We start from the raw sequence: 56,859 nt of genomic DNA on the forward strand, positions 1-56,859 counted from the left end.
GTGAGTATTTCGAATGGTATCTAAAAATTCATGTTTCATTATGCTGTTATGGCGTTTTTTTTTTTAATTTCCTGTAGGTTTTGCATAAGGAAAAGCAACAAGGAAACAATTATTTTTAGTTACTTTTCCAATCTAGGATGACAATATTTGTGAGGATATATCATCATTTCAGATAAAGTTACTAACTTCCTATTTACCTGTTAATGAACCCAGGAGGCAAACCTCCTCTCCTCCAAATAAACATTTAAATGACATTTTTACTGACAGTAATACTGTCCAATCACTGGGGTGTCTAGTAATACGTCATTCCGTGTGGCTACGTCATTTTGGTTGACCAATCAGCAAGTGATTTTGTTGCTAGAGAGGCAGCCAGGAAGGTTACACTTCCCCCTTCAGTTGCTTTGGTCGGTCTTTTCGTTACGTGTATAAACGAGGAGTTCCACAAATTGAACAGGTTGCTAATATGAACTTAGTTCCTTTCATTGCCGATGATATCAAGTGAGTCGTGGGAGTTCAATTAACGACGAGACTTACCCCGAGGTAGTTGCTTTTGGAAGCAATAATGCCTACCACGGCGGTCGGAGGCGATGGACGGGCTGACAGAAATACGATGAGGCTTCTCTTCGCCCTCACCGCCGTGTCGTTGTTGTCCGTCGGAGTTGCGGGTATTCAAGAGGACCAGAATCCCGTTAAAGAGCAGCCGCCAAAAGAGGTACGCGCTGAAACCTCGACAAGGTCCTTTTTTCTTCCTCTTTAACGACGGTTGAGTCGCTTCATCCGCGCCTTGCAACGTTAGCCGCTACAAGCTAACAGTTCGAATGAGTGGTGTCGGGTGTCCACCCGGATTAAGTTTGGGTTCTAACCTGATAACGCTCGCATACGTATTTTTTAATATTGCAGGGGTATGCTTGCCAGTGTTTGGTCCTTTTGCCCAGTCAGCATCTGCTGTCACATCATATATATTCACTTAAGTATAACTACGCGGGAGGTTAGACTCAGCCAGACAGGTCTGAATTCACAGGTCAAATATCGTGCCTTACATTTTTGTGTATCTTACCCTACTGACACTGCGGTGTTGTTAATCGCAGAAACCCCCCAGCCCCCACCCAGTGGGACCAGTAGTGTCTGAAGATGGCTCAAACAAGGCAAACCTGGGTTTTATTCACGCCTTTCTGGCCTCTATTTCTGTCATCATCGTGTCCGAGTTGGGAGACAAGACCTTTTTCATTGCAGCCATCATGGCCATGCGATACAACCGTCTCACCGTGTTGGCAGGCGCCATGCTGGCCCTGGGACTCATGACCTGCCTCTCTGGTAAGTAGATTTGTCTCCATCAGAATGGGATGTTTCTTGAAAGGACGCACCGGTACTCTTCTACACCCATCTTGTAAATAGCTGTCTAATGTTTGTTTGTTTTTTCTGTACTGCACAGTGCTGTTTGGCTATGCCACAACCATCATCCCCAGGATCTACACATACTATGTCTCCACTGCTCTCTTTGCCATCTTTGGTGTACGCATGCTACGAGAGGGGCTTAAAATGAGTCCAGATGAGGGCCAGGAGGAGCTGGAGGAGGTGCAGGCAGAGATCAAGAAGAAGGATGAAGAGGTACAGTCACATGACAGACAGACATTATTGCTCAACACTTATGAAGACCTTTATCTTTGTAAGGCAACTTAGGTTGTATTTCATTAAACAAGGTTAGTTGAAGCAATTTACAGAGTAATAAAAATCCAATAAAGATTAAAATGTACTGTAGTTCAGTAAAGAATACACAGTAAAAAAGAGTGCTTATTGAATAACCATACATTCATGTTCTTAGTAAAAAACATTTTTCTTGAAAATGTTTTAACCCACCCTTCACCCATTCTGGATTTTGGTGCCAGTGCAAAGATATCTGAATTCTGTCCACTTAGGTGCTTTGTTTAGGGAGACAAGTGGCAGATTATCTTGTGTGTTTGCATGTGCATCTACATGCATATATGTGTGTGAGATAAATGAGTTTTACTGTTGTGAAGAAAGAGGAAGGACTGCACGAGTAACAGCCCACCAAATAGTTTCCTCTTGCTTGGGGACTGTACATTCTTCAAAGGGATGTCTACTTTAGTGAATGCGAAACCCATCAATCCCCTGCATGGCTGAAGAAAACTAATGATTAACCAGAAGTAATTTCAGTAATCACACTTAAAATTCCTGTTCTTCAATATACAAAACAGAATTGTTGGATTATCAGGCCAAAATTGATCCCTAGCCTGACTCCCGGGACCCAGCTGGACACTATTTTTTAGATACTTTAAAATGTTAAATCAACAAGCTACACCCATAAGTGGAGGAGCTTCACAGATGACATTAAACTGAGCTGCTAGATTTTACGCACAGTCAGCAGACAAGTTTTTTTTGTCATGTTAGCTTCAGGATCTCAAACAGCATTGAGTCAATCAATCCTTAAGGAACAAAGATCATTGTATTCCTGCCTCACATTCACTCTGAGCCAATTAAACACAAATTTCTACTCAGCACATTCATATTCCTCCTTAACTGCCCTGACGTGGGAAGAACTCATTTGATTCCAAAGAGAACATTTTAATGATACAAATAAAACCTCTTGACAACTGTCATGCACTTTAACTGCAAAATGTGTGGAAGCCTACAAATCAGTTTTAAGGCCAAATCTGTACAGATTTCTTTGGATTGGTTGAGCATTTGGAACTATAGGAGCTGTACAATTGTCTGTCCTTGTTAAAAAATGAAAGCAAGTCAGTATAGTTTTATTTCATTGGGGGCGTATGAGTAGAAATGATCACTTTTTGAAGATTCTGGCAGTATCTGTCACTTTTTTCGTTGTGTGGTTTAAGTTTAATGTTTTTGTATTCCTTTTTTGCATATCTGTCTAATTCTGGGCTTATAAATGGTCATTGAAGAGACCACAGAATAGAAGGGCTTTGGAATTAGAGTGTATAAATCAGGTGCGAATTGTAACCAATTTTTGACTGCGAACTACAACATAAAAAAAAACGAATCACATCTACACTGCCCTTTTCAAAATAATCATAGCAGTTCGCATCTTTTTCATCATCTTAAGTTGGACGATGTGCTTCGTGAGTGGGTGATGATTGGTGGCATTGCTGCTCCACCACTTTCTTTTCCTGTCAGAAGGAACTGCACTCCGTTGGGCTCCTGGTTGACAGCCTCCAATCTTACATGTTTTGATTGAGGCATTTCAGAGTCTGGTTGCATAATCTGTTTGGATCACTTGCACAAATGGAAACCACAAAGTTCAGGTTTCCACATGTTTTAATCACCTAAGGATTCCGGTTTGCCACTGAAGCCATATCTAATCTTACACATTCAATAAAAAAAGAAAATCATGTTATTCCAATACCATTGTAAATCCCATTAAATGTGTTCGTTTGTGTCCAGCTTCAGCGCTCCAAACTGGTTAACGGGTCTCCAGATGTGGAGGCTGGATCAGGGACCGCTTTGCCTCAGAGGAAGTGGCACAGCTTCATCTCACCCATCTTCATCCAGGCCCTCACACTCACCTTCCTTGCAGAGTGGGGGGACCGCTCCCAGCTCACCACTATTATTCTGGCAGCCAGGGAGGTTCGTTGATCCACTTGCACTGCAGGGCGTATGATTGAGTTTAGGCGTTCAGCTGCTTTTTCTCTTTGAGACACCCAACAAAATGCATATCTGCTACTGCTCCGTTAATACCACTAATAATACAAGATAAAATGTTTAATTTTCGGAAAATATACCTCCACAGGCTTAGAAAGCCCCTTTTTTTTCAATGCCCAGGATCCATTTGGAGTTGCGGTAGGAGGTACACTAGGACACTGCCTGTGCACAGGACTGGCTGTGATAGGAGGAAGAATGATTGCTCAGAAAATATCTGTCAGAACAGGTGAGATGTTTTCTTTCTCCATTATATCTGATATCTCTAAATGCCTTTGGCCCCTTTGCTGACCGGTATCTGATGATTCCGACTCAATGTCTGTGAGATTTGACTCTGTCTCACTAAGTGTGAATTATTACTCGAGATTCAGGTTTTGTTCTTCTGATTCTTCTCCATTAGGAATTTCTATAACAATGGGAAATTCGGTGTAATTGTGAGCCGGCCTGAAAACTGTTGAAAAACATCAGCTCGTAGTGTTTATTTGACACACGAGGAGCTCTGGATTATGGAGAAAGCCCAAAGGGGGGAAAAAGAAAAGCCTTGTCCTTTGTCAGGCGGATGTATCCATCTGCTTCTCAGTATGTGAATGACAGCATTCAATTCAAAACGGTCACATTAATAAAATGACTAAGGATGAAGGCGATCTGCCTTTCACCTTTGTGTTACTTATGACCTGTTGTTACGCAACATGTTCTGGTCAAACATGCATTTAAGAATTATACTACAGTCATCACCAAAGAGCAGAACTGTAATGGCAACCTCACAGTCATTGGTTATTTTAGTATTTAAAAGAACATCTCATAACTTCTGTCTCTCCGCTTCCACAGTTACAATCATCGGAGGGATTGTTTTTCTGGCGTTTGCACTCTCTGCCCTCTTCATCAGGCCAGAAGCTGGATTTTAACTTCGATAAAAGACTTTCACTCTGTACATAAAATGTAAGATGCGGCTTAGATGCTGTAGAGAATAGACTGTAGTTTTTTGACCCCTTATGTTTGATATTTGATACTTTAAACCGAAAACAAAATCCCGTCCTCCTTTCCAACAAAAGCCTCTGTTCCCCTGCAGCTGACAAAGTCGTCTTTTAGAAGATGAACTTACCTAAAACAAGACGTTCGAGTCATTGGCATTCATCAGCGTTTTCCAAGTGTCTCTTGGACTAACTCCAGGTCAGAGCCTCATAGGAGAGGAGGCTATCGAAATGGTTTTAAGTCCGTCTATTAAAAGCTGTTCCAGCACTTGCACAACCAAGTGTGATGGGTAGAAGTGCATTAAGCTCATTGAGGAAAAAAAATTCCAGACAACTGTTTGAACTTCTTGAAGAGGGTGGAAGAAATCCTCTGAGAGAAATGCAGTGGGACAGAAGCTTGGGCGCGATGGACAGGAGCAAAAGAGGACTGGATTGTTCCTGATATCTGCCCTCCAACTCACCTCTAAGAGGCAGGGTCCTTTTCACAGTCAGTAAAACCCACAGTCAGTGTTGTTGAATAATGGACCCCTGTCTGGACTTGACAAACCCAGGGGTTATCAGTTGACAGGTCGTGGAGCTTAGCGTGATTTGCCACCTGCCATTCAGTCGTCCCTCTATCGGTTTCAGATCAGCACTGTTTTCTCCCACCAAGCAAAAATTGAAGATGAGACTTTGCCTCCGGGAGGAGCGACAAGTGTAATAACAACACAGCAGCACATGATTACACTCAGTTGATCAGTTGACTTTTTTTTTATTTTGGTCCAAGACCTAGATCAAAACATTTTTCTTGAATTTTTATGTTTCAAAAGCAAGAAACCCCAGCCTCCCATGATCCCTCTGCGACCAGGCATCATTGGTCACAGTGTAGATCCAGCATGACTGCTGCACAATCAGCTTTTGGCAGTGTTTTATATTTGTTTCGAAAATAACTAATTTGACATGCTTCTAGTCAAAGTAAATAAAAGAAAAAGTGAAATCCCCTAGAAAATCAATTTGTTTGAGGAAAGTTTAACCTATTTTTTGAATACCAATCAAAACCAGAGTTGCAATAAGTCATAATGACCATACTGTATAATTTGTACACTTGTGCTCAATGTGTAATAAAGTCAGTTGAATTGAGTTCAGTGGCAGGCTGAGATGAGGGACAAATAGTTTATCCAATTGAACAAAAACATGTGATCAAAAATTGCATGAAATGTTAGAATTTAGAAAAAAAAGTAACCCAAAATTAGCAAGAAGTCAGTTAAAAAGGCAAAACATTTCTTGGAGAAATCATAAAAGGCCCCACAGACCTACTGTCACTCATTTTGCCTGCAGTCTTATCCATCATCTCCCCTTCTTATTTAAACTTGTAAAAGGTCTATTTATTTAGCTTCATTTTCCTGTTTGTTTTACTGTGGACAAAACTTGGTAGAGGGCTCTCTGGGTAAGGAATGGAAATATTTTTTTATAAACGTACAAGTTAAATCTGCATTGTCAATATTTGACAGGCTGTAAAATATCTTACTTTGTATCTTTTATTGAAATGTCTATAAATCCAAAATGCTACAAAAAGGCTTCATATGCTGTCTGATTTCAAACCAGATCATGTCATTAACTGAATTTTGACAAATTTAATGTTCACAGATGGGGACAGTATTCAATGAAACACCAAAGACAATATTTGTAGTTTTATTTTCAAATTCATGGGCAACAATGTCTTATTTGAAGATGTTATATTGTCATTAATCAATAATTTGGCTCAAGAAATTCCAAGCAGAGACTGTCAGTGGCATTTTCATTATGGTAATAAATTACTTTCAGCGCAACTTGTGTTGTACAACTGCACCATTTCAATAATTTCTTTAATAAAGTATATTTCAAAAAGTCTTGGTGAAAGAGCGTCCCAACATTTGAACAGCAGATGGCAGTAGTGTATTTGTTGTAAAATGAGGTGTCACAGAGCAGAAGATGTGTAAGTGGACGTCTTCACAAGCCAGATGTTTTCTTTTTTATTTAAACCAACATGAATCAAACTTTATACCACTTTTCTAAAATACCACTCTGTCTTGTTGATTGTAATAAACAAAAGACTCATGTTTGGTGCTTATATTTTTGTCTTAACAATTTTGCGAGTGTTGATTTGTAAACCAATTTTACACAGTGTATTAATTGTCAAGGAAGTTATCAATACCACTTTTTTTTCTAAATTTGAATAAACTGGTGCCTGGACATTGAATGTTCATAAATGCTTTACATATAAGATTTCCTGTTCAAATAATGTCTAATATGTGCCTTTTTGTGGTCGACAAAAGTCAAAAATACATAATTAGCAAATAGTTTTTCAAATTTCCTTGTAATTAGTAGTATAAAAACAGACTGACCGAAGAATGCCTTTACCATTCATTAAGGATGATTATCAGTTTGAATCTAATTGATGACTCACATTTTCCAAATCATAGCAACTGAGTTGATAAAGGCATTTATTTAGAAAAAAAAAGTTCAAACTGAAACATCTGCTCTCAAATATGAGTGGCTTTTCCGCTTGTCTCGTGGTCGTAACCGAATATATTAGAGATTGTTGTAAAAAATAAAACAATAGGAAGTACTTAGGGGACAAAATGAGCACCAGTAATGTAGAAAAAAATACAGACAAGCCTCTAAGAACACTTTGGAACAACTCAAGTGTGAAAGCATTTGAAAATTAGTTTTTAACACAAAGTTCATTAGAAACATTTCATCAAAAGCTTAAAAATGATTGCATTAAGGATTTCTTTATTGACTTAAGCAATGAGAAGAAATACCAAACATTTGTAAAATTATTCAGAAATACTATCTCGGCTCCAACAGCCTTTTCCAGGCACATCTGCAGTCGGGATGTGTGACACAAAATGACGGGTAAAGCCTCACTGACAAGGTGCCTCATCAATTTCTTGTCACTTTGACTGATGACCCGCAGTGTAACACTTCTTGAGCCAAACAAAAACACCACAGAATTATAATCTTAAAGCCAGAGAGAACACAGATAAACATTTAGAACTACACTAAACATTTCACATAATGTCTTTTTCCCTTGTGTTTCTTCTTTATTGGGATTTTATAAATGAATGAATAAAACAACGTAAATGCTGCCATTTGACATTGTGGGCTTCCTGAACAACACTGTCGCTTCTCACACTCTCAGTTTGAACCATTTAATGACATGGAGCTTTAGTGACTCAAAGCTCATGAAAAGAGAAAATAACCCTTGGATTTAATGGGAAGTGCATAAAAATGAAGTCATGTGAGCCACTTTTTCTTGGGGGGCAAAAAGGTCAACAATTTTCACATGTATGTCACAGTTAGTTTAGATCCCATGTTATTAAAGCGTTGACTTAAAACTCAGTGTAATTCAATTTGTTTTGAACCATTTAAATCAGTGTGGCACAATGTTTTCTGTTTTCTGTTTTTTCTGGATGTGGAAAAATACTTCTTTATGCTACGTCCTATCATATCTCCCAGTGACATCATGCAATGCTTTTAAATAATCAGTTATATTCCACCGCTTACATCACGCTTCAGGACATTTGCATGCACAGGTTCATGCTACATGTTAGTGAGCAATAGTGTGTGAGAGCTGTAGCGGGTCATGTCTAAATAATGATATGCATTTCAGCCCAGTTTAAATAATAGGAGAAACAGGAGGGCAGTGTCAAGGGTCTGAACTTAATCTGCCTCTAAGAATGTAGAAGGCAACCTATGGTAAACAAGACTGCTGAAAAAGGTCCACAATATGAAGAATTGAATAAGAGAATGAATGAATAAATGCGGTTTGATGTAACAAGGGCACTGATTATACAGCTACTCAGATATGAAAAGGCAACAAAAAAGGCAGAACTGACGAATAGCGAAACCATTTACTTAATCATAAACAAATAATAGTGCTGTGTGAAAAGAAAATCCTCTTTTCAGCTTTTTAACACTTCAGAATTATGTCAATGGATTTTTCTTTCAATAGGCATTCATTTGTAATCTGAAAGTTAGCAAATAATAAAATCTGAGATCATCATTGCAAGAAAACTGCCTAAAATTTAACAATAATTACAATGAGAGTGAAACACTTGGTAGATTAGAAGAGAAAGATATACCAAAAAGAATTTCTTTAAGTATCAGACATGCATCCAAATGAAACTGCTAGAAATTTATCATTCTGCCTGAGAAAAGTTTTAAATTGTAATACAATAACTCTATTTCAAGCTGGATGTACTGTTGTGTGCCCCAGTATTCGAGGTTAAAACGTTTAATGCACAGTGTAGAAATTAAACTGTTTGTCGCAAAACAATGAATTTGACATTTTAAATGTCATTCTTTCATTTTCATTGAAAACCAGTTTCAGCAGCTGCTCCTTTCATTCTCTATTCATTCCCCATGAGGAAAGGTCTTTGAGAGCCGAGTAGAAATGAATGGATAGATGTCATTGCAGTATTAAGGTGAGTATTTTGGGCGAAATATCTCAGAATAGCTGCAGTGACGTTTGATTGACAGCTTCTTCCTAGAAATTCGAGCCATCTAAATTGGAATGAAAGGGTGTAATAAACCATAGCGGAAAATTGTGAGTTTAGACATGATTTAACCAGTGATGTATTATCTTTTCATTCACAATGAATGAACCCAGTTTAAAGTGATTCAGAATGAGTGAAGGACAGTGAGGACAGCTAAGTGGCCACATGACATGAAATTCCTCCAACTGAAAGCTGGCTTGTGTTAATAATCATGATCCTGAGGGTCAAATCACAATGACAAATGAAATATGGCGAAAGCAAATCATAAACACAATTCATAACCACACAACAGACAGCACAATATCAATTGCTACCCGAAAAAGGTTGGGATTAATCGATGTATCATTTTATTTGTTGTTACGATCGGGGACCTGTTTTCATCAGTTCCAATATGCCCCTTGTGTTTTGAATCTTTAGGTCAGGTGTGCAGCCAACCAGCTGATGGTGTTTGTCAGACCTACACACACATACCACCACTCATGAGTTACAAGAGGTTAGCAAATGGCATGCTAGTCATCTTTTTACAGCAAGCAGATGGATGCTGGAGTTTCTCCCGATGAGGCAGGTTCTCAGTACACAAATATCACAAGTGATATGAACAATTTGTGGGAACAAAACTGAACACACTTAACACCTAGAACGGTGTAATAACCTCCATAAAGTGAAAGAGGACTTGTGCTGAGCATATCTGATGGGACATTTTCGATGGCGAACACCATACTTGAGTCATTTGACGGTGAACCACTGCTGTTGTACCGGCTGATTGATGGGTTTGACAAGATAGGAGTTAATTTGCTCAGCCTCACTTCATCACGGAGATGAAGGGCAGGCTGGGGTGTCAGCCTGTTACAATCTTGGCGTTAGTTATTTCAGATGATAGAAAAGCACCGACAAAGACCTTGCAAATTAGATGGTTTTCACAAAGGCCTCTGCGTTTAGCGTGTGACTGCCCATCTCATTTTCAGTTTTAGATGAGTGAGCCTTGCAGGAGTTCCTCTTGTCTAATTTGTGGTCACTATAATGTGTACAGATTTGAAGCAGTTCTGGAGTTTTACAAAAAAAAAACACGAATCAAGGATTAAACAAACTGTGACACAACAAGCAGCATTGGCATTGTCTGCTATGCAGACACAGAAACACATCCCCTAGGAGAAAGGACGTCTGAAAATATTAGCCACAGAGCTTAAGATCTTTTTTCTTTGAATAATAGAAAAAAGCATATTCAAAGCTGCAATTAACAGACTATGAATGTCATGCATCATATAAAATTTTAGTTATCTCTTCATTTTATATTTACACAATATATTACACGTTGTGTTATGTACAATAACAGTTCAATCTACATCACATTCTTAAAAATATTTTCGAACCCATAATTATTTTCACATGTAAAACAGTAATAGGAGAAAACATCCAAAACAAACAAGCAGTTGGCCATTAACTGGAGAGCTGTGCATAAAATAATCCTCAGGGAGGGGGGAGGGGGGGCACAAACACACACACACACACACACACACACACACACACACACACACACTAGGGTTTTAAGAGGGTGTCCATTGCAGGGAATGTGGCCCCGTGTTCTCTTTGAGAAAAGGCTTTATCCCATTATAGCCCTATAACTGCCACATGCATCTGTGTTTCTCTACCAGTCTGTCCATTTAACGTCCATGTAGGTGCTCAGGAGTTTAAACCTCAGTAAGGAGGACATCCTCGGTGCCCTTCTCCATTCACTTGTTTTCAGAACTGCACTTTCAGCCCAGCTCATCCTCCAACGTACACTATGTCCCTGTCACAATTCACTGTTCATTTCCAATGGGCTTCAACCAGTCACTGTGGCTGTATACTAGAGTGATCAGGCAAATTATCTGGCCCCCTGTGGGTGACTAGCTGCTGCTGCTGCTGTTGCTGCAGTTGCTGCTTTTGCTGTTGTATCTGCTTGTGTTGCTGATGTAACTGTTGTAACTGTTGTTGCTGTTGTAACTGTTGTTGTTGTTGTTGTAACTGTTGTTGGTTTGTAGTAGTGAAGGTGCCCTGCTGCTGCAAAGGGAAGGCGGCCTGCAGGATCAGCTGGGTGGACTGGTTTCCGTGAAGTAGCCTTGGAGCCTTAAGTGTCAATTGACAAAATCAAAATGTCAATGTCAATTCATTTTCAACCCAATGACAGCCCTTGGTCCAAATGTCATTGTAAACTATATAAGTCTGGTATTGAAACTGCGTCCCTATTTGTCTGACTCCCTGAGGGGAAAAATAACACGTTAACTGCTTTAAAGCAAGATAAATAAAATACTGAGAAGCAATCAAAAAGTCACATTGTTAAATCACCCTTTGACATGATGATTTCTTGAAAAGTGAGAGTTCCCTGATAGCTATTTAGCTTTTCCAAAAAGGTTTGCATTGAAAAGCAATGATTTTGCCATTGTTGAAGTTACAACTGTGTAAACTTTGACATGATATATGGCAATACAGTAATGCCACATCCATACTCCTGAATTGACCAAGAAATGTTAGATTGAGCATTTCTCTACCTTTCGCTGCCACTCTACCTGCTGCTCCTGCTGTTGCTGTTGCTGCTGTTGTTGTTGTTGCTGTTGCTGTTGCTGGGAAATGCTGATAGTCTGAGTCTGACCCTGCTGGGGAGCAAAGGCTGTAACTACTTGTCCCATAAACATGGTTGTGGGGACCATCACTGCTCCACATGCCATCTGCCCAGTCACTAGCTTGGTAAGCAGCTGGGGAGCAGCGGGAAATCTGTCAAAGAAGACAATGGGAAAAAGTCAGGTCATTTAATTTGTAGAATATGGCAATTAGGTCAGGATATTTCAATTGGTTTTGGTAAGAGAGACTCTTGTTGTTTATTAATCATGTGGAATAAATTTAGGAAAAGCAAATATTAACAGTAGCAACAGGTGATCGGAGTACAAAGGATACATTTTGCCCTCCACAAATTTGGGAAATTTTCCTTCAGCTTTACTGGTAGCCGTGGTAGGCTTGGGTTGTTAAAAATCTTGTAAATCTCATCAAATGTACATAAAGGCATGCACAGTAAAGACAGCAAATAGGGAATAGAAATGAAATGGTATAAATATTTTATGTTTAGGGTGGCATTGCTCAGGGAGTAGAGTGGTCATCTTGAAAACCATAAGAAGTTATTTATTTGATTCTCAACCTCACCAGAGCTTGTTGAAGTGTAGTTGAGCAAGAAAATTAGCCGGTTGTCTGAAACATTTTTTAACGAACAATAAGAAACTTCATGATGAAACATAACGGATAAAGGTTTCACCCCTGTTTTTGAAATAGTCTCACTACAGGGGAGGCACCCATGATCTTGTGTTTCTTAGTCTAGAAACTTGTGTTACTAGCCGTGGGAGATGGCACAACCATCCTGTAACATGCAATAGCACAGATTCAATTGTCATTACAAAAAACTCACCTCTGCCTCACTTTCATAGCAAGAAGGGTAAGCTGGTGAAGCACTGAATCATGATGCTATGGCCGAGCATTCTGTCTGCAACACTAAGTTCTACTTAATGATGTGTGTCATGTCTCAGCATGGGAGAAATACTGACACTTGAACTGCAACTTTTCCCTAAAGAAGACAACATCTCTCCAATGGCTCCAGTGGAGAAATACTGTCAGAGCAGCCCACATCAGGAAATGTATGTAATCTTTAGTATACAGTAGGGTTCAACAGTGGTTCTACATATAGTGGGTCACAAGCCGAATTACTCCTCTTAAAGGAAGACCTCAAGATTGCTGAATGGTAAGGCCAGCGCCATCGCTTCCACTATCCTGTAAGAAAGTTGCTGTGACTTGTTTTTCCAACATGAGTTTTTGCCCATGACATGAATAGTTGGTTACCTTTTGAGAGGTCAAAGGTTCCGTGTCTTTTTCTAAAAAATATGCAGTGCATGAGCTTGACATGGAGAGTGTAAGCCCCTTTGTTCCTCTGAGGAGAAATGTGAGAGCTAAAAAGCAGCCAGTGCCAGTGGGGATCAAGAACCAATAATCTTCAGGATGAAGGCTGAAGGCTTAAGAAACAAACTGACATGTGCATTCCCTGAGAAAAACTTTATACACTAGCTGGGTAACAAAGAGCACAAGTATCTTACAAATATCCATAGCTGGGCTAAGGACAGCTGTCTTCAAACACATATTCAGGTAAACCTGCTGTGGTGGTTATAAAGGAGGCAGGGGAGAGAATCCAACAGGACATCCCATGAGGAGGGGCATTGGCCTGAATCTTTGCAGTTTCTGTTGTATCTAGATAAGTCTATCGGCAGAATTTTTTTTTAACCCACATTCTATTCCTTTAAAACCAACCAAGAAGACTGCAAAATTTTGGGATGGACACTTGCATGAGAAAAGATTATTCCCGATGAAGCTGTAATACATAATTGTTATCACTGTGCATTGAAAAGTAAGAACTTTGGAGTCAGAGCATCAGTGCTCTGACACCATCAGTTAAGACTGCAAAGCAGATTTGTGAAGGAGGCCCTTGGTAATAGAATACCGTAGTATCAATGGCAATAGTGTCAGTCAAACTGTTTAAAGTTAAAGCGCTCACAAGTTAGGTCTATGCACGGAGGGCATAATCAATGTAAAGTAAACTGAGGATGAAAAATCAAATGTTTGTCTTTCCCTAGCCACCACAGGGAAAGAACTATTTACTTCATTCTGGGCAGACATGGGGAAATGACAAATTAATTCAGTGGAAAAGAATATTCTCAGACAATGTAGAGCCAACCTTCCATTTGAGGATCCTTAAAACAGTAGTTCGGTAGTGGGCTGCCAATGAGTCATGCAAAGCGAGAAGGCTACTTGTCATGCCTGTTTCTCTTTGATGACCTCTATCATTGAAGTGTTTTGAAAGAAGAATGCAGAAGAAGTAGACAGGAATGTCTTTTGGATAGCTGGATCAGAAGCAGGTAGCACGACTAATGACCCTCATGATCAAGCAGAGAAGCACCCATGATCCTGTGTTTCTTAGTCTGACACATTCTTTCACATTACAGAAAATACTTATTTCCTTTTAGAACCTTATTGCCATTAATCTATTTTTAAATAAGAGCACAGCTCTTATGGCACCAGTCAGGTAAACAGAGTCTTCCTGCATTTGTCTGCATTTTCTTCCAGGATGGACATAAAAGTTCCTGTTCTTATTTTCCCATTACCAGTTCTTTTTCCACATGTGACAGGAATGGAGGGAATGCAGCTCAGGGTGTGATTCGCTTTCACATGCCACACACAAGGTGGTTGTAAAACAAAAATGTGAATACTGTGAGACAAATATATTTTTGGCATCCCAGACTTCAGAAGAATTACTAGATATAGCCATGGTTATCTGTCAGGCTAAATGTGCTAAGTGTGAGGGGATGTTCTGTCCAAAAGACTGCTGCTTAATATAGTTAATGCTACTTTTTTCAGCACCATCCTTAAAAAAATAGGTTCATGACAGGATGAATTTAATCCTTACCTGTAAACAAAACGTTAAATTGTATTTTCATAGCTCTGGTTCTACAGTTGAATAATGGCATTGAACCATAGTTCAATGCCAATGCCAATGAATGATGGCATAAACCAATTGTGGAATTAAAAAACAAAGGTATTTCTTTTCATAGTATATTTGTATAAGTCATGGAGTGAAAAATAGCTTGGTTAAATTATTAGAACTACACAAACAGGCTTATACTTATTAAAGCCAATATTCAATTAAATGTTTTTGAAAAACAGTTTTACATAAGTCTTTGTGTTGTGTTCTGGTCCATTGCAATTACCTTTTTGGTTTGCATGAGTTTTGGTTGTAAAAAAAGAAAAAAAAAGAAAAAAAAAAAAGGAAAAACTCCAATCATCAAAAAAATTGGGCAAATTACTTCAAAAGTATGATAACATAAAACAAGGACCTTCTTTCCTAATTTTCAGACCTGTTTTGGCTCTAAAAGTTCAGGGGAGATTTGAAAAATGTAGATATCCTAAACCTCCTCTTTGACTGCACAATGTTAATTGAGTTCAGTAAGGAAAAAGTTATACATATACAGTGTATTGAACAGCTAATTAGTCAATACAATTGAGTCATTCAACACAATGAAAGAATTCAATTATTTCCGGATTGCTTACATTAAAATGTAAGCCCAATAATCAAATCAAATCATAATTAATGCCAGTCAATGTACGAAGAGTCATACAAACCTAATTGGGGCTGCACGGTCCTGCGGAAATGTTGCCACAGCGGGAGTGTTGGCTCCCGTGTTCTGGGCCAAGCTAGTGGCAATCTGGACCACATTAGCCTGGTTTTGTTCAGGGATCATCATTGTGTTGTAGAGAGATGCTGGCAGCTGATTTTGTTGAGGCTGTAGAGTAAGAGATGACCATGGAGACTGAAATACACAGACCCAGAATCCCAGTCCATATTTACAACATTTACAACAGTAGGTGGAATGATGGCCAACAACAGTAAGACATGAACAAAATGTGGCTGTGGTGCATTGTTTTGGATTTGCTTTATGATAAGCAGAGTATAATGAGCTTTTAGTTTAGTTCTTCAGACCTGTGGGAGAGCAGTGTTCTGCTGGGGCTGGACAGTATGTTGTTGTTGTTGTTGTTGTTGTTGTTGAATACTGTTTTGCCGAGGCCCTGCAGTGACCTGGCCCTGCATACCCAGTATCCCCCCTTGCTGCACAGCATTCGCCTGAGCCGTTTGACCAGAGGTGAAATTTAGTCCCGTCGCTCCCTTCTGCATAAACATCTGTAACATATAGTAAGGACTCAGGCTCACACTGAAGGCAGAACAAGAGATCTATACAAGAATAATCAAGTTAAATCTGAAACTGGAGGCATGTCATATACATATACTGTCCTATATGTACACCATGAGAGCTTGAGCCACAGAGCAGCTCTGCAGTCTCACCTGCAGATTCTGTCCCTGCACTCTCTGCAACTCCTCCTGAATCTGCCGCAACTCATCCTGTTGCCGCTGGATGTTTGCCTCGATCATCCTAGTTCGCTGCTCCAACTGCTCTTTCAAATGCTGCATAGCTTCTAACTGGCTGGAGAGCGGGACCGTTGCCTGTTGTGTGATAATGATGAAAAAACATGGCAAATAGTGACTGGACAAACATAAAAAATGTGTCAAACCAAAGGGATAATTATCTAAGGTGGGACATAGACTATTTTAAGATTTTAAGTTAATTTAAAGTTGAAGTCCATATCTAAGACTTGGAAGTGCAGACCTTGAGGAAGGTCATTATTTTAGCATTTTAACATACAATTCAGACATGTTTACAATAATTTTCTTTAGAAACCCATTTTCTTAGTTCAACTATAGGAATTTATTCAGAACTATGGATAGTGTAGAAACACTATTACAAGTTTAATGTATGTATATAGACAATGACATGAGACATGAGCAAAAAGTATTACCGGGCCACTGGTCTGAACTGGTTGCTGCTGCTGCGGCTGTTGCTGTTGATGATGTGAACCCATGGATGAAGCCATGTTTTGACCTGTGGTTTGGGAGCTCATTGACTGCTAATGAGACAATATATAAGAAAAATTATCAGAAATAATCAAAAATGGATGACTGTCATCAGTTAAGACGCATACAATTTTTTGTGCTCTAACAGTCAACGACTGAAAAAATAAATGTGACTTGACTTTGCTCTTGACAGACCTGACTGCTGATAGATGATCTTCGTTGTGAGGTCATTTCCACAGCAGTGACAGACTGGCGACCTTGTGTACTCCTGTCTCCTTGAAGCTTCATCTGTGATGCTGAGGCAAAATCAAACAATACAACAAAATATCAATTGTGCCAGTCTTGCTGGAATGTAAAAATCTTGGCAATCAGTAGTTGCGGGAGCTCACAGGCGGGGTCTGATACAACAGTATGAGTGGATTTGCGTGAACTACGTGATGAGGCTGAGGGTGTCCGGCTGTCATTGAAGCGCTCTAGAGCCTCTTTGAGGCTAGAAGTATTGAGCTGGGACTCGGAGCCAGAATCTTGGGACTGCTGGGAGAGAAGAAAGTTACTTTGGTCTGATTTCATCAGCTACAGCTGGGCAATATTACAAACAAAATAATGCTCTGTTGGTTAGAAAAATAAAGTCAGGTGAGAGCAACTTGAAAGCTCTAAACTCCTTCAAAGACCTGAATGAAGTCTCCAAAACTGGTCTGATTTCAGTGCAAAATACTGTCATTTATGGACTATAAGCCTCTACGTTTTTCACATGCTTTGAACACTGCAGCTTAAACAATGATGCTGCTAATACACAGATTTTTGGGGGCTAACAAGCTTCATGCCACCAAAACATTTAGCCTCTTCACATCAGACCAGGGAAATTACCATGAAATTCTGAGGCTGTTCAATTCCTCCACTGAAGAATAATGGTTTTAGAGCCCGGGAGGAATGTAATATGCAGTACGTATTTGTGGATGTTACCGGGGTGTATTTAATTAAAAGTTAAAAAAAAATGTTTCTATGTAACATCTTTCTGTATAAATATCTCATGTTATAACGTTGACACCTGCGGCTTATAAAAAATGCGACCTATATATGTGCACAATATTTATTTTGTATTAGCCAATGCGGCTTATTTTCAGGTTCACTCAGTAGTCCGGATATTACAGTAGTTTATTCTCCAACACGATGTAAATCGGAGTCTGTCCCTCAGCCAGGCTGATTAAGTACTGTATTGTTCTCTCATTCATATCCTTAAATGTCCCCAACTCCAACTTCCTATTTAATAAAAAAAAAAAACATTCATCTTGGAAACAATGGTGTCAACCTCTATATTTAGTAGCGCTCCTACCACTCTCTAGGTCTCACAGGCATATTCTAATGTAGTCTAGCAAACACTGCTCAATCATATCCAGATAAATCCAGGCACAATTGTTTACGGTGAAAGTTTTAAGAAAAAAATGGTTTTTTTTTAATATACATTTAAACCAGTTCATATCGAGTCATTTGCAAATACATACAATGGAATACATTATTATTGCTTGAGCATAGTATTAGATTTACATACAATATGTAGTAACACCATCTTTTTAAAATACTCTACTATGGGGCTTGTTTGTTTTTTTTAAAACTGTTTTATCATGAGATTATATCTCACATTATAAACAATACTTTCTTAATCACAGTTAATTTCAAGAAAATTATCGATCAATTTCTTTATTGTTCTTTGGGAGTTGCTGCAAATTTCATCATGACATTCAAAATTGTCTCTTTCATAGCCACATACCAATAAAATCACTTAATTAGTGTGTGCTCAAAGTGCAAGGTTTTTGCTGGAAAATAATCTAGATTAAGTCTGAATATAGACTAAAACTTCTATACCAAATTTTCAATGATAAGGTATATATTAATATCTAAAAGGATATGACACAATCCAAATGTCATCTATTTCTCAGTTTATGAAAAGATATTTTCTTAAGTCAGACAATCTTACCTTGTCTGCTGTGGTTTCTTGTGGAGACTCTTCTATTCCAAGTTCTCTGCGTTGCTCTGCTCTCACTTCACCATAACTGCAAGTAAAACAAACGAGACATGCTGATCAAATTCAGTCCCTTGTCTGTAATTTCTAATCATAGACACTAGGCAGATGTAATTTGATATTATTATATTATCAAATTAAATGGTCACTCTTCCATGTACCTTACGACAGTGTGTGTGCAAACAATAAACTCTGGTCTTGAGTTCCACTGGTGGTAGGTGATATAGTAGTGGGTCTGAAGCCAAATCCATTGTTGGCCTTTGGTGAGAAATCTGTAGTAGCAGGACTTTCCTTTGCCATATTGCATTACTATGAATATACAAGGAGAAAGTGGAGTGATGAGTGGACTGATGTTCACTGTTGTGAAAGTAACACACTAAAAGGGGACAGAATTATACTCACAGTGTTCATGACATTTGGCTAGGGTGTCCAGGTCATCTACGTGGTAGTAGTCATACCCTGATGTGCCCAGAACCTCAAATGGGAGGTAACCTATAATGGGTGGCGCTCTAGACAAACAAACCATAGATGGCAGTGTTCAAGACAATTATTTAGAAGAGTACATTACTGCAGTTTCTATGGCAGTGCATAAATAGTGTTACTGGGTTATTCTTAAAGGCCTCGGAGCAACTTATTTGGCAGTTCAAATGACTGCAGCAGAACTCTCCATTATTCGTCACTTCACGACTTGATTAACGACTGTGGCACGATACTATGAAAACCTTTCTGCACTCAGTTTCAAAAACGGCAACCTTCAAATCACTTCTTTTAATAGATGATCGTTAAGGATTCAAACTATAAAATGAAATTATTGGCACATGATTGTTCCTACTTGAACTCCTAAGGCTATTTAATTTCAGTCCTGATTAAAAGATTTACTCTCCAGTTATTACATTTCAGGAAACTGTTCAAAGGACACACCTGGAACTTCATGAAAATCAGTTTGCAAAAGAGTCATTGTAGCATGAAAACATGGGATATTACTTCCTTGACACTTCACAGCTTACAATACAGTTAACAGGGAGAAAGTCTGGGAAATTTACATTTTCTTATTATTCTGTTCATTTTATCCTTGGAGCACAAACAGACTGTCCAAGAATTCAACTTGAATTGGCCCCAGTCCCTTTGTTGTCTGGGTTATATAAAGCTAAATTACCCAAAAGCACAGAATTAAGAAGACCTTTTTATTTGTTTAAATCACATTCTATAAAACATTACTATTAACAGAAATCATGGACAATTTAGCACAACATATTGGATATTTACACAATTAAAATTACATCAAAACAATCATATTCTTTTAAGAAAAACAGAAGAAACTGTACCTGTGGTCCAAGAAAAGAAATTTCCATTCTAAACTATGTCGGGAGGTGAATTCTTCATTAGGCTCTTCCACAGTGCACATTTCCTGGGGGTCACATTAACGAATTTAAATAGAAAATATATTTTATAAATTTAATTATGAAATATGTCATGTAAATAAAGTATTAATATTTTACATATTACAAACATTGTTTAATATCTCCTAAGCAGTGACACTGATACAACAGTGCTTTCATCAGGTAACAACATGCTCTTCATTTTAAACATGTAAAGTCACCAAAGAATGTGGAATAACTAGTAGGAACTCAAAATTGTTTGGAAAACTGTACCAGTTGGGCCGGCTGCTAATTTAAAATCACATGAAAGGAACAAATAAAGTGAAAGATACTTGCCTTGATAAATTGTGGTGTGGCCAACCTCACAGTAGCTATTAGACACACCCTGTCCTCTAAGGCAGAATGAAGTGATCTCTGGATGACTCCCTCAAAACTGTTTTGGGTACAGTTAGGTACTAACGAAACATGGAATGAAAGGACAGGAAAACTTCAGTTGCTGAAAACAAGTATGATCAAGATGCAGAAACCATTTTAGAGTAACTTACAATTATTCAGGAACTTGAAGTTTCCAATGAATTTGACATATTCATACACAGGGGAGTCCTGGGGGTTGATTGTGCCCCTCAGCATGTGGCAACAGAATTCTAACTGATTTTTCGCTGGAAAAAAACAGACATGGTAAAATGCAGACTAATGTGTGAATATTTATGAACAATAGCATACATTTGTCTGAAAAATTGCATGACACATTGTCCATTCAGATAAATGGAAAATTACTAGAAAACAAATTCATTTAGAAGATTTTCGCACTTACTTTTCAGATAATCAGATGATAAAGTCTCTCCTTCCATGATATGAGAGGACAGGGCCTTATAGACATTTGAATGCTCTCCCAGGGGGAGGAAGTTCAATAGGTTCTGATCCACAAGATCAGACTGAAATCATACAAAAACACATTTAAGAATGATGTTTTCAGAATTTTTAAAATCAACTGAAGTGGCAACTAGTAACCACTGATAAGCGAGCAAGTACATGATAGCTAGATAAATAGATAGATCATTTTAAATACTGTACAAGTGTACATCATTATCAGTGCTCACGGGTAAGTGTTCCAGTAGAGATGTCACACTGTCAGAGGCATATATAATATTCCCGTCTGTCATAATTGCAAGGAAGAATCCATCCAGTGCCTAAAAGGAATAGAAGAAATACTACAGACATGCAGAAGGGAAAAAGAACAAATTAACATGATTTTTTTTTTTTTTTTCTCACCTCTAACATCAGCTGAGTGAACTCTTCATTACTAAGAAAAGGAGGCTTCCAGTCCTGTCTGATCTCAGTCGACTCTGACTGAGCAGCGATTTCTGGCAAGGAAAGCATAGATCTAATGCCATTAAGGAGTCAGCTGCAGAGTAGACGCAATAGTCCACAACCACTGTATGCTTTTAAATGTTACCTTTGTGCTTATGCAAGAAGTCAATGCTCTTCTGTAGAATAGTGGACTTGTCCATCTTCCTGGTGTTGCCAGGCAGCATGGTGCCCAGTTCCTTGATGAGGACATTGAACTGATCTCTGCGTTTCTTCTCAGACTTATTACGAGAAACACTGTTGGGTTTGACACAATTAAAAATACACATTTTTTCCTGATTAGATTCCTGATTAGATATATTAATATGAAATTTAACACATTTACTTGAAGTAATTAAGCCATAATCAAATCACTAGCAGTCAATTTCAAATGAGTATTTAGTTATTTGGGGTACAATTAAAAAAATATCCAAACCAAAAAAATATAAAATCTCAAAATGCATCCTTCTAATAGTTTTTTTAAAAATCAGTTTTTAGCATCTGTGGTTTTGTGGTTTCAAACTACATCGAATGAGAGGTATTCCTTACCGTTTTGCTCTGTCCTTCTCATCTTCTTCCATTAACCCATCAAAGATACTGCTGTCATCCCTGACATAAAAAAAGCAACCAAAAAGCTAAGGAGGGGTCTTACAAGAGATACATACGTACAATTTCTTTCTTTTAAAACATTTTTTAAGGAAATTATAAATCCTACTTTTAAGTTATTTTATTATATTATGGATATCATAACCGTGCATTCCCAAAAATAAATAATAAATAAATATCTAGCCTTATCAGATGATGAACTTACTCTAAAATTTGCCAACCAATTTATTTATACAATATAATGCATTAAATTACCTTTGACCATTTTCTTTTTGTGAGTATGTGTTTTTTTTTGTCTCACCTGTCAATACTTGAGGTCATTTTGAGCCTTGTTCAGGGTTGCAGTGTTGAAGAGGGTGTTTTTAATCGTGAGGTAGACATTTGTAAATGAACCTTGTCACCAAAAAACAAACAAACCATTAGAATAGCATATCCTAAAATACACAGCAACTTCATAAAGCAGACAAAAAATGTCTGAACAGTTTAGCAGTTTCAATCTGTTTCAATCTTACCTTACTGACAGTAAGGCCAGTCCATCAAAAGGAGAAAGAAAGCCCTGTTGGATAGACACAATGCTGTGGGGGAGAGTAACTAAAGCTGTCCTCACTTAGATGGTAGATAGTTGTGAAAAAGGTGTCCAACGAGCTTTTTGCTTTGAATATTGATGTGACACATCGCAGCAACATCTGTAGCTGGGGGGGGGGGGGGGGGGGGGGGTGAAGAAAAATATGAATGAGACTTCCAAGCACTGATATCTATTTGCCCATCGGGCATGGAAAAGGTTTACTTTCTAACTGGCATATGTGTAAATATCACACTAATGGTTACTGACTGATCAGTTGATTCAGAGTTCTTATTTCTTAAAGTGGCATTGCATGGCAGACCCCAAAAGCCAGATTTTTGGGCTTCTCCTTTCTTCCATTTTTTTTTTATTACTGGTATAGCACAACCCAACAAAGATGCATATCATCAAAGGAGTCAATGTATGAAATATTTAAATGATAAAAAATGACAATTTTTACCACACTCAACAGATTCAAAGACTCATTTAGAACTATCATTATTGATAAATATGAAACTAACCTTTGAACACCAGTGTAAACTGCCAACTGTATGTATAATATGCATATTCATCGTTGTTGTTATGTCTTATGTAATAAGTGGTTTGGGGATTTTCATATGGATTACTGTTTCTAGTTGCACAAGAAAGACCACCTTACATGCACAGTACACTTCATTACAATGAATTTACAGCAGTACTCTATATTTGACTTTCTGTATGTAGGAAAAAAAGCTAAAACTCTATTAAGAGATTAACAATACTGTTCATTGTTAACAAAGTTACCGAATTAGCCCAATAATTCAAGATACTGCCTCCATGATTTAATAGACTCTCCTTGATGAAAATAGTAAGGCTTATTAAAGTTTCATTGTGTTTTTTGTTTGCTCCTTGAATGTGTTTTAGAAATGGTCCTGTTGGGGGCTACAATTGTTGCTGTTTAAACCTTCAAGTTTATTGGCCTATAACAGTACTGCAAACCTTTTTTCCTAAGTGGATGGATATAAGAAAATTAACATGAAACAAATACAATAAATTCTTTAAAACTGTGTCTTTTAAAGGCTTTTATGGTTGTGGTTTTATAACATACTGTATCAGTTTAATTTAGGCTCACCAACACAACGGTTATTGTATATCGGGCTGTAATACTGTTCCAGTCAAGTTAATTTTGTTTCACTTCGTTTTCAAGTTCTTCAAAACATACTGAACTGAGAATGGACATAAACACTTGGAAAAGCAAATGGTTTGGGATGACAAAGTTAATTACCGTAACACATTAGTGACATATAATCAATTTGGTTGTTGGTATTTGTGTTTGTGTGTGGGGACGTGGGGGGATTGAATCTATCAGCAAGGTTGCAGCGGTAGCTGCCGAGAGTGAGCATTGTGCAACTGCGAGAGCAGGAGTTTTATAACTGTGATGTCATCTGTGCTTCAGTGACCTACTGGCCCATTGACCTACTTTCTTCCTCCTCCTATCTAACTTAATCACAGTCCCACATGCAACACCTTCCTGTCCTTAAATATAACACTAGGCTTCCAAACAACATAAAAGCTTTCAAAAGCCAGCCATTATGAAGAGGAAGTGTTAATATATCACATTTCCCTGTCCAATCCCTGAAAATACAAAAGGTATACTAGTGTTTCCTGAGCTAAAAAGGGAAAAAAAAGAAATGCAAAGAAGTAGGTAAGCATGAAGAGTTCTCGACTTCATTCTCATGAGCATTTCCAAGATAATCCTCTGAAACACATTAAACATGGAAGGAAATTTGTTTTTCCATCCTTTTTCTACTGCGAACACAACATTTTATTTAAAAGTGTGTATGTGGGTGTGTGCACATACTCAGATGTAGGGCAACAGAGCTCTGAGGATATGAGTCACTGAAGTGGATCTATGGCGCTGCTCGTCACGCACCCGCCACACCCCACACTGAGATGCCAGTGCAGTAACAGTGCCAATGGTAACACCATAGCAACTGGCCTCACTGTGATGAGTAAAAATAGCCTAGCTGGATTCCTCCATAGCTGATGCTCGCTCAATAATACACAAAGAACTATTAGACTAGTGTGACTCCCTCATCCTTATACTTATGTCTACCCCGATGAATGTATTTAAAAATAGGTCAAAATATGCATTCTAGCATTTACATGCAATGTAAATATCCCATTAAATTTAGGTTTATACAACTTTGAAAATGGAAAACATAAAGTACAGTCCTAAGTTATCTTTATGGACATTTAAAAGGAATTAATGCATATATTCAATAGGTGACCGATAAAATGATCCTGCAGCGTACTGAAATATATATAAACAATATGCAGAGCAATGTATCAGAAATTTAGATTTTATTTTTCTGTTTTTAAACAAGAAAAGTATATCATGTTAAATTGCATAAAATTGGTTTACTGTCATATCAAACTGTGTGTCTATTTCATGGCAAAATGGTACATAAAAAAGTATACGGTATCAAATGTTACAAAAGACATGAGAAAAGAAATTAGTGAATGAAAAAGAACATAGACAAATAAGACACCATGTCAGATGATTAAATTGTACATGACATGCAGGCAGATATTGAGAAACAGTGTATAATATATGTATATTATTGTAACTTATCTCAAATTTTGGTTAGGGAAAAGACTGCCTAACCAATAGAGCAGCTGGCTTGAGTCCCTCTGATATCACGTTTTATACTTTCTCATCAAAAGTCATTTATCATCAAAACATCTATCTGTTTATGGTGCCTGTAACAGAACAGTAACTACACTCTTGGCAGTACTGTATTTTGTGTGCCTTTCCATTACCCCAAAAAGCCTAAAAAGAACACTCAACTTCTATCTTACCTTGGTCTAGTTTGCCTTATGTAGACAATAAAGGGAAAACCAGCCTTTAAATGTTCAAGTCCAAAAAGGGTAACACATTCACTGCTATAGCCAACTTAGAGTTTCAAGTCAACTTAAAATGCCAGACAATAATGGTTATCTTAAAGTCAATGTCAGGATGCATACGATCTGAAATACCCACAAAACTATTTGTTGGACTTTGTAACAACAACTTGTAAGTTCTGTAATTGTGAGTCATGAACCTTTATCTTTATGATACTTGACATTCATTTTAGCTTGTTCTAACCTTAGTCCTTTTTTGGTCAATTACACATTTTTTCCTTGTCCGACTACTGATTTCATAAGGTCTTCAAAAACAACTTGATGTTTACCTTTAAAAGTTGCAGGCGACTGACCATGTAATTCTTTTCTATTTTGCACAGTAGAACAGGGTCTTACATTAAATCACTGATCTAAGTAATGATGATGAAATGAAGAAAATTAGAGAATTTGTGTGCACAGACAGCTGCTTCAACTCCAGTAACTGCAGTAACTGTCACCATGTCCCTTAATAAATCAGGCCTCGGGTTTGCCATCTATGGGCAGCAATATGTACCATATTAACTTGCTTTGAGACCTAAGATAAGTCGAGGGGTCACCTGCATTGCATTATATAAAGAAAACGCCGGGCAATATACAATAACAAGTGTCTCCAAGAATGCCTCTGACTTTATTCAATTCTAGCTGCACATATAATTTCTCTAACATTATACGTTGGTGTTCTGTTAGTAAGATGCATGCAACCAAGAAAACATACTTCCACTGTGTACTGCTTATCCTACTCAGGGTCGCAGAGGATGCTGGAGCCTATCCCAGCGGCCATTGGGGGAGAGGTGGTGTAAAGCCTGGATTGGTCACCAGTCAATCACAAGTTCACATATACAGACAGACAACCATTCACTCTGTCATTTGCAGAAATGGGGAATTTACCTAATTTTTCCAATTAACCCACTGCATATTTTTGGACTGTGGGACAAAACCAGAGAACCGGGGTGAAAACCCTGCAGAAACAAGGAGAAAATGCAAACTCCACACAGAAACGTCCCTTGCCAGAATTGAACCAGGGTCCTTTATGCTGTGAAGCAAAATACTAACCACCACACTCCACCGCCCTACATCTTACTTAATAATTCAAACTTATTAGTATCAAATGTATTTCATGTTAGTAGACTGAATCAAAGATAAAGACTGAGCTTTACTTATGTTTCTATCCCTTGAACCAAATATGCTTTTACCACCTTATGGCTACATTTGTCAGAGTAGATTTTCATGGAACCTTACATTCTGCAGACTGCTGTTTTCAATTGTAATTTATTGTTCTTTGATATCATAAATCCATCAAGTTTTCCTCACAATCTGTTTCACACACTTACACCCAAAAGCTGGGTATTTAAGAATAACCAAATAATACCAGGTATCTAAACAGAGATAACAATACGAGAAAAATATTGCAATCACACCATAATCTTAACATGGTGCTCGTCGTTTAGAATTTGGCTGAATGAAGAGGTAAAAGGTTGTTATTCTGCTTTAAGTCTTATTTCCTAATAATTGGTATATTATGTTGTTCAAACAGCATAAAAGTGACAGACTTACTGTAAAGGACATACATGTCAGAATTTCTACAGCAGGTCTGAGAGAGCATCATCCAAAGGTGTCCACTCACTCAATTTGGATATATGCTTTGTCACTTTGACTGGGATGGAACACAAAATTCAGCTAAAGAGAATTTTAATAATGCCATGGTCATTTTATGAGCAAGACAGCCACAACGTGGTCAACTTTGCTCTTCACCTAGCCGAAGATTTAACGCCGACCAGCCAGCTGTATCCACTCGCACATCCACAAGCCCAGCAGCACAAAAGGGACTCTTTGTTTAGCATTTTCACTCTGCAGCCCACAGACAGGAATGTTTGAGAGGCAAGCAGCAGCGGTTGGCAGGGGCCCCTTGACAGCTTCTGGCCTCACGTCCCACTGGAGCAGCAACTCAGCCAGGGGCCTCTTACCGATGCCAAGTGGATCAGTGAAGTTCAGTAGTGCAACTTGCTAACAGTACAAGTAAGGCTTAAGAGGATGACAATAGCCCAGAGCCCTCCAAAGACCATACTTTATGATCACAATATATAAACAATAAAACATCTCTACTACCAGAAACCAAAAGTAGCATTTTGCTGTTTATACTAGCTACAGGTATGCACAAAAGTATGTGTCAATTGTTTAACTACGTCTATATTGTGTGGTGTGGTCATTAGAAAAAATATGAAACGTTAAGGGGTGAAGCCTTGCATAACAGCATAACAGTTTCAGAGAGAATTGCTGAAACTGCAAAAAATAAAATAAAAAAATACATAACCATAACATTCACCAAGTTGATGGTTAATTTCACTTACATTCATATTCCTTGAATCTAAGTCAACTTGTAAATCTTACTACCATATCCTTGGAGACAATTTCGAGTCAAACACTAAAATACTCACAAGACATCGCACTTTCAATGCTGTCCTGTGCATGCGGTAAACATGTGAGTCTCCCTATGTGACCCCCTATGATGTGGGGCGATGGATTTCAAAGACATAAAAATGTTTCTAAACTTCTCTCAGTCACATTCACTTCAAATCACATGAATGGCATCTAAAAAAAAAAGCCATTATCCCTGTTTACAAATGCTAACAATTATTCCAATAATGGATTCCAAGAATAAACCTACTATAAGTAGGCATCCCACATTAAGAAGTTATCAAAAAGCACTATCTTTCTCCTATGTTTGGGTGGTAGAATCACTCGCTGTTATCCTTAGTTACTCAAGCTGCACCTAAAACTGTAAAAATCTATGCATTACTCATTCAAATACTTATTACACAAACTACAAACCTATTAAGCTCATCACATAGATTTGGAGTGTGCGTAGAGGTTGTGTATTATAGCACTAGCATTATCAGCTCCCCGAAAAATCATGAATTAAGATAATAGTGAGTTAACAAAACAAAATACAGACACCATTCACCTTAGTCTGTCATTCATGAACAATCTGTTAAATTTACCACAGAATACTACTAAAGAACAATGAGCATTCTGATTGGGACATATCTACACCATGAGTTGTACTACAATCAAAGAGTGCTGATACCACCACGTATAATTGAATTTGAGGACAAAGTATAATAAAAAAAATACACAGTATGTCCTGCTTCAATCCATTAGAACAAACCTGATGTCTGATCATAAACGAAATCGGTCAAATGTGTCACTAGGATATTTTTGACAGTGTTGTTTGTCAAATTTATTGTTGTTTGTCAAATATAGTCATACAACAAGGGAAAAAAATGATCTTCAGACTTAAATCAATGAGAATAATACAGAATAACAACGAAAAATTCTCAATGTTGACTCAGCCACAAATATTCTGAAAGCCATTAGTTCTTAGCATTAAATGCTACATTCTTAAGCTGCAAGGATGTAGTAATAATCAGCCAGGACATTCAAGTGTAAAGCAAATGCTACTTGCTTTAACAAGGTAAACCTTTCCAATAGCTTTGTCACACTATACAAGAGGTACAATTGCTTTGGGAAACTAATTAGCTAATCATTCATTTGCACATCAATCTCACTGAATTATTGCAAAAGCTGAGAAGAACAGAACGTCACTAATTAGATACGCATCCTTAACATCCCTGTATTTGATGTTAGTAGGTTTCATAAAAATTAAGGCATTAGTGTAGCTTCAAATGTTGTCAGGCACAAATGGTTCACCCACTGCTGTTTCCCCACTAATTTCTTGGAATATGAATTATTCAATACTTATCAATACTTAATACAGTCCATTGTAGATGACAAGGTTAAATCAGTCATGTTCCACTTCTTATTTGAAACAATTTGGACTGTTTTTATGATTAACTTACACACTAACATTTCAAGACAACTTTGTTTTCTCTTTTTCTTCTCATTTTGGAAACAACACAAATTATACAATTCAAGTCCATCGTGTCTTACCTTTATTAAAGGGTGGTGAATAATTAGTTCACTGTTTTACATCACAACAAGATATTATCTTGTGAAATCCACAGAATTTTTCACCTGTTGAAAAGAAAAAAAGGTCTTAATTTACAAAGCAGTAGTTTAGACTTAAGAGCCCCACATTACTGAATCAGAACTAAAACATCTGGGTCAAAGTGAGCCTCGGCAGCCACAGCGTTACAGAAATAAGAGAGCTGCTTTTAATGTCTCTTTCAAAAGCACACAACTTTAGGAAGTTCTCATGCAATAAAGTCCCTCAACATTTGCTGAAAAGTGAGTGTTATGCGAGGAAAAGTCTATATAAGCATTTTCTGTCATTTAACTAAGCTAGGTTTCAGATTGTCATTATATAAGATGTGTTGCTGTGAGAGCAAGGGTGTTTGTGTGTGTTGTATCCTGGAAAGCTTTCTCAGGGGTTTCAATATAAATGAAGGCAAAATCTAACACTGATCAGGATTATGGACAAATATTTGAAGTTATTCATCTCTACACTTCAAAAAGATTTGCATTTTTGATGTTTGAATTTCTTATCAAAAAATGGTCTGCAACAATAATGAAAAAGTTTAAGGAAGACTGAGTTTCCAAGTTTGAGTGGATGGAATGTGGCTCATTTAGTGTACTGAGATATGTGCCACAACTTTATTGACATATCTGCTAGTTTAGCAAATTCAACTTTGCAAAAAATGCTATTAGAGAACACCACATCCCACATTGAAAAAGTAGACACCATTTCAGTGCTTTGTTGTACAACATGCAACATCAGCACTTGAAATATTACAATGAGGAGCCGAATAGATCATTTTCTCTTCCTTTTGGCTACTCCCTTCAAAGTTCACTGCAACCAATCAACCTCCTCCATCTAACCGTATTCTCAGTATCCTCTTCTCTAACACCAACTGACTTCATGTGCTCTTTCACCACAACTATAAATCTTCTCTTCTGGTTTACATTCTGTATTTATTTGGAAATATTTATGGAGATTTACATTCAAGGAAATACTGCACTTTGAACTAAAAATCTAAAATTTTGTGTTCTGAATCATTTGATATAAGTTGTCATTGTGTGCCTCTGTCAATGTACCACTGAAATCTCTGGTCTGTATGGCAAGAAAATCTCAACATCGGTGCCTGTATCTCCAAATTTCTTAAAACCAAATATTATAATAATCAGAAAAAATTTACTCACTCTAAGTTGAATTTACTATTCAGACATGATTTCAAAGTTTTGTGTATATATAGCAGATAATTATCATAGCTATAATTTTCCTTTCTTATTTTGTTATTATCTTTTTTTTTTTCTAATACTAAATTCTATACCACACTAGTTAAATTGTAGTGCTTTCAAATCGATTTTCTGCTCTCTCTATACGAGTTTGTTTAAATGTGCTTAGTCCTCAAGGTATGCCGTGTTTCCAACAGACTTGGATTTCAGGGAGCAGGATTGGCTGCTCACGAGGACAGTTATCTGCTTGTAGATTCTGTTCTTTTTCTTAGCATCCTGACAAGCATATGATCCTAATCATAGATGTGCAGAACTAAATGTGCTTGTTAAAAAGAAAGCAAGATAAAGGGGGAATAAATGAATTACTGAGTGTGTCTCTCACACATGTGCTGCAAACACACACACTCACATGTCTACACAGCAATGGAAGCTCTTTTTAGAGCAGGGTCTAGAGCAAAGATTTTGTTTGGCATGAAAAATTATCATGACAGACTGAAATATTGATATGTTGGTGTACTACTATAAATCAAAGCAATGTTAAAGCTAATCTCTCGCTAAGACAGAAGAATCTTAAATGCCTTCACAGAACTGTCCCACTGAAAGAAAGAATTGTGAATTCATTCTTTTTGTGCTCTAGGAAGCTGATAAATTCTTAAAAGACAACTGTGTGCCAAAATTTAGATGAAAAGGGAGCTTTAGTACTTCCCACTTTTACTTGAGCGCACATACAGTTGGTATTCTGTTACACTGTATGACAGATTGTTTTATTAAGCATTTCATTACATCAACTACATCTGCTATTGAACACATGTTAAAGAAACAATCCTGTTTGATAGTGATAACTTCATCATGATAAATTTCAACACTAAGTTTACATCAAAACATTAGAATCAAACAAAATACTGGTAGAATCACATTATCTGCACCAAGGCAACGGAGTTCAAATCAGCCAGTGGCAATAACAAGTCATTGTTGGAGTCAACAAATTAAATGTCTGTGATGACAGTCATGCTGCTACCCCCCCTACATGTGAAGAAACTAACATTCCAAAAAAAAATGGTATTTACCTTTATCTGATATTCTGTTAAGTTCTGAATCTCTAATGGTATTGTCCCTGTCCTATATTCCTCCCTTAATTTATTGAAGGGAGGGAAGAGCTTACCTATTATAGTTAATATTGAATGGGTGAAATCTATCGAAGCCAGAATCGGTATCATACAATTTTGAAAAAACACAAATTCTTTTCAGGCACTTTTAGCACATCTGAAACCATTTTAAACCCCTGAGGCGAGTGTCATCATGTCACACTTGTTACAGCAAATGAAAGCGCTAAATAATTAATAATAAAATTACTTTTCACTGACCCTTTAATTTTCTGACTTTTAAATCAGTTATTCATATTAACCTATTTAGACCACCTTTTGACTTGTGTTTTCCCTTATTTAAGACTATGGCAATAATAGAAAAGTGCGAGACCTGCCAAAGTCATTTGTTCGAAGATGTACACTCAAAAATATATCAACTTTATAATTTATATTTTGGCAAAGGCTCAAATGACGTCAAAGTCAGGGCCATCTCTGTAAGAGTCAAAACATTGAGCAAACTCTCTAACCACAGCAGGTCTGTGGAAAACACTGAGGAAAACACATGGTTGCATTACACTGATAAAACTCATTACGGTTTTGTGCTTCTTTTGTAGCTGTAACATGTGACATATACTTTGTAGTAGATTAGAAAATTATCCTGGGGTGATAATTATAATGTTTCCCCTGTGATGCTGAATCCACAGTTCAAATGAAGTCATAACACAAAGTCAAAGGCCTCAGTGATTATAGTCTGAGTCAAATGATTCTACTAATCAGAAGTCACGGTGCTTGTACTGTGTGCGCACATTCAAGAAAATGTGTTGAAAAAAATAAATCAAAACTCTTGACTAATCAAATTATTATGAGAAGGAAGCCATTGTGTCCAAACCTTTACCAAAGCTAGTGTAACAGAAAAGCTTTGCTTTATCAAAATGGATTAGCCTCAAAATGCAAAGTGTTCTTCTTTGACCTAGATTACAACCTTCCAATTAATTATGCAAAAAGCAGCCAGGTAGTCTTGTTCATGCATTTTTTACTTATCAATGCAGATTGACCAAAAATATAAATGAACTTCTTGGGGAGAGGAAAACGGAAAAGTAGGGGAAAAGTGACAGGGACTAGACTAATCACAACAACATACTGTTTGGCTAATTTCTTGACAGGGTTTATTTAAATAGTTTGTTGTTCAGTTCAAATACAAAATTCACGAACTAACAATACTAGCTGAACAACTGACAAAACCATATGGGTTAGTTCACTTCCACAATAGGCCAAAAGGGCTTGGAGTGGGAGTACGATGTAGAACAGAGCTGATTAGTCATCTAGTAGTTGGGTCACATAAAGTTTGGATCATAGAAGTATATCAAACAAGCCATTTGTGGTATGTATTTGATATTGTTTGTAATGTCACTAAATCTTTTCTTTTGCCAGATCTAGGTCTGGACCCTTAACTCCATATTCAATTGCTGGCTTTCCTCCTGACATGTCCCCGTTTACTCCTTACCTGCAGACAGCTGACAAACCCATTGCCTGCAGCTAAAAGGTGTAACAGAACATTTCGATGCTCTTTTATAATCTCATAAAAATCATAAAAATGTAGGTAAACTACAGTTCCTTCCACAATAAGCGAAGTGACAAGAATGGATATACTATTGTCCTTCAACAAACAAGCGTATCCTTATTCAATATCAAACAAAAAGTATTTTTGCAACACACACATTCAAAAGAAAAACATTTTTTGACGACAGAATTATTCTTAGGTTTAAAGGCAATTTAACTCGACAGCAAAAAGTTCATTACAACAACTATGTGGCAAGATTATTAAATGTCCCAAACAACATTCTTTTCTCTGATAAAACTAAACTGGATGTAATGAGGACTGTTAAAAAGTGACAAACATTTGTAGATCACTTTAATGAAAGCTAACAAAAATAAATCTTCTGCAACATTGGCAAAAAAAAAAAAAAAATTAGCAAGATAGAATTTCATATAATAACCAAATTTGATATTTTATCAGTCACAGTGAAGTACTTAGTCATCATATGAAAACTTTAACTTGACTTAGCTTTATTTTATTTTAGACAGTGGAGAAATATTTCCATAAAAATGAAGGATGAAATTAAGACTTCTTTTGTAATCGCATTTCAACAAGGTGCAAATTTCAAATAATGCAGAATGTAAAAGTCACATTTAGATCAAATGTCATTATTGTTATGCTTTTAGTTTCAAGTCAAGCCTGTATGACTTAGGTAACCCAAATCACAAATTGACCCATGCCAGGACCAGAGTAGAGCACGACCAGGTAGAAAGAGAAAATTGCACCCAAGAGTACATATTGTGCTATTAGACCATCAAAGCGTCCTAACTCTTAAATAACGGACGGAAACAAGAACAAGTCAACTCGAACTTACACAGTAATTCAAGAGATATATAGGTCAGGATGAAGTCAAGTGATTTAATGATTATAAATCTAAGTCATCATAGACACTAAAAAAGAAATACAGACACTAGAAACAAAAAGTAATGGCCTCTTATCCAATTCACACAGCCTGTTTTCCTCTGGCATCGATCATTCTTAATAACCAGAGGAAGGATATTAGTTCCAAGCTGTGTAACCACCGAGAACAGTGTGATTTGCTCTACATACTTTATTTATTCTGTTTTCTGCCAAGTCAAATACACTTTTCAAAGATTCAGATCCCTTAACATTCCCTCAATACCTGCAATAGTGTTTACCCCAAATCATATTTAATAGCAATTCTGTGAGTGGTGTTGAATTACTTTAAGACTAGCTTTAGGCCATGTATCATTGAAAACAGAACTTTATACTGTAGATATAAAGTTTGCAAAATGCCGGAGGCAAGATCATTACATTGCTAAAATTTCAAAGTAAACAAGGAACCCTAATCTGAACCCAAATTTTGAAATCCCCCAAATATTAACTATTTATGTACACCACTACTATAACCAACAGTAGTCTATCATTTTTTTTTTGTAGTTCCTTCTTTTTTTATGTCCAAAAAATCCAACATTCTTGTATTTAAATGAAAAAGCACCTGGAAGAGTAATTAACCAATAACGAACACTTATCTTATCTACGATGCATCAATTTGTTTTCGATATAAACAATGCAACAAAGCACCCAGTTAACTGGAATCTAAAAGAAGGTAAAATGGCAGGTATTAAAGCAAAAGTCGTTTTTTTATTTTATTTTGTTTTTCTTTGCTTAGGGCAAATTTATAGGACTTTTCCACAACATCAGTAGCTAGATTCTTTCTAGCATGACTAACAGGAATGAAGAGGTGCTATGGTGCCAGCACTGTTGCAGCCATTCATTATTTTAGTGAATAACTATTTTACCAGATACCCTATTTACTAATGGGTTTATTTTCTGGGAATGTGACAGTGATAACAATGACTGAAACACTTTCCTTACAACATGTCATTTTTATTTGTTTGTTTTGTTAGTTTTTTTTCTATAATTCTAAAACTGGTAGAACACTCCAGGATGGAATCATGGGCTGTTCTACCAGTGGTTTCCCAGATGCATGAGACTACTGACAAGCTCTGGATTAATTCAACAATCTCAGAAGAGAATCATTGCCACCTTCATTGCCAAGCAAGTCTTTATCAACACAGTCATTCGCCCTTTCCAATTAACTGAAACATTCATAAATAAAAAGTTCAATCAGGAGACGACTCATTACAATCAAAGATATCTGACCTCTCAAACCAAAACAAGAACCACCACTTCTCTACTAATTTACACCAAGATAAAACAGAGTTCAGCCTTAAACATAAGTTATAAATTAACAAAGAAATGTCTGGCTTTGCGCACAAGTTCTTTGGAGTCACCTGAACTGGAGTCACCCGTGAGGGGACGATCGCTGGAACGGCACCGCTGGCAGCCTATCGCCGCGCGGCTGCTGATGCCGGCCGGCAAAGCTACCAAGCTAACGTCAGCTAGCCAGCTTGCGAATACCAATTACACTGATAAAATAGTTCTACCAACTGACCGCGATATTTGACACCCGCTGCAAAGGCATCCTTATCCGTCAAAACGAGCACAGCCGTTATTCTCCCGTCGGTTAAAGACCATCATGTATTGCGGACTGTCGACTCTCCTGTGTCAATGTAGTGTAACGATGTCAACCTACTTTTAGCTGCGGCTAGCTCGCTAACATTCAGCATTAGATAAGAATGTGGGTCAGCAGCTCCGCGGCCGCGCTTTCACATTAAGCAAACCAAACGGTTCCGTCCTTAACATCCCGGACCGGAACGATTAGCGACACGGTCGAGGAGAGGACTTCGCCGACAAGAAAATGTCACACTTACCCTGGACAGTTCCCCCTGTTCATTGGGATTTCCCTGCGCCTAGTGGCGCTGTTGACGGCCGACTACGCAGGAGCGCGGACTGGGGCAGGCTGAGTTGAGTCGGAGTTGGAGGCAAAGGGCCCGGTGAGTACGTACATGCCCGGTCAGTGGGAGGTGGATCAACATTGAGATGACTGGATCACACCCTCGTACTCCACAGGTGTCTGCCTGCCCCTTTTCTTTTCTCAGAAGCTGAGCATTCAGGGTAAAACCATTTTACAAAATTAAAATTAAACAGCAGTCAAGTGTGTGTGTGTGTGTGTGTGTGTGTGTGTGTGTGTGTGTGTGTGTGTGTGTGTGTGTGTGTGTGTGTTCAGTTTCCCTTTTTCTTTTATGAGACCATAGACACATATCTATATGCTTCCAGTAAGGAAAGAAAATAAAAAAGAGAAAGAAAGACAGAAAGTCTAATTTTATAAAACCTCACCTGAATATCCGAATTTGAATTTTAGACGCGGATACACGAAAACAAGCACGTTCAAAACTTTTTTTGATGGTCTTTAGCTTCATTGACCCACAAGGGTATCTTGACATTTAGAAAGCCTTCTTCACAGGTTCAGTTAATAACATTGATAACTCTTGCGCTGCATATAGTCACTTCAGGGCCATCAATAATCAATACATCATCTGTTGGACATGTCAGTTTAATGATACTATTTATGCCCGGCAGTATGGTGCCCGGATAAGCCAAATAAAACATGCAGTGAAAAGAATCCACTGCTGAATCCACAATCTCTGGCCTGTCACTCATCACCATGGCAACAGCCAAAATGGCAAAAGGATGCAACATCATTTTGGACGAGGGATGATGGCGCTGTTTCGATGTGTAGGCACCATAAAGAGATGAAGAGGCCTACTGAATGGACGGTTGCCATAATGTAACGCATATTAATCAACAACGGACATCAATCAAATTGAGTCAAACAGACAGAGCAGTGTGAGGCAGTAAAAAATAATTAAACAAATATTTGCTTAAAGGATTTCATGCCTCTGATTAAGAATTCAAAACTGCCTATTCCTGTCAAGCTCATTGTGCATACTGGGTTAAGCAATGGCAATGTTTTTGTGACAAGAAAGGAAAGAAAAAAAAAATACAAGAACGCAGCAATTAACAAGACATGACCAAAAAAAATCAGGAATTAATGAGAGCTAATTTGACCAGAAAACTAACTTTAAATCTCAAAGGGTCTCACCCTTGTGACTTTCTATTTTCTTATCTTGAAACATGCTCTGGGGTTCCAAGTGGATAAAAACATAAAATTATGTTCAATATACTATTTGAAATATCTATCTATCTATCTATCTATCTATCTATCTATCTATCTATCTATCTATCCTAATGGATCAAACTAATCGACAAATAAATTGATCCATAGATATACATATACACACATGTATATGTACCCACATACAGTTAGGCCCATACATATTTGGACAGTGACACCAGTTTTGTTATTTCAGCTGTTTACAAAAACATATTCAGGATGGAATTATGTATTCAATATGGGCTTAAAGTGCAGACTCCCCGCTGTAATTTGTGAGTATTCACACCCAAATTGGAGTTAAGGAATTACAGCTCTTTAATATGTAGCCACCTCTTTTTTAAGGGACCAAAAGTAATCAGAAAATGGACTCAGAAGACTGCAAATAAATAACAAGGCTGCATGGGCTCTTCCCTCGGTCACCTGTCATCAATTTAGCAGTTAAAAGGTCTGGGGTTGATTCCAGTTGTGGCATTGCATTTGGAAGCTGTTGCTGTGAACACACAACATGTGGTCAAAACAGCTTTCAATGGAGGTGAAACAGACCATCCTGAGGCTGAAAAAAAGAAGAAATCCATCAGAGAGATTGCAGAAATGTTAGGAGTGCCCATATTAACAGTTTGGTACATTCTGAGAAAAGAGTTCACTGGTGAGCTTGGGCACTCAAAAAGGCCTGGACTTCCACCGAAGACAACAGTAGTGGATGATTGCAGAATCCTTTCCATGGTGAAGAAAACCCCCTTCACAACATCCACTCAAGTGAAGAGCACTCTCCAGGAAGTAGGCGTATCAGTATCTAAGTCTAACATTAACAGAAGACTTAATGAAAGTAAATACAAACGATTCACCACAAGGTGCAAACCTTAATCGACCTCAAAAATAGAAAGGCCATAATTGACTTTGCCAAAAAACACCTGAAGAAGCCAGCCCAGTTCTGGAACAGCATTCTTTGGACAGATGAGATTAAGATCAACCTGTACCAGAATGATGGGGTGTAGAAAGTTTGGAGAATAATTGGAACAGCTCATGATTCAAAGCACATCACATCTTCTGTAAAACATGGTGGAGGGAGTGTGATGGCACGGGAATGCAAGGCTTCCAATGGCACTGGCTTGCTTGTGTTTATTGATGATCTTACAAAAGACAGAAACAGCCGGATGAATTCTGGAGTGTATAGGGATAAACTTTCTGCTCAGATTCAGCCAAATGCAGCAAAGTTGATTGGATGGTGTTTGACTGTACAGGTGAACAATGATCCAAAAACTACTGCAAAAGCAACCCAGGAGTTTTTTAAAGCAAAGAAGTGGAATATTCTGCAATGGCTGAGTCAATCACCACATCTCAACCCAATGGAGCATGCAATTTACTTGCTCACGACAAAACTGAAGGCAGAAAGACCCATAAACAAGCAACAACTGAAGACAGCTGCAGTAAAGGCCTGGCAAAGCATCACAAAGGAGGAAACCCAGCATTTGGTGACGTCCATGGGTTCCAGACTTCAGACAGTCATTGCCTGCAAAGGATTCTCAACAAAATATTGAAAAGTACCATTTTACTTAGGATTATGTTTATTTGTCCAATTACTGGTGAGCCCCTGAAATGTTGCTCATAAACCCCAAATCAATTATGCGAGTATGCTGGCAAGTATCAAAGACATAAAACATAACTATACTTTTTAAAGATACAAATACAAATATTACTTTCTACCATTAGTTCTGCCTGAGCCACTGAAATTGATTGTTCTCTAATGTAACCATAATTTAGTGAGACTGATTGGAAAATTACCCACAAGTCACTTTCAATAATTACCTTTGTGGCATGATATTCTTAAGTAAACTGGCTCACTCTTATTTCCAGAGGAAACATTTGAAAGCACACTAGCAATATTATCGTGATTTGGTTGTATTTACTGAGATTGCCAGATGTTCTCTGAGATTTGACGTATGAGCCTGTTCTGCCCTACAATTAGGTTCTCAAATCCATCAAAATTATATTGTAAAAATTCTTAGTCATTCGTTTTCATTGTTTTTGATGGAATCAAAATTTATGGCTGGTAATGCAAGGACTTGTGAGGACTTGCAAATTGTAGCATATATATAAATTGTGCTTTGCAAAAATTGTAAAATCCCACAAGTTGCATCCTTGGCTGTGCAGTTAAAAAAGTAAGCTAAAAAATGATACATTGAGAGTAACATATACAGAAATAAAATAATAACCTTTTATAGTTACATCTGTCATCTTCATTAGACAACATGCATAACTGTATAAGTGTTTCAGTTTGAGACTTGTATGATTTTCATTTACATTTTTTGATTGATGTCATAAAATACATTTATGATTTTTTAAATTCGTACAAATAACAACAAACAATTACCATATATACCACAAAATTCATACATTGTACATTTTGTATATTTTGATTTGAATGGTCAGCGCTGGTAAGGATGCATTACCTGGTTGATAATGGTGACATCTACTGTCAATAAAAGTAGTTACATTTTACATTTTACAATTTTCCGGATGACAATCAAGGATAATTTACACTTTACCAGGACATGCAGTTGAAGTACAGTGATCGTTACAATAGTGTGCAAGATTTGTAGTTTAATATGAAGTCAAGGTATAGTAATAACCTGTGCCAAAGAAAATAACCATCGCCCCACGGCACTGACCCCCATCATCATGAAGTGCTTTGTATGGTTAGTCATGTCAAATATCAAATCCATTCTCCCCCCTACCCTGGACCCTTTCCAGTTCTACAGATGATGCAATTTCCTCTGCTCCCCACCCAGCTATAAGAACAGAATTCTCACATATGAGTCAAAAGACTCATATGTGAGAATTCTGTTCTTAGACTTCAGTTTAGCATTCAAAAACATAGTACCACAACACCTCATCTGTAAACTTGACCAATTTATGCTTAACACTTCCCTTTGCAATTGGCCGCAGGACTTCCTCCGTGAGAGGCCATAAGCGTACAAATTAGCAACAGCACCTCGAGCAGTATCACACTAAACACAGGGGCCCCCCAAGGCTGTGTGCTCAGCCCCCTGCGTTACAACAACTGTACACCAACGTACAACATCAATGACATAGTGAAGTCATGAAACAACGCTAATGGGTCTCATCCTCCTACAAGAAAGAGGCCAACCTTCTAACCATGTGGTGCAGAGACACCAACCTCCTTCTGAGTGTCATCAAGACCAAGGAGATAGCTGTGGACATCTGGAGAGGCCACACCAAAACCCCTCCACTGACCATTAATGGTCTTTCTGTGGAGAGAGTGAGAGGCACCAAAGTCTTGGGGGTACTTCTCAGTGAAGGCCTCTCCTGGACCACCAACACAGCATCATTAGTGAAGAAACGACAGCAGCACCTCTACTTCCTCCTCAAACTCACGCGAGAGATAGCTTCCCCATCCATCATGTGCACATTCAGCATCCTGAGCAGCTGTATCACTGTGTGGGGCAGGAGCTGCACTAAGTACAACAGGAAAGCTTGCAGTACAAAGTGAACACAGCTGGAAAGGTCATTGGTGCCCCACTCCCTCCCTACAAGAGATATACCATCACCTGCAAAGCAATCGCAATTATGAGCAACGCCATCTAACGCCACACACAGTCTGTTCAGTCACTAGCCCTCAGGGAGGAGGTATCGGAGCCTCTATGCCGACTCCATCAGACTTGCAAACAGCCTCATACACCATGCTGCCATTACTGACTGATTTTGCACTATGCAGCCTAAATAGAAATTTCCACTACCATTTTGTTTTGGTAAAATTTAATCTGCTGTTTCCTAAGTTTTGTTAGGAAATGTCTTGTCTTTGAGCTGTGCATTATTATTTTGTCACTGTGGGATAAGGAGAAATGTCTTCTCAATTCTTCTGTATGTCTGGCACATGTGCAAAAAATTAGAATAAAGCTGACTTTGACTTATGTATCAATATTTCATAATTGCATCTTAATTTTTAGAGGTACATCATCAACATATTGATCATTACTCATGAATAAAAGATCCCTTAACCCCAAATAAATGCAAAAAATCATCTGCATGCGTTTATTAGAAGTGATTCATTATAGAATATGATGTGATGAAGTTATGTGAATTTGCATCTGCTGTTCAGCTGTCAGTGAGAGTGTCAGTTTGTCTTTTTCCTCTTTTTTATTGAGGAGATCAATACTTAGACTTGATCGAAAAAAAAATATCAGTAGTGGTGAACATACTTAATTCAGGATTCTGCAATTGTTGTCATTTTTTGTTGAATGTTTGATTTGTCAGCTGTTACAGGTTTAATGGGCTGTTGAGGTTTGGAAAGGAATACATGGCCTTCAAATCTCAAGTTTGTATATTGGGGTACTGATTTGATGGTGAAATTGTGATGACATCAGTATTTTCATAAATTCTTTCAGTAAACTTGATGGTCTCCTTCTTCCCATCCTGTCACTGCATTATTGTTACCTACCTTGTGACACTAATTATTTAGAAGTCTTTGTGGTGTGCTTTACAGATTTTTTAATTCAGGATTTTGAATTACGAATACTAATAACTAACTAGTACTAATAACCATGCAAAAACAAATGACCGTCAAGAGCTTTCTTTCAAAGATGGTTTGAAAAAATGTCCATGGATGTCTGTCACTGGATAAACAAAGAATTGTATTATCAATTAAAGTAAGAATAAAGTCAAATAATCACTGCAAATATAAAATTTATTATGATAAAAAAATACATTTTTGCTTCCATGCTTTATCCATATTTTTTCTTTTATCTTTCTTTGCTTTTCTTCACCTTCATTTTATATCTTTTCATGCAGACAGGACTGTAAATTACAAGCACACATTAGGAATATTTGAAAACCGACACAGACAGAGGCAAACAAGGATTGTGGGAATTATAAGGATGACAACAATTCCATGCATGCTCTGGGCGCATACACACACACACACACACACACACACACACACACACACACACCACATCACATACATACACACACACACAAACACCAAAAGAGAGACAGAGAGAAATTGCCACATAAATGTCCAAACAATGTAGATTTCAGCATATACACAATTACCACAGAAAATGTAACCAAAAACAAACAAAAAATGCCCCATACATAAAGTATTTTTGAAATGTTTGGATTTTTGCAATTTTACTTTATGCATTACAACTTATTCTATATAAATAATTTTCATTTCATACATAATATGTGCAATCTACTTAACCATATAGGGTTCATGATTGTGTGTGTTAGCTCATTTTTGCCCTTTTTATTCACACTAACTAAGAATTCGTTCCTATTCATAAAGCTCTCAATAACAAATAAGACTTACGCAGTAGCCTCTAATTATAATATATCATTTTTAATTCAAATGACACACATATAACACAAATGGACAAATGAAGAGTACTTTTTATTGTATACTTGTATACATTCAAACACCACTATATATTAACGGCAGCTGTGGTTTAAGTCTTGATCACTTAGTCGTAGTGCAGCGGCTCGGGTCTCTTGGTCAGTGTTGTCTTTGTTCATGAGGCTTTAGAGGTAGAGACGCTAACACACATCCATATACCTGATTAGACAATTTTACAAGAGCACAGAGACAAGTTAGACTGGCAACGTATAATTTTCTGTCTACAAGGAGGATAAAAGCAGTTTTTATTCTGAAACATCCATTGAATGTTTAAATTCATAGTATCAATGCGTCGATGTCTGTCAAGCAAAAAAAGGAAGCATTTTGAAAATTACCTTTAAATCACTCATAATCTAAGGATCTTCTTCCATTTCGTGGCTGTAAATTCAAGCAAAATGTAGTTCAATTATCGTCATAATTTTCAGTGGATTTTTTTGGTTTATACGAATATGGCCATACTCGATACAGGAAGTAGCCCCTGCTCTGGATTCCTCCGGGTCCCTGAAGTTCAGCCTGTACAGACACAGCAATCGGGCCAATATGATATGTTGAGGGCTTATCTCTTAATTGTATTTATAATCTAAAACACACAGACAAGACAATTAATTTACATGTTTATTTATCTATAAGGAGATGAGGTCAGTGATGAGTATAATAAAAGAGCAAGTCAATAAACAAATCTCATTTAAATTGATGGATCAATGTCATATTGATAAGCTTCTTTTTCATATCTTTCCATTACACAACCAATCAGGGCCATTGGTAGGCCAGGGCAAAAGCAGATGTGCAATTTACTTTTGCACAAAACAACCCAAGAAAGGACAATCCACCAATAGAAAATAACTCTCACACTCTGCAGCAACGAGTTTTCGTTTCAAGCGCTTCCAGATTAAAGTATCGCCAACGTACATTAGCATACTTTAGTCAGGGATTCCTCTGTAAGTACTTCAGCAGCCACAACATCCAGCTTGCACCAGATCATTACACACCATCAGGGGCTTTGATAATGTAAACAAGTCATTTTGTCTTTTTGCCCCAACAAATGTGACACAATTAAGACTGAATGATTATTAATCTTGATTAATTTGAATTAATCCACAGCCCTGAGATAAATATGATTAAACATTTTTATATTTTGACAGCCATAATAAAAAACAATCATTACATCCATAATCTACTGCTTATCCGGCACTCAGGGCTGCAGTGGATGCTGGAGCCTATCCCCAAAATGTTGGATTTGAACCAATAAATTTTATAAGACTTTTTCTGACTCACTTCTCTCTGTAACTATATCTTAAATTGATATTTGCTTAAGAAGACTTTGTATGTATAAACAGAGGACAACAGATCCCAAAGAGATGGTATATATCAAATGTGAATAAGAATGGCTATAAGATAAAAAAATTGTCGCTGTCATACTCCAGCACTGGACGTCAAAGAAACATTAAGATTCTGCATTCTGCGAAGGCCTGCAGTTATAGTATAGATAGTAAAGATACTTTTCACAGAAAATAGAAGCTCTTCACCTCAGCAATAGAGACAATAACACACACACTAACATTCTGGTGACTTTTCCAAAACAAACACCCCCTGTGTTTTTCGCTCACAATGTCTCTGTGTACACTTAGTGGATGTCAGCACTTGATAACAAGAAGGGACAGGTTTTTCCTGCCTGCTGCACTAATTTTAGACTGTAATTACTCACCACTTGGGAAAGAACAACTAATGTCGATAGCACTCGTACTGAGTGAGGATAGTGGCCCGAAATGAAACAGCATATGAGTCAACCACAAACTTGCACTATTTCCATTGAGTATGCTGCAATTGTAACATTATCTATTTATCAAGTTACTCTACAGTTTAAACAATTATCCAACCGCAGTAGAGAGACCAGAATACACTGTGTAGGTACTGTTTTGTGAATTTGTGATTGACAAACAAATTGGACAAAATGAGACTGAATGCTGATTGATTACTACTTGTATTTTGAAATGAAAAAAAGAACCCAGGCTTTAAGCATTTTTGTTTTACCAGCAAGAATGAGTAAATCTTAGAAGACTAATTAGAAAAATATTTTAAATGACAAATAACTTGAAATACATTCATACATCAAGATCCCATCTCTCTTTCTCTTTTCTTGTATGGAACAAGGAAGGGGACAGGGAGAGAGAGAGCGAGGAATATGGAGAGCCAGCAACATAAACAACATTAATTCAAAACACAAAAACATTTATCACAGAAATCAAATGATAAGATAGACATGTTATGATTAATGCTATTAATTTACATTGTGTTAGTATTTTGAAAAGCCATAAGCTTTTGAATAAAAGGAATTTGACAGATTCTAAATAAGTTGAATTAATTGAAAAACGGCGACTTTTATATATGTCGTCAGACGTTGTCCTAAAGCCACCCAGTATAATTTTTTTCTGATTTATTCCTGGAGTGTCTTACAAATTGCAAGGCGCTGTGTTTTTTGCAGATTTTTTAAAAGATTACTAAATAAAAATTTACTTAGGGCATTTTCCTAATACTTGCTGCACATTATTCAAGAGATAAATGCATTTTCTGGCCCCTGAATTTCTCAGAAAATGTAGCAAGTTTTCAATGTAATTCAATATAAAGGTGAAGAAATACAATTCACAAAAACAATCATAGCTGCCTGCTCACCATGGTACTTGCATCTTGTAGATAGCTTGACAGGAAATGCTCAAAATTCAGAAAATGTGAAAAACGTCTTTTCCAGCAGTTTTAATGCATTATCTCTCAACGTGTATTTGTAGGTCTCCAGACAAAAATATCTTATGAGGACTTCCTTTAAATCAACAGAAGAGTCACTTAATAAGCCACCAGCTTGAGTCATATTCTCTCTCCCTTCCATTCACATAAAGCATAATAAATTAGACTTTAAAAAACAATAATACTGCATCTTTCTTCACTTTAACACCTACTAAGGAGGCAAAGATACTCCACACAAACCAACGCATGAGCATTTCATAGTTGAAATTGAACTGGTTTCTAATTAAAGATGTCACACACAGAGCCCACAAGAAGATTAAGTAGCACTACTTTTATATTTTCATGAAAAAACTGCCTATTGTACTTTTGTACATGTTCATGTTTGCATTTGTTGGGATGTATCAGTATGCTATTCTCGTATCATTAAAATCAAGTACAGTGCCTGGTTGGTGTTACACAAAGCTACAGTATGTCACACACGAGAGCACTGGCGCAGACCTATATTCACTTATTGTAAGGGTTTGCAGGGTTTTGACCTCCAAAATAAGGTTTTCGGCCATCCAAGACCGTAAATATTGTTGGAAGTGACTAAAGCATCTACATTTTACAAATACACTATCATTAAGAGGCCTGTGCAAACTTTGTATGTTACTGTTTTCATGTTCTATTTCAAAACAACACTATTCCAAATAAATCTCAATTTTGTTGTCCATTCATTAATATTCTCTTGCTAAGGTTTTTTTCTTTCCTGATATTTAGGCAAAATCTTGCTGTTCTATGATTTCTTTAAACATATTCTAAATGTATTTTCTATTAGTTAAATGGTTGTTGTCATTTCTAATTTCTAATGACATTATTGAACATTAATGACATCAACGTTTCAAAATCATTGCATATCTCAATTGTCATTTTACAGACTACGTGCTTTCACGCACATGCATACAAGCCATTACAACAGTATTCATTCTGATGTGTCTTGGCTTTTGATATAATGCCAGTTCGGAGGATCAAATTTAAATGATACATAATATCACTCTTACCCTTTTGCTATTTCCCTGCCCCTTTTGTTCCTATGAGAACAACAAACAGTGAAAATGCATGAGTTTTCACTCAAATAGGATCGACAGATCATTTTTCATTGTGACATTTGTTGCAAAACCAGTCATTTAATCAATTTAATTTATCATTAGATATACTTCATATGACAAGGAATGTTATACCTTTGACCTCTGCACCAGCATCAAAATACAGAGTTCTCCTAAGACATCAGATGCCTAGAAAATACAACATAGTCTAATGAGGCTTCTACATTCAACTACATATTTGTGTGTAATGAAAGAGAATGCCAGACTCACTGAAATCATTGGGTCTGCGGAGAGGTAGGATGAGCAGACAGCATCTATCTGTAGAGCATCCAAGAGAATGAGATTTAGGCACACATACAATTGGGAAGAAGAGAGAGGATGGGAGGAAATACAAACCTGGCTGAGAAGTTGCGTCTGATCTGAAATGGCTTGCTGAAGTTTTGCTGGGGCACCTTTGGTTTCACAGAACAGAGAAAAATATCACTGGAAATTTAACACTAGATTTCTGGTACTAAAATGTTTATGGAGTAGAGCAAAGGACTGTTGGCAAATATTCAATCTTGACCTTAATGTAATGGCATCTTTTCAGACTTGGTACTGTAAAGTAGAAATACAGTAACGAAACAAAATGTACAGTACAAAACATCCAAATTCTAGTCTATTAATTTAAAATTAACAGTAGCGTTTAGTAGCGGAGAAGAGAAAGAGGGGTTATTGTTGTTCACAACAAATATGTTTTCTGCTCCGACTTGGTTGCAGTAACTGTGCATTTGCAGTGTGAGAGCTTTACTGCAAGAGAGATAATTGTTATATGCTGATGTATCATTTCTGGCAATTAGATCTCTAGCTTTTTTTTAATATATATTTTTGAATTTTAGTCCAGAGAATGAAAATATATATTTTCCCTGTTGGGTGGTGATGCAAAGCCACAAAGGTTTTCATATGTGCATTTCTTTCAAAAGGATTCCAGCAGCAATGCAATTCTCCTTGTGGTCACATTTCGTACATTTGTGACATTAAGCTTCACACATCACAAATTAAAACACCAAAAAAAAGGAACCTTTTCAAGTTTGAAATTGCATGAGAAAATGAAGTATAGCTACATGTTAAAAACTTGTCTTCTTAATGCCTAATATAACCGTTTAATTGTCTGAGTTTGTGATTGATGTCCTTTTAACTTGTAAATGATATCAACTGAGTTGATCATACAGTTGGATACAGCCTACTCTCCGAGATTCTTTCTGATAATTTAAATGGACAAAAAGTAGAAAGATTTCTGTAAGGAACCAGGCACTTTAAAAAAAAAAAGGAACTTACTTTTGCAACCTGGGACGGTGAGGATGAGCAGGGCTGCGAGGGTGACGCTGGTCGTGCTGAGGGAACTCATGGCGCCGCTGCTGAGACTGATCGGACCGGTGGATGCTGCTCGCTGCGCTGGGTAGCTTTGGCACTGAGTCGTCTTCATCCCGGCGTGTGTTTAAGTTAAATTCGCTTTGTTTTATTTTGTCTCGGAAATCTCTCGCTTTACTTCTTGCTCTTCTGAGACGTTTGGTTTCACGCAAGAGAAATAAGAAGGCTGGTGTCACACACCCTCCGCGCTCCTGAGTGCGTCACTGGACTTCCACGTGTAGACAATGTTTGCAGCCCGGCTGCACATTAATTCATTAAATCTTCCTGAGTAGAAGTATTATGGGCGCATTTTATCATAATATTTTAGGGTTACACTGACACCTAAGTAATAACTTTCCAAACGTTGTTCATCTTCACATCATAGTCCTTTCGGTTACATTTGTTGTGATTCATTAAATTCAATTTAATATCTATGTGTGTATGTGACATCCCGTCGGCCCAATTTGTCCACAACATTGTGTCAGAAGGGACCCTTAAGTTCTCTTGAAAGTCATTATGGTAAGAAGGAGCAACCTACATAACTACGTAGGAGGAACATTGAGAAAAAAAAAATGGATTATTCAGTAAGCCTACACAAAATATTTATTAGTCCTGTATCTCATATGCCACACAACCACTGTTTGTTTTATTATTAAAAAAAGGATACATACTCATGTCATGAAACTCTTTTTATGAGTCCCAGTGGTGGTGACCAACTGACAAATCGACTAATGTCAATTTAAAAGGTTTCTGTCACCAAGAACTACCACAACTCATAACTACAATGAAACAAGACAAGAACATTGATGAAATATCATTGCATAACGCTTAAAATATTCTTCCGTTTGGCCTGCTCAAGGAGCAGATATGGAAAAGTCATGCTCATCAGCCTCTAGGTTGATGCTATAGTGAGGCTTCTCTTTCAGTATGCACCCAATATACCATCACAGATAGGCTATCCTCTGTCTGTCAGTTTGTTGAAAATTTTTTGGTACACCTCATTAGAGCCCCTATCTTTTAGGAATGGAAGGGCCTGTGCATTGTTAATGGCAGTGGTTTTTGAGAGTGATGAGGCAAGGGGATCTTGGTGCCGGGATGTCTCGTAACTGCTGGGCACCATGAATGTTTTGGCTTTTCTTTCTCCAACCGGATCCTGTGTTTGCCAGAGCATGGCAGAACTGCCCTTTATTTTGATAGTCGAGACACAGTCTTCTGGTTCAACCAGAGTGGCTAACCAGTGTGTCCTTGCTGTGTAGAGGGTCTTGCAAGTGGGCCAGTGGTTCCCTCAGTTGACCAACCCACCTCTAATTTTGCCATTTGGCTTTTGGAAGGGAAGAGGGTAGTTGCATTCAAGTTGGTCAGGCGCATCACACAAATAATAGCAACCTTCTCTGCCCTTTCATCACCGAAATCAGCCATCCTGATGTGAGTCTGGAGATTGATAACCCCACACTGCACAGACCCTAAGAAAAGTAACACCCCAGGTCATTCACCTTAACTGAGAGCCTCACTGAGATATTTGCGCATAGTGTTTTTGGAGAAAACATGTTCTCACAGTCTTTCTGGTGTGAACCAATTTAGGAGGATTATACCATGGATAGCTTCATCAGGGATGCAGTTGCACATCTGCAAAAAAAGCCTCCACTGCACTGGCAGTTGGCTCAATGCTCCCTGTTTTAGTCAATTTTGAAGTCACCATCAAAAAAAGCTCTCTTACAACAATGGGTGTGAGTCCATTGTACATGGCAGCTATAATGTCTTGGCGCAATCATGGTGGTTGCAGTGTGCTGCAGATTTGGGGTACCTATGTCTTTCAACAGTGTGCCATGAAGTGCATTGGACCAGAGGTTTAGCAGATGTTTTACCTTGAAACATTTTTCTCACTCAGTCATTCTGAGATATTAATTTTCTGTACTGCTTTTCTTTCACACAGGGTCACTAGGTCCCAATCCCAACTGACTTTGGGTGACCAGTTGCCAGTCAATCAAAAGGCAACATGGAAAAGGGCCCAGATAAAATTGAACCAGCAAAAGGGAATTGTGATCTCTGTAGCACTATGCAAACCAGCAGGTAGTAATCGAAGCAGAGAGCTTGGATTTTTATCATTCCTATTTACCAAACACTGCATTACCGCAGGGTGTCACTTTTATCAAAAAGTAAATATATGAACACGTTCTAGGCGCATAGGCTGCACCTCATCCAGCTTTTTTCAAGTCTTAGTCATAGTGACAACTATACATGTTAACCAAGTCCAACTTAAGCAGTCACAGTGAAAATGATGAATACTACATGTCATATCACTAAATTAGAACATGGCACGCACACTGAAAGAAAACAATTGCAAGAGACTTATAATAGTCCCATGAACCTTTGCACAACTTTCCTCCTTACAAACGTAGTCTCTGATTTGGTATCTACACTTACGACTTCAGTGATGGCTGTCACAGTCCGGTAATTAGAAGATCAGTCTTTAGCCCAACAAATTATCAATCACCTCTTATCAGTATACAGTATTGACAAAGATAGTTCATATCAGTGTTATTATAGTATATTTGTTGATCTGGCTCAGTATTAAAACTTTACAGCTTAAGACTGCCAATGCATAATAGGATACGTTATACATTTGTTGCTATATGTGCAGAGCGCAGTGGTTAGCAGTCCCTCCACATAGCAAGAAAGTTCTCGGTTTGGTTTGGCTGGGTCCGTTCCGTGTAATGTTTGCATATTCTCTCCCACCGTTTTCTTCACATTGTGAGGTTTCCTCCCACAGTCTGACGACATAAAGTAGTTTAAGTGAATCTTAATTGTCCATGGGTGGGAATGAGAAAGTGTATGTTATATACTTCTCTTTGTGACTCTCTGATTGACTGGTTTGGTCCATGTTAATCTCCACCTCCTCCAATGGTCAGTCTGGATTGGTTCCAGCATCCCTACAAACATGTGCAGGATAAGAATTGACAACAAACATCTTTGTTTTTGTGAAAAGTAGGCTTACATTTGAAGCATGTAGCTTTTTTTCAAATAAGCTCTGTGACAATCTTTAAGATTGAGCCACAGTACCCTTGAAGTTGAACAGTTGCAAGGAACAGGATATGGGAGGTAATTGCTTCGATAGATTTTTTACCACAACGGAAAAAAAACAGCAAGATAGGCTGAAAAACAAACAGACAGGTGGCCTGAGGCAGATGAATTACTTGTGTCGATGAGTGATGATCATGAAGGGCTGAGAAAAATTGGTTAAGGTCTTATATGTACCAATTTCAATTCAGTAAATAAAATTTGATGTAAGTCAGAAAACATTCTAATGCTTCTCAGTAAAGAAATTAATGTGTATGATAGATGATACAAAACATCCACTATTATGGATTTAAATAGTGCTTGATCACCTTGTGGTTTCAAAGCACATTTAACTGGATTAGATGCACCCATTCGCACACACATTTGCACAGCAAAAGGCACTAACCAGATTATCTTGAACAACTGGGTGTTTAGTGTTTTGCTCAAGAACACTTCCGCATGCAGACAGACCTCCAACCTTCGCCCACCAACTGAGCCACAACTGCCCCAATACGTTTGCTTTTGATTCTTTGAGTACATTCAACAGATAGCTCTTTTCATTTAACTTAACATTTAACTTTCTATCTGTTCTTATAATGACATCTGACCATTGAATCCACATTTGTATAGAATATATCAAAAAAGTATTATCAATTGGGCTTGAATGAATATTTTCTTTATACCTCTGCTGAAAGTCAGATTTTATTCCAAGTCTTAACAAAGATGTCACAGGACTAGGATTAGAAAGCAGTTGTGATCTAATATGTCACAATCGTGGCTTTACTCAATTGCAGCCATTATTTTGATAAGAACTGAGGAACTTCACCCAATATTCTGTCGATTTAATAACTTTCAGTAACACTAATTTTAAAAGAATATCGAAAAATTGTGCATATCTTTATACTTGTGATGCTTACATCCTCAACATTTGTACATCTAAAGCTTGCCTTTCATGCCAGTAACTTCTTCATAATATATCTATTCTGTTTTTATTTTTCATATTACTGCTTTCTTTCAATTCCTTGTCACAGGGAAATAAATGATTAAAAATTCATGATAAACCTTACTTTTTTTTGCAAGCAGTTATTTCCTGCTGTTGTAATCATTGATAATGAAACGGTCATTCAGTTTCATAAGTTACAGAGGTTATGAATTTTGTGTTTCCTTTTACAATGTTATCCCCCATTGGGGAATATTCATCCTAATGTATGATTCTGCTGATTAAAATACCAATAATGGCTTCTGTTATATAATTATTTCAAAGCAGGACATGCATTTCAAGGCTTTATTAAATACATAATCAACTTAAAGTGCAGCATCCTCTTTTGGCGTATCGTTCCATTGTTCCAACACCCTATGTATCATATTCATCTAAATCTTTGTATGAATTACTAGACACCAAGACGAAGTCACCTTTTGTCATAAAAAATACATAATATATTGACCACTGTATGATGCTGTTTAGTTGAGAACGATAATCCTCCAGAGCAACCTTTTTTCTTTGTTAAAACCTACAATAAGTAAAAAAACCTATTTGGCACGTTATGAACAGCAAAGGCAGATTAACGTAGTTTGTACTATTATAGGGGGAGGGGAATTACATTGTGATATGAAGGTTAGATGTCAGACAAATAGAGCAGGCAGGATGAGGCATAGGATATATATGTTTCATGAAAAGCATTCCATTAGGATTTGGTAGTGAATAATGCCTGTCTCCAATATGCACACATGTCTTATACTGATATTAAAACTCAAAAGATAATATAACATTTTGATGTATTATTGTAATATCCTGGCATGAATATATAGAATTAAAAATAAGTAAATAAATAAAAGATGAAAAAGTGCTTTCATCAATGCCTCTGTATCTTTTTTCTTTGTGTGGATAAGTTACAAAATAAGGCATTTGCATCCATAATGGAGCAGTTCCAGGGAGTCATCATGGTCATCCACACCCTTGTCTTCCTCCCACATTTATCGATCTATCCACATTAATCCTTCTCTTCCTCTTACATCAACGGCTTGGAACGACAAGACACTGCCTCAAATCATGATTCATTTTTAGGTCCCAAAGGCCAGTGTTTGTTTCTATCAAAGCTTATTCAGTAATTAGACCTGATTTTGTTATTGCCACATGGAAGTTCTAGATTAACCTCCCTATGATCCATCATTCTGGGGATGTCCTAAAATGTCACAACCTTTAAAGTTTCCTACATTATGACGGGCATTTAAATGCTCTGGTCTAATTAGTTTGTTGTAGTTAAAACCCTAGGGTACTGAAAGGGGATGGTTATACTTTCAGGGATTTACACATTATATTGAAACACCTCATGCACTTTACATTTTAAGAAACATACCCATAAATGGATATTACAAGAATTTTAAAGTTCAGTGTTATTATACATAGCCAATGTCTCTCCAATGTTTCATTGAGCATCATTACTCAGTGACTGCATTTCCACTCATTTCAATGATGATTGAGGGAAGTTTTCGAATGGTATTTAACAAAATCCTTCAATTACCCCCGTGGTGTCAGTTAGATAACTTTCGATCTTCACAGAAGCCTCTGAACCTTTGGTGTTGCTTTCTTCTGGTGACCAATATAAAAAGAATTGTTTGATAATGAGGTTAGAGCAAATGCTGATGACACTCGTTGTAGGCAGATACTGTGTCGAAGAATTAAGTCAGGGGAAAAAAGGTTGAAATCTACCTGTCTGAACCTTCAAGTCACCTTAAAATTTTGTCCTAATCTGTAAATAAAGTAATTTATACCATACCTAATTTTCTGTTTAAATGTTATTCCAGGTCAGCTTTTTTTTAATCAGGAAACTGACGCCCTACTTTCTTTAACTTTGCCAACATGTACCTGCATCTGTCATTTATGACGTATGATCCTCTACCTTTTTATTTCTCCCTTATTTCACACAATCCCACACAAACAGTTAGGAATGTACTTTTACATGGTCGCATGCAACATGCACTTGAAATTACATGATTACTTTAAAACACACACACACACACACACACACACACGATCAACCCTTCTAACAACCAAAGAGCTCTACATGAAACATTGCTCATGTAATAGCAGCTCTCATGCATACTCCAGTTTGGAAGACCAGCCTGTTCTTCTTTATGTGTAATTTGTCAGTGATGGGTGAAGACCTCACCTTCAGGTGAGGTTACCACAGTAGGATATGAATTTAGACAACGTTCTATATAGTGGCCCTTTACTCACCTGTCTCTAAGAGGAGTGTGTTTGTCTTAATGTAGTTGGGTGTCTCTATATTCACACCAGTGTCCAAGGTTGAAACAAAAGCATTACATCGGCAGTATGTGTGTGTGTGTGTGTGTGTGTGTGTGTGTGTGTGTGTGTGTGTGTGTGTGTGTGTGTGTGTGTGTGTGTGTGTGTGTGTGAGAGATGGGTACGTTTGTATGCAAGTGTAATATATCTGTATATGCATTCAGGCAATTTTACAGCGAGTACAACAACATGGACCACAAAACAGGTCTTATGATACAATCTGCAAAAATATTAAAGGTGGCACAAAATGCCATCCAAATATCAACTTGAATGTTTCTGATTCCTATCAGAAATAGAAAATGCTATCAACTTCTAATCAGCAGTGTGAATGTCAAATGTAGATAACACAGATGTCTTGCAAACGGTAGGTAAAGCCCTTTTGTTTGCAAGTCCCATCCACTTGTCAGCCACTGTGCATAGCATTGGGGCTTCCACATGACTGCACTGCCCTCCTTTCTCAACAAGTTTCTTTACTAAAGACTTGTCGCCAGCAGTGAGGAAGCTTTGTGTTGATCTAAAATTACTGTAAGCAAGAGTGATTGATTGTCACCATACTTTGAACTTCAGCTTTGCCAGAAGTAGAGAATTAATGCAGTCCTCCCTGCTTGAAGTATTTCTTTTTACATGCCTGCATCAGTCTGTTATTGGAACAAACGTCAGTGCTGATGATGGACTTTTGACGTTCACAAAATATATATAGTCATTGAGTGCCGGGGTTCCAGAAACTGTGGGTGGATCATGGCTACATAAAACATGTAGCAACATAGACACATGACAGAGGGATAATGGTCTTATAACACTGTTGAGTGAGGAAAATGTTTGTTTGTATATTTCACACATTGGCTGAAAAAGCAAAGTCATAAAACTTGAAAAAAGACACAATACTGATGAACAGTAGACATCATTTCATGTTTCTTGTACGGCTCATTCTATCAAAAGTGCTGTGATACTTTAAATTCATATCGTGTTTGCAATATGTTACGAAACTTGTCTTTATGTCCTACAAATAACTAAACTTACTGGACACAACCCCCCCCCACCATTTTCTTTGAAGGTGAAAAGTGATATTCCATTTTGTTTATGTTTCTATTCATATTAAAGTAATAAATTGAATTGAATGTTTTAAGTGCAGCAGCTAGGTAATGTATTTCTGTGTTATAAGATATATACAGAATCTACTACAGGAAAGAAAATAATATCCAGGGACATGGGTGACATATTCAAACACCATTAGAGTATTCCAGCGGCGTCCCTGCCCAATAGCAAGAATGTGAGCGTTGTCACTTATGGCTTTTCCTGCAGATCATTTGTTAATCTTTGACTTCTTCTTTTGGGTGTCCAAGGTGGATTCTGTCTATGGCTTTATTTGTAAACGTGTGCATCATCTCTAATTTATCCTGTTTTCTTTCTTCAGTAACGCCTGGCTATTGGTGTCACACCAAACTCTCACTCTTCAGCGAATGCCTTCCTCACCTCCTTTCTGCTTACACTAAAGAAGACCTTGCAACACTCACACTGCCCTGTGAGACCAGAATCAACATCTGTTCACCTTTTCACAGTTAACCTTTCTAATTAATCCATCTGCTATCTGTGTCTGCTTCTTGGTCTAACTTATGTTTGCCATGAGACTTGTTAATTCAGATGACATTCATATTAAACCTCTTATAAAGATTGTGGTTATATGCAGTATGAAAGAGTTTGAATTTAAAATATTTCTTTATTTAAAAGCTAGGATCTGAAGAATACACTGAAGGGGAAAACATAAAGATACTCAGTTTAGCTGTCAGGGTGATCAACTTTATATAAATATTATATAAATATACTTTATATACAATACATATTTATTCATAGTAAATGTTAATATATACTTAATATTATTATTGAGTCATATTTATATATGTTTACACACTCATTATATATATATATATATATATATATATACACACACACACAATTTAAATATATATATACATATATATATAAAAAATGATAAAATGATATTAATATATATATATATAAAATCATATGATTATGATATATTTAGGACAAAGATTTTCCAGCGGGGCAAGTCCAGGTGTGCCTCTCTGTGAATGGAGACAGATTGGGTTTAGGCAGTATCTTTTGAAAAACTACTTTTAGACTCAACCAAATGAATCCAAAGCAATCACAGGGGAAAATGATACCAGAGATGACTAAAATTGGCGCATAATCAGAGATGCTGTACGGGATCTCATATGATCAACTGTCACAACTGATGTTCAGAAAATATTAGAAAAGGACGGTATGAAAGTGTTTGCTATGTTTACTGTTGCAAGCAACTGTTGTGTTTATGTTATACCTCTGCAACGGATACAACCATGAAATGGCACACTCTCTGATAACAGGTTTCTCACTAAAACATCCATGTTAGCTGAATAAAATTGCTTGTGTTTTCTTGGTCGCTGGTCCACCACTTAAGGGAAAACTGCATTGCCAG

General features: G+C 37.4%; 3 protein-coding genes across 6 annotated transcripts; 1 reads left to right on the forward strand and 2 right to left on the reverse strand.

Moving 5' to 3' along the window:
• Positions 1-383: 383 nt before the first annotated feature.
• tmem165 (transmembrane protein 165) lies at positions 384-6,725 on the forward strand. The gene is made up of 6 exons (XM_086161493.1): positions 384-712; positions 1,089-1,314; positions 1,433-1,608; positions 3,421-3,603; positions 3,799-3,904; positions 4,504-6,725. Exons 1-6 carry the CDS (start codon positions 563-565, stop codon positions 4,578-4,580), a joined length of 918 nt encoding a protein of 305 aa, XP_086017619.1. The 5' UTR covers positions 384-562; the 3' UTR covers positions 4,581-6,725.
• A 658-nt stretch (positions 6,726-7,383) lies between these two features.
• On the reverse strand, positions 7,384-36,194 carry clocka (clock circadian regulator a). 4 transcript variants are annotated; one of them, XM_086161489.1, is made up of 23 exons: positions 36,090-36,194; positions 29,425-29,508; positions 22,505-22,684; positions 22,294-22,385; positions 21,936-21,995; positions 21,496-21,644; positions 21,312-21,403; positions 21,140-21,229; positions 20,854-20,974; positions 20,585-20,698; positions 20,376-20,494; positions 19,986-20,068; positions 19,063-19,169; positions 18,822-18,969; positions 18,616-18,691; positions 17,030-17,171; positions 16,836-16,936; positions 16,586-16,693; positions 16,074-16,232; positions 15,714-15,911; positions 15,356-15,516; positions 11,695-11,917; positions 7,384-11,272 (listed from the first exon to the last, which is right to left on the reverse strand). In XM_086161489.1, exons 4-23 carry the CDS (start codon positions 22,311-22,313, stop codon positions 10,997-10,999), a joined length of 2,547 nt encoding a protein of 848 aa, XP_086017615.1. In that variant the 5' UTR covers positions 22,314-22,385; positions 22,505-22,684; positions 29,425-29,508; positions 36,090-36,194; the 3' UTR covers positions 7,384-10,996. The 4 variants fall into 4 exon arrangements, with proteins under 4 accessions (XP_086017615.1, XP_086017617.1, XP_086017614.1 ...); XM_086161491.1 differs by having other exon boundaries at positions 11,713-11,917; positions 17,030-17,174; XM_086161488.1 differs by having other exon boundaries at positions 17,030-17,174.
• Positions 36,195-42,838: 6,644 nt separating this feature from the next.
• On the reverse strand, positions 42,839-48,150 carry nmu (neuromedin U). Its single transcript, XM_086162322.1, has 8 exons — positions 47,951-48,150; positions 47,030-47,085; positions 46,904-46,951; positions 46,769-46,822; positions 46,589-46,618; positions 43,269-43,322; positions 43,145-43,187; positions 42,839-42,968 (listed from the first exon to the last, which is right to left on the reverse strand). The coding sequence occupies exons 1-7, from the start codon at positions 48,096-48,098 to the stop codon at positions 43,152-43,154; spliced, it is 426 nt and encodes a 141-aa protein (XP_086018448.1). The 5' UTR covers positions 48,099-48,150; the 3' UTR covers positions 42,839-42,968; positions 43,145-43,151.
• Positions 48,151-56,859: the final 8,709 nt, after the last annotated feature.

This window comes from Fistularia commersonii, chromosome 16 (genome assembly GCF_037954325.1).
Source record: "Fistularia commersonii isolate RoL2024-O1a breed Wild chromosome 16, RoL_Fcom_v1.0, whole genome shotgun sequence".
Taxonomy (NCBI): domain Eukaryota; kingdom Metazoa; phylum Chordata; class Actinopteri; order Syngnathiformes; family Fistulariidae; genus Fistularia; species Fistularia commersonii.

Coding starts and splice junctions, on each gene's coding strand:
- tmem165 (XM_086161493.1), top strand. CDS start 563: ATGCCTACCACGGCGGTCGGAGGCGATGGACGGGCTGACAGAAATACG. Junction 713..1,088: donor AAGAGCAGCCGCCAAAAGAG/GTACGCGCTGAA, acceptor TGTTAATCGCAG/AAACCCCCCAGCCCCCACCC. Junction 1,315..1,432: donor ACTCATGACCTGCCTCTCTG/GTAAGTAGATTT, acceptor TGTACTGCACAG/TGCTGTTTGGCTATGCCACA.
- clocka (XM_086161488.1), bottom strand. CDS start 22,313: ATGACCTCAAGTATTGACAG. Junction 18,970..19,062: donor AGCCAAATGTCATGAACACT/GTGAGTATAATT, acceptor GTATATTCATAG/TAATGCAATATGGCAAAGGA. Junction 16,937..17,029: donor TGTTGTATCAGACCCCGCCT/GTGAGCTCCCGC, acceptor ATTTTGCCTCAG/CATCACAGATGAAGCTTCAA.
- nmu (XM_086162322.1), bottom strand. CDS start 48,098: ATGAAGACGACTCAGTGCCAAAGCTACCCAGCGCAGCGAGCAGCATCC. Junction 46,823..46,903: donor CCGCAGACCCAATGATTTCA/GTGAGTCTGGCA, acceptor TGTATTTTCTAG/GCATCTGATGTCTTAGGAGA. Junction 46,619..46,768: donor TGCTGGTGCAGAGGTCAAAG/GTATAACATTCC, acceptor TTGTTCTCATAG/GAACAAAAGGGGCAGGGAAA.